The sequence below is a fragment of the Bos indicus genome, chromosome 28 (assembly GCF_029378745.1).
Source record: "Bos indicus isolate NIAB-ARS_2022 breed Sahiwal x Tharparkar chromosome 28, NIAB-ARS_B.indTharparkar_mat_pri_1.0, whole genome shotgun sequence".
Classification (NCBI taxonomy): domain Eukaryota; kingdom Metazoa; phylum Chordata; class Mammalia; order Artiodactyla; family Bovidae; genus Bos; species Bos indicus.
In genome coordinates this window covers 35,295,868-35,367,956 of record NC_091787.1, presented here as the reverse complement: position 1 = coordinate 35,367,956, position 72,089 = coordinate 35,295,868, and the positions used below count along the sequence as shown (strand labels likewise).

General features: G+C 40.5%; 1 protein-coding gene and 1 long non-coding RNA gene across 3 annotated transcripts; one reads left to right on the top strand and one right to left on the bottom strand.

The window, feature by feature from the left end:
* Window positions 1–51,783: 51,783 nt before the first annotated feature.
* LOC139180409 (uncharacterized) lies at window positions 51,784–53,494 on the bottom strand. The gene is made up of 2 exons (XR_011564664.1): window positions 53,366–53,494; window positions 51,784–52,245 (listed from the first exon to the last, which is right to left on the bottom strand). It is a non-coding gene; the product is annotated as an uncharacterized lncRNA (long non-coding RNA).
* A 42-nt stretch (window positions 53,495–53,536) lies between these two features.
* Window positions 53,537–62,338, top strand: TMEM254 (transmembrane protein 254). Of its 2 annotated transcripts, none has more exons than XM_019954163.2 (4): window positions 53,537–53,695; window positions 55,003–55,106; window positions 55,286–55,345; window positions 60,625–62,338. In XM_019954163.2, exons 1-4 carry the CDS (start codon window positions 53,588–53,590, stop codon window positions 60,743–60,745), a joined length of 393 nt encoding a protein of 130 aa, XP_019809722.2. In that variant the 5' UTR covers window positions 53,537–53,587; the 3' UTR covers window positions 60,746–62,338. The 2 variants fall into 2 exon arrangements, with proteins under 2 accessions (XP_019809722.2, XP_019809723.1); XM_019954164.2 differs by lacking the exon at window positions 53,537–53,695 and adding an exon at window positions 53,835–54,054.
* Window positions 62,339–72,089: the final 9,751 nt, after the last annotated feature.

The window sequence follows — 72,089 nt, the reverse complement described above, 5'->3', positions numbered from 1 at the left end:
TAAAGGAGATCAGTCCTGGGTGTTCATTGGTAGGACTGATTTTGAAGCTGCAACTCCAGTACTTTGGCCACCTGATGCAAAGAGCTGACTCATTTGAAAAGACCCTTGTGCTGGGAAAGATTGAGGGCAGGAGGAGAAGGGGATGACAGAGGATGAGACGGTTGGATGGCATCATCAACTCAATGGACATGGGTTTGGGTGGACTCCGAGAGTTGGTGATGGACAGGGAGGCCTGGCATGCTGCAGTTCATGGGGTCACAAAGACTCGGACATGACTGAGCAACTGAACTGAACTGATGCCTACAAAGTTGATAACCTAGAAGAAATGGACAAATTTCTTTAAAGACACAATCTTCCAAAACTCACACAAGAAACAACAGACAAAAAACAGAAGAGGATGTCAGAAGAGAGGTCCTGTGTTCCTCTCTCCCAACAACAACAACAACAAAAAATCAGTAACTATAGATCAAAGAAAATAGTGCAGAGAAAGTGCTAAACTACAACGTAGCAGCATCAAAATCGATGTACAGCTCAAAACTTGAGGAAGGTCACATAGAAAAGCATAAGAATCATATTACTTTGTCTCATTCATTTCCCAAGAGCATCATGGCACCACAAGGGATCCCCTCAGAGGAATTTCACATCAAGGAAAAGGAGATCAGAAAGTCCCCAAAGAGCACAGGGAGATACTGAATTACAAGATATTCAATATCTTATAATAACCTATAATGGAAAAGGATCTGGAACATATATATATAACTGAATCACTTTGCTGTACACCTGAAACTAGCACAATATTGTAAATCAACTATATGTCAAAACAACAACAACAACAACACAGAGCTCAGAAATAAACCCAGGCACCTACTGTCAATTAGTCTACCACAAAGGAGGCAAGAATATATTATACAATGGGGAAATGATAGTCTCTTCAGTAAGTGAAGCTGGGAAAACTGGACAGCTACATGTAAATATATGAAGATATTCTTACATTATATACAAAAATAAACTCAAAATCAAAGACCTCAATGTAAGACATGAAACCATAAAACTCCTAGAGGAAAGCATATTTAAAAGCTTGAAGCTCACAACACTGTTAATCAGCTGTACCTCAATACAAAATAAAAAGTTTAAAAAAAAAAAAGCTTGACACAACTGACAAAGGATTAAACTCCAAAATATACAGGCAGCTCAATATCAAAAAAAAAAAAAAAAAAAACCCAAGATATGTAAACCAACAAAATAACAAGGCAACCTACTGAATGAAAGAAGGTACTTGCAAACAATATGCCCCAGTAAGGGGTTAATATCCAAACTAGATAAAGAATTCACACAACTTAGTATCAGTAAAAACAGAACCAACTTGATTTTAAAATGGGCAGAAGGCCTGAATAGGCATTTTTTCTGAAGAAAACATACAGATGGCACATGAAAAGATGTTCAAACTGGGCTCTGTAACAACCCAGATGGGTGAGAGGGAGGTTTCAAGTGGAAGAGGACATATTCATACCTATGGGTGATTCATGTTGATTTTTGGCAGAAACCAAAAGAATACTGTAAAGCAATTATCCTTCAATTAAAAATAAATTTTAGTTTCTTTAGGTAGATATATTCCTAAGTATTTTATTCTTTTCGTTGCAATGGTGAATGGAATTGTTTCCTTAATTTCTCTTTCTATTGTCTCATTATTAGTGTATAGGAATGCAAGGGATTTCTTTGTGTTCATTTTATATCCTGCAACTTAACTATATTCATTGATTAGCTCTAGTAATTTTCTGGTGGAGTCTTTAGGGTTTTCTATGTAGAGGATCATGTCATCTGCAAACAGTGAGAGTTTTACTTCTTCTTTTCCAATCTGGATTCCTTTTATTTCTTTTTGTGCTCTGATTGCTGTGGCCAAAACTTCCAAAACTATGTTGAATAGTAATGGTGAAAGTGGGCACCCTTGTCTTGTTCCTGACTTTAGGGGAAATGTTTTCAATTTTTCACCATTGAGGATAATGTTTGCTGTGGGTTTGTCATATGTAGCTTTTATTATGTTGAGGTATGTTCCTTCTATTCCTGCTTTCTGGAGAGTTTTTATCATAAATGGATGTTGAATTTTCTGAAAGGCTTTCTCTTCATCTATTGAGATAATCATATGGCTTTTACTTTTCAATTTGTTGATGTGGTGTATTACATTGATTGATTTGTGGATATTGAAGAATCCTTGCATCCCTGGGATAAAACCCACTTGGTCATGGTGTATGATCTTTTGAAAGTATTGTTGGATGCTGATTGCTAGAATTTTGTTAAGGATTTTTGCATCTATGTTCATCAGTGATGTTGGCCTGTAGTTTTCTTTTTTTGTGGCATCTTTGTCAGGTTTTGGTATTAGGGTGATGGTGGCCTCATAGAGTGAGTTTGGAAGTTTACCTTCCTCTGCAATTTTCTGCAAGAGTTTGAGTAGGATAGGTGTTGGCTTTTCTCTAAATTTTTGGTAGAATTCAGCTGTGAAGCCATCTGGACCTGGGCTTTTGTTTGCTAGAAGATTTCTGATTATAGTTTCAATTTCCGTGCTTGTGATGGATATGTTAAGATTTTCTATTTCTTCCTGGTTCAGTTTTGGAAAGTTTTACTTTTCTAAGAATTTGTCCATTTCTTCCACGTTGTCCATTTTATTGGCATACAATTGCTGATAGTAGTCTCTTCTGATCCTTTGTATTTCTGTGTTGTCTGTTGTGATCTCTCCATTTTCATATCTAATTTTATTGATTTGACTTTTCTCCCTTTGTTTCTTGAAAAAGACCTATATATAGAAAACTGTAAAACACTGGTGAAAGAAATCAAAGAGGACACTAACAGATGGAGAAATATACCATGTTCCTGGATCGGAAGAATCAATATAGTGAAAATGAGTATACTACCCAAAGCAATCTATAGATTCAATGTAATCCCTATCAAGCTACCAATGGTATTTTTCACAGAGCTAAAACAAATAATTTCACAATTTGTATGGAAATACAAAAAACCTCGAATAGCCAAAGCAATATTGAGAAAGAAGAATGAACTGGAGGAATCAACCTGCCTGACTTCAGGCTCTACTACAAAGCCACAGTCATCAAGACAGTATGGTACTGGCACAAAGACAGAAATAGAGATCAATGGAACAAAATAGAAAGCCCAGAGATAAACCCACACACCTATGGACACCTTATCTTTGACAAAGGAGGCAAGAATATACAATGGATTAAAGACAATCTCTTATACAGAGTGAAGTAAGCCAGAAAGAAAAACACCAATACAGTATACTAACGCATATATATGGAATTTAGAAAGATGGTAACAATAACCCTGTGTACGAGACAGCAAGAGACACTAATGTATAGATCAGTCTTATGGACTCTGTGGGAGAGGGAGAGGGTGGGGAGATTTGGGAGAATATCATTGAAACATGTATAATATCATGTATGAAACGAGTCGCCAGTCCAGGTTCAATGCGCGGTACTGGATGCTTGGGGCTGGTGCACTGGGCGACCCAGAGGGAGGGGAGGGGAGGGAGGAGGGAGGAGGGTTAAGGATGGGGAACGCGGGTATACCTGTGGCAGATTCATTTCGATATTTGGCAAAACTAATACAATATTGTAAAGTTTAAAAATAAAATAAAATTAAAAAAAAATAAAGACAATCTCTTTAACAAGTGGTGCTGGGAAAACTAGTCAACCACTTGTAAAAGAATGAAACTAGAGCACTTTCTAACACCATACACAAAAATAAACTCAAAATAGATTCAAGATATAAACATAAGACCAGAAACTATAAAACTCTTAGTGGAGAACATAGGCAAAACACTCTCTGACATACATCACAGCAGGATCCTCTATGACCCACCTGCCAGAATATTGGAAATAAAAGCAAAAATAAACAAATGGAATCTAATTAAAATTAAAAGCTTCTGCACAACAAAAGAAACTATAAGCAAGGTGAAAAGACAGCCTTCAGAATGGGAGAAAATAATAGCAAATGGAGCAACTGACAAACAACTAATATCAAAAATATACAAGCAACTCCTGCAGCTCAATTCCAGAAAAATAAACGACCCAATCAAAAAATGGGCCAAATGTCTATTTAGTTAATAGACATTTCTCCAAAGAAGACATACAGATGGCTAACAAACACATGAAAAGATGCTCAACACCACTCATTATCAGAGAAATGCAAATCAAAACCACAATGAGGTACCATTTCACGCCAGTCAGAATGCCTGCTATCCAAAAGTCTACAAGCAATAAATGCTGGAGAGGTTGTAGAGAAAAGAGAACCCTCTTACACTGTTGGTGGGAATGCAAACTAGTACAGCCACTATGGAGAACAGTGTGGAGATTCCTGAAAAAACTGGAAATAGAACTGCCGTACGACCCAGCAATCCCACTGCTGGGCATACACACCAAGGAAACCAGAATTGAAAGAGACATGTGTATCCCAATATTCATCACAGTACTGTTTATAATAGCCAGGACATGGAAGCAACCTAGATGTCCATGAGCAGATGAATGGATAAGAAAGCAGTGGTACACATACACAATGGAGTATTACTCAGCCATTAAAAAGAATACATGTGAATCAGTTCTAATGAGGTGGTTGAAACTGGAGCCTATTATGTAGAGTGAAGTAAGCCAGAAAGAAAAACACCAGTACAGTATACTAATGCATATATATGGAATTTAGAAAGATGGTAACAAAAACCCTGTATGCAAGACAGCAAAAGAGACACAGATGTATAGAACAGTCTTTTGGACTCTGTGTGTGTGTGTGTGGGGGGGGGGGCGGTGCGGGGGGGGGATGATTTGGAAGAATGGCATTGAAACATGTATAATATCATATAAGAAATGGATCGCCAGTCCAGGTTTGATGCAGGATACAGGATGCTTGGGGTTGGTGCACTGGGATGACCCAGAGGGATGGTATGGGGAGGGAGGTGGGAGGGGGGTTCAGGATTGGGAACATGTGCACAACCATGGCGGATTCATGTTGATGTATGGCAAAACCAATACAATATTGTAAAATAATTAGCCTCTAATTAAAATACATAAATTTTAAAAATAGTAAAAAAAAATAAAATAAAATTATGATATTTCACCATTAAAAATAAATAAATACATTTTAAAAAATTATGTTCAATATCACTAATCATAAGGGAAATGCAAATCAAAACCACAGTATCTTATACCTGTCAGAATGCTTATTGACAAAAAAGACAAGATATAGCAAGAATTGATAAGGATGTGGAGAATGTAAGCTGGTGCAACCTCTGTGGAGAACACTATGGAGGTTCCTCAAAAAATTAAGAAAAAAACTATCATAAGATCCAGCAATTCCACTCCAGGGCATTTAACTGAAGAAAATAAAAACACTAATTTGAAAAGATACTTGAGCTGTAATGTTCACAGTAACATTATTTAAAATAGCCAAGATATGAAAGTCACCTAAGTGTCCATCAACAGATGAATAAAGATGTAGTATATATTTACAATGGAATATCAGTTAGCCATAAAAATGAATGAAATTTTCTCATTTGCAACCACATGAATGGACCCAGAGGATATAAGGCTTAATGAAATTATTTAATCTAAGACAAATACAGTATTTTTCACTTACATATGAATATAACAAATAAAACAAGTGAACAAATATAATAAAACAAAAAAACTCACAGATTCAGAGAACAAACTAATGGTTACCAGAGGGGAGGGGATGGGTACAGGGGCAAAACAGTAGTAGTTTATAACCTAAGAGTTACAAACTATTAGATATAAAATAAATTACAGGGATGTAATGTACAGCACAAGGAATAAGGTCAATTTTATAATAACCCTGTATGAAGTACATTCTATAAAAATACCTAGTTACTATGTTGTACACCTGAAACAAATATATCATGTCAACTATACTTCCATTGAAAAAAAAAGTCAAATCTATACTTGACTATATATAGTCAAATTAGAACAAATTAGAAATACATGGAATCCTTGGCAGAAATTGATAATATGTAATATAACATACTATAGTGAATGTGAAACAGGAAATGTAGACAGTGATGCCAGTTCCCACTATTCTGATGCTGTATTACTGCTATACTCAGTCAATGCAGAAAAGTCAGAAAAAAGAATAAGGATTGTATAGAAATAAAAATGCCATCACACCATCTCACACCAGTCATGACGGCCATCATTAAAAAATTTTCAAATAATAAATGTTGAAGAGGGTGTAAAGAAAAGGGAACCCTCTTACACTGTTGGTTAGAATGTTAACTGGTGCAACCTCTATGGAAAAGACTATGGGAGTATCTCAGAAAACAGAATTGTCATATGATCTAGCAATCCCACTCCTGGGCATATGTAGAGATAAAACCATAATTTTTAAAAGATACATGAATCCCTATGTTCATAGCAGCACCATTTACAGCAGCCAAGACATGGAGACAACCTAAATGCCCATTGACAGATGGATGGATTGTAGGAGACAGGAAGAATAAAAGAAAAGGAGGCCCCGGCAAGGGCCGCAGAAGAAATGTATAATTATTGATAAACTGGATGCTATAAGGCATGAGACTCTTGGAACAAGTCCAGCGGGAACAGTTCATAGTCTTGAAAACAAGATATGATCCTGGGTCCAAAAACCGACCCCAGACTGTTTCTCATCTGGCGTCTCAGAGTCACATGTTTCACGTATCTAGTGGAAAATCTATAGATAAGAATATTAGTCTTAGTTACTGATTTGTTATTGATTACCGTTTCTTAACTACTCAATGGTTAATGATCATTTTGTTCTTTGGCCCTGAAGGCCGCAGGAATTATAATTGCACTCCCCGCATATTCTTTCACTCACGGCGGAAAGTCTAATAAAGCCGGCTTGGATTCAGTTTCAGCACCTTCTCCTTGCAGCGGTGTTGGCCCCGGATCCTCGCTTTTCTCTGGATTCTCGTGTCTCGTTTCTCATTCTCTCACCCTATCGCACTTTTGGAAACCCTGCTTGTCCAGCCGGTCTCGACAATGCATAAAGATGATATGGTACATATATACAATAGAATACTACTCGACCATAAAAAAGAATGAAATAATGCCATTTGCAGAAACACAGATTGACCTAGAGATGATCACACTAAGTGAAGTAAATTGAAAAGAGAAAGACAAGAACCACATGATATCAGTTGTGCATGGAATCTAAAACACAGCACGAATGAGCATATCTATGAAATAGAAACAAACTCACATACATAGGGACAGACTTGTGGCTGCTAAAGGAGGGGGAAGGCCTGGGATCTGAGATAGGCAGATGCAAACTAGTATATACAGGATGGATAAACAAGGTCCTACTATACAGCACAGGGAACCATATTCAATATCCTGTGACAAACCATAAAGGAAAAGAACATGAAAAAGAATATGCATATTATAAAAGAACATATATACACACATATATGTAACAGTCACTTTGCTGTACAGCAGAAATTAACACAACATTCTAAAATAACTGTAACTCAATGAATTTTTTTTAAAAAGAAAATATACCAATTAGATCAAAAAAAGAAAAATGTCATCATGGACAGATGAGGTAATTTTGTACATATGCAATCCAATAAGATGCTAGTTTATTCACATTTATATAAGCTGTTTCATAATAAAGTATTTTTTATACCTTTGCTTTTCCTCTTGCCCAAATGCAACTGTCCAGTGAATATAAACCCAGTCTACATTTAAAAAATGGTTGTTGTGTATACATGTATTTGTACCCAAGAATAATTACTACTTTATCCCTTATTTTCATAATTATCATACTATGAAACTAGGCAACTTGATGTTTCACTGAACATGATTCTGTATCCTGAAGCTCAAAATTATGAAAACCGTTTTAAAGTTGGAGGTTCACAGACACCAGGCCTTTCCTCAAAATCTCAGGTTAACAAGGCGACATGTAGATGCTCAACTGGGTACTCTCAAATCTGGTGACATCTCCTTGCTCTACATCCACAGGTGACTTGGTCACAATGCTCTGGAGTCCCAGGCAGCAGGTCTCAGTGAAGAGGGGATGCTGTGGGTTGCAAAGCTGATCCAGCATCCTCCTGGAGCTCTTTTATAGAGAATAATAGCTGGGCCTACAGCTACACTGGAAGTTTCTGCATTAATTGGGGAAATCTCAGCGAGGGGTGCTACCTTCTAGATGTATGCAGACTAACTGATGTTGCTGGTTTTTCAGTCAGGGCTGCAGGGAAATATATGGCTGCTGCCCTGGCCCCACGGAGCCAGTTTTGCAACAGCAGCCTCACAGGCCTCGGATCCAAAGGCTACTGCAGTTGTGACCTTCACATTGCTTTTGTTTGTTTGGGTTTCAGCAGCTACTATATGAGGGTTGTCCTGCTGCTACTGTGTTTGTTGATTTTTTGTTCCATTCTCCAGCCCAGCTTTCTATGCTTTGCTATAGGCTGCCTGTTCTTGTTCAGTTGCTAAGTCAGGTCTGACTCTTGTAACCCCCATGGACTGTAGCCTGCCAGGCTCCTCTGTCCATGGGATTTTCCAGGCAAGAATACTGGAGCAGGTTGCCATTTCCTACTCCAGGGGATCTTCAGCTCTTGGAGCTTTCCTGAAGACAGTATTTGTAGGCTCTGGAGAGGTCTGTGCCTTTAGCTGCTGTGTACATAACTATCGGATGATCTACAGCTTTTATTTTGGAAGCTTAGGATCATTTCTTGGTGCCATATTCTGTGAAGCTTCATGTCTGTTGTTTTCTAGTTGCTCTATATACAGGGAGGCATGGCCATCTGCTGAAAGTGAGGGTATAGGAGGTGGGGTTGAGATGGGTTGAAGACAAGGTTGAAGTCTGTTAGATAAGGATGGAGATCATGGATTTTAGTAGCAGTTCAGAAGTGGGACTCATCTCCTGTCATCAGAGAGTTCAGTTGTTCCAAATTTTCACTGTCATAAACAGAAGAGAAGAAATGAATTCACTAAAAATGAACTTGAGGTTTTTTGTATGTGATTTCTTTTTCTTAAATTTTTATTTCATATTGGAGTTGTTCAGTCACTCAGTCATGTCTGACTCTTTGTGACCCCATGGACTGCAGCACGCCAGGTTTCCCTATCCCTCACCATCTCCTGGAGCTTGCTCAGACTCATACCTATTGAGTCTGTGATGCCATTCAACCATCTCATCCTCTGTCGTCCCCTTCTCCTGCCTTCAATCTTTCCCAGCATCAGTTCAGTTCAATTCAGTTCAGTCACTCAGTTGTGTCTGACTCTTTGCAACCCCATGGACCATAGCATGCCAGGCCTCCCTGTCCATCAACAATTCCCAGAGCTTACCCAAACTCATGTCCATTTAGTCGGTGATGCCATCAAACCATCTCACCCTCTGTCGTCCCTTTCTCCTCCTGCCCTCAATCTTTCCCAGCATCAGGGTCTTTTCAAATGGGTCAGCTCTTTGCATCAGGTGGCCAAAGTATTGGAGTTTCAGCTTCAACATCAGTCCTTCCAATGAATGTTCAGGACTGATTTCCTTTAGAATGGACTAGTTTGATCCCCTTGCAGTTCAAGGGACTCTCAAGAGTCTCCTCCAACACCACAGTTCAAAAGCATCAATTCTTAGGCGCTCAGCTTTCTTTATAGTCCAACTCTCACACCCGTACATGACCACTGGAAAAACCATAGCCTTGACTAGACAGACCTTTGTTGGCAAAGTAATGTCTCTGGATTTTGATATGCTGTCTAGGTTGGTCATAAATTTCCTTCCAAAGAGCAAGCATTTTTTAATTTCATGGCTGCAGTCACCATTTGCAGTGATTTTGAAGTCCAAGAAAATAAAATCTGTCACTGCTTCCATTGTTTCCCACCTATTTGCCATGCCAATTAATAATGTTGTGATAGTTTCAGGTGAACAGCAAAAGGACTTATCCATATATTTACATGTATCCATCCTCCCCCAAACTCCCCTCCCATCCAGGCTGCCACGTAACATTGAATAGAGTTCCCTGTGCTATACAAGTAGGTCCTTGTTGGTTATCCATTTTAAATATAACTGTGTACAGGTCAATTCCAAACTCCCTAACCATCCTTTTCCCTCATCCTTCCCCACTGACAAACATAAATGTGTTCTTAGTCTGTGAGTTTGTTTCTGTTTGGTAATAAGTTCATGTGTATCATTTCTTTTTAGATTCCACATACAAGGGATGTCATATGATATTGCTCCTCCTCTGACTTACTTCACTCAGTATGACACTCTCTAGGTCCACTGGAACCACATTCTTGGTCCCAGCAGCGGACCTTTGTAGACCCTGCATCACAAACCTACTGCATTTGGGAATTTGGTTGTTCTGCAGCTCCTTGCTGTATATCTTGCTCAAGAGGCACTGGCAGTGACCTGACCACTATTTGCTGAGGTACATGCTTAAGTTGAGAACAGACAGGCTCTCCATTAGTTTGAGAACACCCACCCAGCCAATGTGACTGAAGAGTGGGCATCTGCCAGCCTAAATCCCCATGATTCAGATGCATTAGAAGCTGATCCTGGAACTGCAGTTTCTCTTGGTAACTGAGGCTGCTATAGAGAACATAAGCAACCATTCTGCTGCTGTCCTTGAGATACTGAGTAATGACAACAGGCCTTCTGTTCCTGTTGCTGCTGCCTCTCCCTGAACGCCACAAACATGGTGCAGAATGAAGGGCCTTGTATGCTGGCTTTCCCCTCTCTCAGGCCGGCCCCTCTCAAAACATGCTCGGAAGACTTAGGGGGATGGAGATAACTAATGAGAAACTACTGCACAGCACAGGGAACTCTACTCAGTGCTCTGTGGTGACCTAAATTGGAAGGAAATCCAAAAACAAGAGGACGTATATGTGGCTGATTCACTTTGCTGTACAGCAGAAATTGACACAGTAGTGTAAAGCAACGATACTTTAATAAAAATCTTAAAAAAAGAAAGATACCAATTTGTAGCTGGCAACTGGCTAGGCAGAACCAAGTTTACTTCCCATGTCACCTTGATACTCCAAAGCACAGCATGGCTCCTTTTCAATGCCTGGGACCAGGGTCACCTAAGCCATTCTGTTGACTGGGAATTCCCTGTGTCTCCAGAGAAGGACAGCCAGTTCTCCCCAGCAGAGCCTCCTGGGTGGAACAGAAGGTCTGTTAAGTGATGTAGTTGGGAGATTCTACCTGGGGATCCTGGAGGCTTAAATGTGAATGACCTTGGACAAGGAACTCACACAGTTTAATTGCAGCAAACATTCTGTGACTCTCTAGGTGGTAGCTGGGCATTTGTGTTCTGGAACCAGTTCTGAAGAGAATAGTATTTTACCAAATTTACTTATCTGGCTAAATTCTACAATGTATTTCCTTAATGTAGGAGATGATTTTGCAGTTAAGGCTAAGCATTATCACTGACTTTCCTCCTGGCCTTGAGTAAGACAAAAAATAAAAGTCATCTTTCCCAAGGCTACACATGTGATCATGGAAGTCATGCCTTACGCAGTTCCAAAATCCCACCCCCTCCACAGTCATGTATAAAGCAGTCCTTTTATACATGCAAATATAGGCCTCTCAAAATCTCCCTTCAACCTATCTGCAATCCTCTGTATTTAGATAGAACTGACTCCCAGCTGATCTCCAAACTCAGTAAAATTTCCCCACAACTTCATTTTACTCAGGTTGCCGCACCAGAATGAATCCACGACTCATTGTATTCTAAATTGTGTTCTTAAATCCATTGCTTTCAAAGGCTACATACAAACAAGCAAGAAATTGAGTCATAATTTTACTGTTTATTTTAGCTGTGACCCTACTTCATTTAACACCCCAGGTCTCCATTTTTTATGCTCTCTGCTCTCTAAAATGAGGATAATCATACAGGCCAACCATAATCACTAGGACTTTATGGGAGGTGGAAAGATAAAATTCTCTTTTGGACGATCCATCCCAACCAGCCATGGTTGTCATAAGGCAGGAAGAGTCATGCAGTACAGACCATATTGTAGAGGGGCCTTTTGTCATTTGCTGACTCCTGGAACTGCACCCTGTTCCCACTGTCTCCAGGTTCAGAATTGCTTTAGGCTACTAGTAGCACTGAAACTGCAAGGATTTCTCATACACTCATGATGAGTGTTCAAAACTCTGTACACAATAAACCTGACACTTCCAAACACGCTCATTTTCTCCTTACAACTCCACAACATTGGTAATTTTGCAAAAAAAACAAATCGCAGGAGTCAATTTATCAAATGTTACAGAGCCAATCAGAAAGTCAATCTCATGAGGACCCAACTGAAAACCAAGTGCTCACCTTCTCTAGTCTTCTGTGATCCTCCCCCAATCATGCTTGTTTTCTGCTTACATCCTGCACATTTTCTCTAAACACATGCAGCTCAATTCAACAGCCACATCCGTGAACGTCCTGTAATAGCCTATCCCTCTAATAAGTATGGAGGATTAAAAAAAAAATGATTAACAAAGCAGTTTGACCTTGAGAAATCCAAATGGTCATACAGCTTCTCTGGTAGGTCAGATGGTAAAGAATCTGCCTGCAATGCAGGAGACCCAGGTTCAATCCCTGGGTCAGGAAGATCCCCTGGAGAAGGGAATGGCTACCCACTCCAGTATTCTTGCCTGGAGAATTCTATGGACAGATTATGGGCTCACAAAGGGTCAGACACAATTGAGTGACTAACACTTTCACTTCATTTTCAAGAATAATTAAGTATTGGACCATTCTCAGTTATTTCCTGATCATTATCTTACTCAGATTTCCTACTTATTTGTATAAGTTGTAGAAAATACACTGAGAAAAATAAAAATTAAAAATACAATACTAAATCTTGTTTTCCTTGAAATGTTTCCAGTTCATGAAACGTTTATAATATGATTATATCATTACATACATAATATGGTTATACTTTTATCCTCCAAAGCTACTCTCTCATTCTTTTTAATTTTTTTATTTTTTAAAGTATGAAAGTATAAAGTACACATTTACAGGAGAGTTGGAAAATACAGAACAAAGTTACATATAGTTCTACTATACATTACAATTATTTTTAAGTAGATTAATTAAAAATTTTACATGGAGTTTCAACATCAAACTCTCAAAAATAAGCAGAATGAATAGACAGAAAAGTGGAAGGAGAGTAGACCTGAAAAACATTGCATTTCTTATCTCCACTGACAACTTCTCCCTGTTGTCAAGAAACCAGTCCAATGACCTACAAACAAAGAAATATGGAAATTCTTCACTGTATACAAAAAGTTCAACTCTAGTGAAATTACATGTGGCTATTGCCAATCATTTCAAAAAACAATCATATCAGAGTTCTCCAAATAAATGGTTATGAAGCACCTGCTAAAGCTGTGAGGCATTGTGCCAAATGGTGAGACACTATCAAACCTAGTCCTTTCTCTTGCACTTCAGACTTCTGTACCCAGCTGTTCACTTTCAATCTCCTCTGGGAGGTCTAATTGGCATACTAAACTTAATACTGTCAAGTAAAACTCCTAATGTCTGGTATAAAATGACTCCATTCCCAGGTCTCCCTATCTTAACAGCAAGTCCAATCTTCCACTTGCTTAAGCCAAAACCTCAGAGCACTTTTTGTTGATATGCAGTGAGGGGATGCACAGGTCTTTCAGCAAACTATCAGCTCCACCTTTAAAATGACAGACTTTCAGTTCTCTATACTTCTACACCCAGCACCCTAGTCTAAACCATGAGTGTTCCTATTCCAGATAATTATAATAGATTCTTAACTGATTTCTGCTTCCAGACTTACCTCATAATAGTCTATTCTCCCATAAAATTCACACACATTTCTACCAACATTGAGATGAACAAGGAAAGTAATCAGATGTCAACACTTTGTTCTACTTGATAAAATATTCAGTTCAGTTAAGTTCAGTCACTCAGTCGTGTTCGACTCTTTGTGACCCCAAGAATCACAGCATGCCAGGCCTCCCTATCCATCACCAACTCCCGGAATTCACTCAAACTCACGTCCATCGAGTCGGTGATGCCATCCAGCCATCTCATCCTCTGCCGTCCCCCTTTCCTCCTGCCCCCAATCCCTCCCAGCATCAGAGTCTTTTCCAATGAGTCAACTCTTCACATGAGGTGGCCACAGTACTGGAGTTTCAGCTTTAGCATCATTTCTTCCAAAGAACGCCCGGGACTGATCTCCTTCAGAATGGACTGGTTGGATCTCCTTGCAGTCCAAGGGACTCTCAAGAGTCTTCTCCAACACCACAGCTCAAAAGCATCAATTCTTCGGTGCTCAGCTTTCTTCACAGTCCAACTCTCACATCCATACATGACTACTGGAAAAACTATAGCCTTGACTAGATTGACCTTTGTTGGCAAAGTAATGTCTCTGCTTTTGAATATGCTATCTAGGTTGGTCATAACTTTCCTTCCAAGGAGCAAGCGTCTTTTAATTTCATGGCTGCAGTCACCATCTTCAGTGATTTTGGAGCCCCAAAAAATAAAATCTGACACTGTTTCCACTGTTTCCCCATCTATTTCCCATGAAGTGATGGGACCAGATGCCATGATCTTCGTTTTCTGAATGTTGAGCTTTAAGCCAACTTTTTCACTCTCCGCTTTCACTTTCATCAAGAGGCTTTTTAGTTCTTCTTCACTTTCTGCCATAAGGGTGGTGTCATCTGCCTATCTGAGGTTATTGATATTTCTCCCTGAAATCTTGATTCCAGCTTGTGCTTCTTCCAGCCCAGCATTTCTCATGATGTACTCTGCATATAAGTACGTAAGCAGGGTGACAATACACAGCCTTGATGTACTCCTTTTCCTATTTGGAAGAAGTCTGTTGTTCCATGTCCAGTTCTAACTGTTGCTTCCTAACCTGCATATAGGTTTCTCAAGAGGCAGGTCAGGTGGTCTGGTATTCCCATCTCTTTCAGAATTTTCCACAGTTTATTGTGATCCACACAGTCAAAGGCTTTGGCATAGTTAATAAAAGAGAAATAGATGTTTTTTTGGAACTCTCTTGCTTTTTCAATGATCCAGCGGATGTTGGCGATTTGATCTCTGATTCCTCTGCCTTTTCTAAAATATTAAGCTTCCATAATTCTTTAAATTTTCCATACTGTCTATAAAAAAATACATCCAGATGCATCAAGAAAGAGGACCCAAATTAATAAAATTAGAAATAAAGGAGAACTTAACAATCAACACCAGAGAAGTACAAAAGATCATAAAACACTACTTGCTCTTGTTGTCTAGTCACTAAGTCATGTCTTACTCTTTTGTGACCCCCATGGACTGTGGCCATCAGGCTCCTTTGTCCATGGGATTTCCCAGACAAGAATACTGGAGTATGTTGTCATTTCCTTCTCTGGGTGATCTTCCCAACCTAGGGATGGAACCCATGTCTCCTACATTGCAGGCAGATTCTTTACTACTGATCCGCCAGGGAAGCCAAAGAGACTACTACAAATAAATATATCAACAAGATGGACAATCTAGAAGAAATAAACAAATTCTTAGAAAAGTACAAATTCACAAGACAAATTCTTAGAAAGGTACAACCTCTCAAGAATGAATCAGGAAGAAATAGAAAATATGAACAGATCAATTACTAGTATGAAATTGAATCAGTAGCTTTACAACTCCCAACAAACAAAAGTCCAGGACCAAGGGGTGGGATGGGGAGGGGGATGGGAAGGGAGATGGGAGGGAGGTTAAGAGGGAGGGGACATATGTACACCTATGGCTGATTCGTGTTGATGTTTGGCAGAAAGAAACAAAATTTGTAAGCAATTATCCTTCAATTAAAAAATACATTAAAAAAAATTTTTAAGTCCAAGACCAGATAACTTCACATGTGAATCCTACCTACCAAACATTTAGAGAAGAGTTAACATATATCCTTCTGAAACTATTCCAAAAAAATTACAGAGGAAAGAACACTTCTGAACTTATTCTATGAGGGCAACTTATCATTGCCCTGATATCAAAACCAGACAAAGATATCACAAAATAGAAAATTACAGGCCAGTATCACTGATGAAATAGATGCAAAAAGCCTCAACAAAATACTAGCAAGCCAAATCCAACAATACTTCAAAAGGATCAAACACCACGATCAAGTGGGATTTATCCTAAGGATGCAAGGATTTTTCAATATATGCAAATCAATTGCTAATATGCTGTTTCACATTGAAGAATAAAAACCATATGATCATCTCAGCAGATTCAGAGAAATCTTATGATAAAATTGAGCATCCATTTATGATAAACTCTTCAGAAACCAGGTATAGAGGGATAGAAGTAACATACCTCAGCATAATAAAGATTGTATATGATGAACAAACAACTGATTTCATATTCAATGGTGAAAAGCTGAAAGCATTTCCTCTAAGATCAGGAACAAGACAAGGAGCCCATTCTCACCACTTTGTTTGACAATTAGTAAGGTCCATTTATTTTTATAATCTGTAAAACTGAATAATGTTTTTATTATATTCAGGAAATATCTCAGAGTCCAGGGAAAATAACAGAGCTTGCAGAATTGAAACAAGTGAAATAGAAAGAGATACACTTACAAAGGCATTGCCAGAAGTGGGAAAGTTTTTTTTTTTTTTTAATAAAATAACAATAATAAAATGGTCTAATCAATGGAAAGTTTGAAGATTATTGTCAGTAGGAAACAATGGATGAAGTTAGGGGCATATCAGTTCAAAGTAGTCAGAGGCAATTAACACAGTCTTAAATACAGCAAGTTGTAACAGTCTAATTTTCACAAACAGAGAATTTTGAAGGAGTAAACTGCTTACAAAAAATGTCAACTAATGTGAGACTTGAATAATAAAAAATGAACAGTTTACTCATCATTGAGGAAAATAAGTCAATAGGATAATATATTCTTTTCTCCTTTGTGGTTAGAGGATCTTAATGAAAAATGCATGATGAAAATAGACAAAATCAATGTCTAATACCTTTGTAAGGGCTCTATCTTGGGTATGTTTCTCAATGAGGACTAGACTTGCATCAGAAATAACCTGAGAAATCTGACCTCTGACCATCAAATCAAGCTCTTTGGAATCACAAAGGAGTCTGCATTTTCAGTAATCACCCACGGTAATTTCAAGGTTCACTGAAGTCTGAGAACATTGAATGTAAACTGTGGGTTAAAATCCAAAGATTAACAAAGATTTCACACTCCTCTTTAAAAGCAAAGGGCTTCTTTCTTTAACTGAAAATTGTTTTAATAGTAAACTTTAAATTTACCAGAGATGGGCTAATGCCACTCTCACCACTTTATTCAACATAGTTCTGGAAATCCTTCCTAGCCACAGCAATCAGGGAAGTAAAGGAAAGAAAAGAAATCCAAACGGGAAAAGGAAAACTAGAACCATCACTGTTTGCAGATGACACGATACTATGCATAGAAAATCCTAAAGCTGCTACCAGCAAACTACTAGAGCTCAAGGGATTTGGTAAATTTGCAGGATGTAAAATTAATATACAGGAATCTGTTGTATTTCTATACACTGACAACGAAATATCAGAAAGAAATTAAGGAAACAATCCCATTTACCATTGCATCAAAAAGTAATACCTAGGAGTAAACCTACCTAAGGAGGCAAAACCTGTACTCCTAAAACTATAAGATGCTGATAAAAGGAAGACCACACAAACAGATGGAAAAATATATCATGCTCTAGGATTAGAAGAATCAATATTGCTAAAATGTACCATACTACCAATGCAATCTACAGATTCAATACAATCTTTATCAAAATTTACTAAGACTTTTTTCAAAGAACTATATTAGTTTTTTATTTGTGCATGCTAAGTCGCTTCAGTCATGTCCAACTCTGTGCAACCCCAGACTCCTCTGTCCCTGAGATTTCCCAAGCAAGAATACTGGAGTGGGTTGCCATGCCCTTCTCCAGGGGATCTTCCTGACCCAGGGATTGAACCCGCATTTCTTACATCTCCTGCATTGGCATGTGGTGGCAGGTGGGTTCTTTACCACTAGCTCCACCAGGGAAGCCCAGTTTTTAATCTGTATGGAAACAAAAGACCCTGAATAGTCAAAACAATCTTGAAAAAGAATAGACCTAGAGGAATCAGAATACCTGACTTCAGACTATACGACAAAGCTATAGTAATCAGAACAGTATGATACTGGTACAAAAACAAATGGATCAATGGAACAGTATAGTTAGCCCAGAAATAAACCCATGCACTTATGGTCAATTAATCTATAACAAAGGAGGCAAAAATATACAACGGAGAAAAGGCAGTCTTCAATAAGTGGTGCAGGGAAAACTGAATAGCTGTAAAAGATGCAATTAGCACATTCTCTAACACCATTTACAAAAATAAACTCAAAATAGATGAAAGACCTACATGTAGGACCAGATACTCTTAGAGGAAAATGTGGGTACAGCACTCTAACATAAATTGCAGCAATATCTTTTGGCTCTGTCTTTTAAAGGCGATGAAAGCAAAAATAAATGAGACCTAATTAAATTTTAAAACTTTTGCACAGCAAAGGAAACAATCAACAAAACAGATTGAAAGTACAACTTACTGAATGGAAGAATATATCTGCAAATGATCTGACTGATAAGGGATTAATATCTCACTCACATCTGCAAACAGCTCAAGGCAATGGCAACCCACTCCAGTACTCTTGCCTGGAAAAATTCCATGGACGGAGGACACTGGTAGGCTGCAGTCCATGGGATCGCTAAGAGTCGGGCACGACTGAGCGACTTCACTTTCACTTCCCACTTCCATGCACTGGAGAAGGAAATGGCAACCCACTCCAGTATTCTTGCCTGGAGAATCCCAGGGACAGAGGAGCCTAGTGGGCTGCCGTCTATGGGGTTGCACAGAGTTGGACACGACTGAAGTGACTTATCAGCAACAGCAGCAGCAAGCAAATTAACATTTAAAAAACTCAGTTTAAAAAGATGGCTGGACAAACTGCATAGACATTTTTCCAAAGAAGAAACGCAGATGGCCAACCGACATATGAAAAATGCTCAACATCACTATCACGTAAATGCTAATCAAAACAATAATAAAATATCACCTCATACCTGTCAGAATGGCTAGCATCAAAAAGAACACAACAAATACCGGGTAAAGATGTGGAGAAAAGAGAACCCTCAAATACCATTGGTGGGACTGTAAACTGATGCAGCCACTGTGGAAAACAACAGAAGTTTCTCAAAATGAAAACTAGAACTACCATGTGATTCAACAATTCTACTCCTGGGTATATATCTAAAAAACCCAAAGTACTCATTTGAAATTTTGAAAACTCAGCAGTGGCCACAGGACTGGAAAAGGTCAGTTTTCATTCCAATCCCAAAGAAAGGCAATGCCAAAGAATGCTCAAACTACCGCACAATTGCACTTATCTAACGACTGAGTGACTTCACTTTCACTTTTCACTTTCATGCATTGGAGAAGGAAATGGCAACCCACTCCAGTGTTCCTGCCTGGAGAATCCCAGGGACGGGAGAGCCTGGTGGGCTGCCGTCTATGGGGTTGCACAGGGTCAGACACGACTGAAGTGACTTAGCAGCAGCAGCAGCAGCAACACTAGTAAAGTGATGTTTAAAATTCTCCAAGCCAGGCTTCAGCAATATGTGAACCATGAACTTCCAGATGTCCAAGCTGGTTTTAGAAAAGGCAGAGGAACCAGAGATCAAATGGCCAACATCTGTTGGATCATCAAAAAAGCAAGAGAATTCCAAAAAAAATCTGTTTCTGCTTTATTGACTATGCCAAAGCCTTTGACTGTGTGGATCACAATAAACTGGAAAATTCTGTTTCCACAATAAACTGTGGAAAATTCTGAAAGAGATGGGAATACCAGACCACCTGACCTGCCTCTTGAGAAACCTGTATGCAGGTCAGGGAACAACAGTTAAAACTGGACATGGAACAACAGACTGGTTCCAAATAGGAAAAGGAGTACGTCAAGGCTGTATATTGTCACCCTGTTTATTTAACTTATATGTAGAGTACATCATGAGAAATGTTGGGCTGGAAGAAGCACAAGCTGGAATCAAGATTTCAGGGAGAAATATCAAAATAACCTCAGATTATTTTGAGTGAAGTGAAGAAGAACTAAAAAGCCTCTTGATGAAAGTGAAACAGGAGAGTGAAAAGGCTGGCTTAAAGCTCAACATTCAGAAAACGAAGATCTTGGCATCTGGTCCCATCACTTCATGGCAAATAGATGGGGAAACAGTGGAAACAGTGGCTGACTTTATTTTGGGGGGCTCCAAAATCACTGCAGATGGTGATTGCAGCCATGAAATTAAAAGACGCTTACTCCTTGAAAGGAAAGTTATGACCAACCTAGACAGCATATTAAAAAAGAGACATTACTTTGCCAACAAAGGTTGGCTTAGTCAAGACTATGGTTTTTCCAGTGGTCATGTATGGATGTGAGCTGAGCACCGAAGAATTGATGCTTTTGAACTGTGGTGTTGGATAAGACTCTTGAGCGTCCCTTGGACTGCAAGGAGATCCAACCAGTCCATCCTGAAGGAGATCAGTCCTGGGTGTTTATTGGAAGGACTCATGTTGAAGCTGAATCTCCAATACTTTGGCTACCTGATGTGAAGAGCTGACTCATTGGAAAAGACCCTGATGCTGGGAAAGATTGAGGGCAGGAGGAGAAGGGGATGACAGAGGATAAGACGGTTGGATAGCATCACCGACTCAATGGACATGGGTTTGGGTGGACTCTGAGAGTTGGTGATGGACAGAGAGGCCTGGCATGCTGAGGTTCATGGGGTCGCAAAATGTTGGACACGACTAAGTGACTGAACTGAACTGAACTCACTTGAAAAGATATACCCCAATGTTCCTAGCAGCATTATGTACAATTGCCAAGATATGGAAGCAATCTAAGTGTTCATTGACAGACGAATGGATAAAGAAGATGTGGTGTGTGTATACAGAGAGGGGGGTGGGTGGCGGAGGGGAAGGAAGGAGGGAGGGAGAGGAATACTACTTAGCCATAAAAAAGAACACAATTTTGAGATCTGTAGCAACATGAATGGAATTGGAGGACATTATGCTAAGTGAAGGAAGTCAGAAAAAGACAAACACTGTATGAAATCACTTATTTGTGGAATCTAAAAAATATAGCAAACTAGTTAGTAAAACAAAGAATGAGATGCACAGATACAGAGAACAAACTTGTTGTTATTGGTTGGGGGAGAAGGAGCAATAAAGGAGTAGAGGAGTGGAAGGTATACACTACTGGGTATAAAATAGGACCAAGGATGTATTGTACAACATAAGGAATATAGTCAATATTTTGCAATATCTGTAAATGAGAGTAACCTTTAAAAATTATATAATAGACGTTTAAAAATAATTGCACAACAACAACAAACACATGAATGCATAGCTTTCACTCTTTCACTTATATCAATTACATACACTTTGCAATAGTAATAGTAGTTGTTCTGCAAGTTATTTTTGAGATGTAAAGCCAGGGTAAGAATTGTCTTCAAATATCTGATGGGGATGTATAATTAATCCTTAATAAATTTAATTTTTTTCCTTTTCTTATTTTGTTTCATTTCATTATAACCACCTTTTTTAATTGGAGATCATGAAAAATGTATTAATGGAAAGAAAAAAGCAATAGGAAATATTGGTAATATCTAGAAAAAGATGGTTCAGTTCGGTTCAGTTGCTCAGTCGTGTCCGACTCTTCCCAACCCTATGGACTGCAGCACTTCCAGGCTTCCCTGCCCATTACGAACTCCCGGAGCTTACTCAAACTCATGTCCATTGAGTCAGTGATGCCATCCAACCATCTCATCCTCTGTCATCCCCTTCTCCTCCTGCCTTCAATCTTTGCATAAGGTGGCCAAAGTATTGAAGTTCCAGCTTCAACATCAGTCCTTCCAATGAATATTCAGGATTCATGTCCTTTAGGATGCACTGGTTAGATCTTCTTGCTGTCCACGGGACTCTCAAGAGTCTTCTCCAACACCAAAGTTCAAAAGCATCAATTCTTTGGCATTCAGCTTTCTTTGTAATCCAACTCTCACATCTGTACATGACTACTGGAAAACCATAGCTTTGACTAGCCGGAACTTTGTTGGCAAAGTAATGTCTCTGCTTTTTAATATGTTGTCTAGCTTTGTCATAGCATTTCTTCCAAGGAGTAAATGTCTTTTAATTTCATGGCTGCAGTCACCATCTGCAGTGATTTTTGGAGCCCCAAAAATAAAATCTGTCACTGTTTCCATTGTTTCCCCACCTATTTCCCATGTAGTGATGGGACCAGATGCTATGATCTTAGTTTTCTGAATGTTGAGTTTAAAGTGAACTTTTTCACTTTTTTTCATCAAGAAGCTCTTTAGTTCTTCACTTTCTGCCATAAGGGTGGTATCATCTGCATATCTGAGGTTACTGATATTTCTCCCAGCAATCTTGATTCCAGCTTGTGCTTTATCCAGCCCAGCATTTCACATGATGTACTCTGCATATAAGTTAAATAAGCAGGGTGACAAAATACAGTCTTGACATACTCCTTTTCCTATTTGGAACCAGTCTGTTGTTCCATGTTGCTTCTTGACCTGCATACAGATTTCTCAGGAGGCAGGTAAGGTGGTCTGGTATTCCCATCTCTTGAAGAATTTCCCACAGTTTGTTCTGATCCACACAGTCAAAGGCTTTGGCATAGTCAATAAAGCAGAAATAGATGTTCTTCTGGAACTCTCTTGCTTTTTCAATGATCCAACAGATGTTGGCAATTCGATCTCTGGTTCCTCTGCCTTTTCTAAACCCAGCTTGTACATCTGTAAGTTCACAGTTCACGTACTGTTGAAGCCTGGCTTGGAGAATTTTGAGCATTACTTTGCTAGCATATGACACCTAGTAGTAGTAGGCCAATATAACAGGGGAGGTGGAGGGAAATATCTTACTTTTGCTTTACTTTCCACCTCCCAAATTGCCATTAAGATTGAAAATCTTTTAATATTCCTTGGCCATTAAAGTTTTCTTTTGAAGAATTTCCATTTCTTATCTTTTATTCATTTGTCTCTTATATATATTGAAGGATTCCTTCTTTCAGGTCTTTCAACTTTATTTATTGTGCCTTTCATAAGAAGGAAGTTGTTTTTTTTTTTTTTCCTAAGAATGAAGTTTTAAATTGAAATGCAGTTATTAAATTTTTTATCTTTCTCTCTGTGGCATATAATTTTAATATCTTGCTAGGAAGTCTCTTTTCCCATCTTTATCATTATCTCTTTCTGAAAGGAAAAAGATGGTTAACCATTCATAAAAGATTTTTTAAACCAATGGGTCAAAGAAGTTACAAGGGAAATTAGAAAATACCTTGAGATAAAATGAAAAATGTTAACACGAAAATTATGAGATGCAGTGAAAACAGTGCTAAAGAAAGGTCTATAGGTATAAATGAGCACATATTTTAAAATCTTAAATCAACAATCTAACTTTGTACTTCAAAAGACTAGAAGAGTTAAACCCAAACTTAGAAGATGAAAGGATATAACAAAGATTAAGGCAGAGACATAAACAAAATAGAGAATTTTTAAAAATTGAAAAGATCAACAAATACAGTATAACTCAATATCCACAGGGTATTAGTTCCAGGACCCACACGTGTATCAAAATCCAAGGAAGCTCAAGGATTCTGTATAAAATGGCATAATACAGTTGACCCTACATATCCATGGGTTTCACATGATACAAAACTCACGAATATGCAGGGCCAACTGTATATTTACTGAAAAAAAAAAAGTGCATATAAGTGGACACACACAGTTCAAAAATATATTGTTCAAGGGTTAACTGCTGCTGTTGTTTTTTTTAAGGAATAAAAATCAACAAATCCTTGACAAGATTAAAAAAAAGATTCAAATAAAAATCAGAAATGAAAACCTTACAACTAAGGCCATAGAAATAAAAATGATTTCAAGTAAATTAAATTAACAACTATACATTGAATTGTTGGATCCAATTTGTATCCAACAAATAGGATAACCTAGAAGAATGGACACATTTCTGGAAATATATAACCAACTAAGACTGAATTATGAAGAAAATCTGAACAGACCAATAACAAGTAAGGAAATTGAACCAGTAATCAAAAATCTCCCAATAAAAGAAAAGTCCAGTATCAGATGGCTTCACTGGAGAATTCTACCAAACATTTTGAAAATTAATGCCAATTCTTTTCAAACTCTTCCTCAAAAAAAAAAAAAAACTAAAGAAGAAAGAACATTTGTAAACTTACTTTAGAGGCTAGATTATCCTGAAACCAAAACCCACCCTAAAAAAACCATTAAGAAAACTACACAACATCCCTTATGAATATTGATGTAACATCCTTAACAAAATACTAGCAAACCAAATTCAATGGTATATTAAACAGTTTTACATCATGACCAAGTGGGATTTATAGTTGGAAGACAAGACAGTTGTATACACCACCACCCCCCATCAATGTAATCACATTAACAGAAAGAACAAAAACCATACCATCATCTAAACTGATTAAGAAAAAGCATTTGACAGATTTCAACATCCATTCATCATAAAACCATTCAAACTATGAATAGAAGGAAACTACCTACACATAATAAAAAGCAATATATGAAAAACCCACAACAAACATAATACTCAATAAAGACTGAAAGCTTTTCTTCTAAGATTAGGAACAAGGCAAGGATGACTGACTGCTTTCACCATTTCTATTCAGCATACTTCCAGCCAGAGCAATTAAGTTAGAAAAATATATTTTAAAGGCATCCACATCAGAAAGGAAGAAGTAGAATGATCTCTGTTTATAGATGGCATGATTTTCATGTAGAAAACATTAAGTCCTCAACATACAAATACATACTCACACACAGTGTTAGAACTAATTAACTAATTCAAATTTATAAAAATGAACACACACAAAAATCAGTTGTATTTTTATACACTAACAATGAACAACCCAAAAAGGAAATCTTTTAAAATCTCATTTCCAATAGCATCAAAAGAATAACTTTTGTTGAATATTGAAATAAATTATGAATAACTAAGGAGGTATACATTGAAAATTACAAAACATTGCCAAAGGAAATCAAAGAAGGCACAAATAGAAAGATACATGTGTTTGTGGGTTGGAAGACTAAATACTGGTAGAATGTCCATACTACCCAAAGTGATCTACAGAGTCAATACAATCCCTACTAAAATCCCAATGGCATTTCTTTTTTACAGATAAAGAAAAATTCACTTGGAATCTCAAGAAACCCTAAGTAGCCAAAACAGCCTTGAAAAGGAAGAACTTGGATATATCTTACACTTTCTGATTTCAAAATTACAAAGCTACAGTATCAAACATTATGGTGTTGGCATAAAAACAGACAGACACTGGAACAGAACAGAGAAGTGCAGAAATAAACCCTCCATATATGTTCACATAATTTTTGGCAAGGGAACTAAGACCATTCAATGGGGAAAGATTAGTCTTCTCAGTAAATGGTGCTGGGAAAGCTGGATATCCCCATACAAATGACAGAAGTTAGACACTTACATCATATACAAAAACCAACTCAGAAAACAGATTCAAGAAGTAAATGTAAGAACTATAAAATTTCTAGGATAAAAATGAAAAAATCCTCATGACATCAGATTTGGCAATGATTTCTTAGACATGACACCAAAAGCACCAGCAGCAAGAGAAAAAATAAGCTGGACTACATCAAAATTAAAACTATGCATCAAAAAACATTCAGATTGAAAAGACAATCTGAGGAATGGGAGAAAATATCTGCATATCTGATAAGCAATTAATATTCAGAATATATAAAGCTCCTACAACTCAACATTAAAACAACCTGATTTTTTAAATGGGCAAAGGACTTGAATAAATATTTCACCAAAGAAGACAGACATGTTTGTTAAGCACATGAAACAATGTTTAATATTACTAAGCATTAGGGAAATGCAAATCAAAATCATCTTGAGCTATCACCTTGCACTTTTAGGATGGCTACTATCAAAAAAGAAAGAAAATAACTGTAGTGTTGGCAAGGAAATGGATAAACCAAAAACTGTGTGAACTATCATTGGAACACTAAAAAAGTTGCAGCCACTATGAAAAACAATACGGCAGTTTCTCAAAAATTAAAAACAGAATTACCGTACAACTTTGCAATCCCACTTTGGGATTTGCACACCTATGTGCATAGCTGCATTATTCACAACAGCCGACAGATGGAAGCAAACCAAGAATCCATTAACAGATGAATGGACAAACAATGTGGTAAACACATAAAATGAAATATTATCCAGCCTTAAAAAGAAAATATTCTAACATATGCTACGACATGGGCGAACCTTGAGGACATTATGCTAAGTGAAATAAGCCAGTCACAAAAAGAAAATATGTTTTGATTCAACTTAAACAGGATATCTAGAGTGGTCAGATTTTTAGAGACAAAGTAGAATGCCAATTGCCAGGAACTGAGGGGAGAGGAGAATGCAGAATTATTGTTTACTGAATAACATAAAGTTCAGTTTTTCAAGAGAAAGGTTCTGTAGGTGGATGGTGATAATGGTAACACATCAACGTGAACATACTTAATGCCACTGAACTGCACATTTAATGGTTATGATGGTAAATTCTGTTATGTATTTTACCACGAAAAAGGAATCCAAGAAAACATTCCAGAAATAGGAGGCCTGAATCAAGACACTGAAGGGTACTGGAAAAAATTAACTCAGGATGATTAACACCAAGACATATCCTACTAAAACTATTAGACTGTAAAGATAAAAATTCCTCAGTACCTCCAGGAAAAAAGAAATAATTTATAAGAACAAAGGAATTATATAGAATATTGGATTTGTCAAAAACATACAAATGAAGACAATGTTAGTGCAGGATTCTCAAGCAACTTAAGAATATATGAACTAAAGATATTATATTGAACCAAGGGGGAACTGGCCTCCTTCCTCAGCTCAGGCTCTGAGAGGTACAGCGCAGAGCACTGCCCATCTGGCCTGAAGCTTAGATGTGAACTCCAGGTTCTGTCTCTTTCTGCTCATGTCCTTGGGCAGGGCACTTACTGTCTTCCAACTTCTGTTACACGTCCCAGGATTAAAGAGGTAAATTATAACTACCACCCTACATACGACTTACAACATTTGGAGCAAATAATTTATGGCATTCTGTCTCCCGGGGGTGAAAGGACATGCTCATGGTCACAAGAAGACAGAAAAGTTTTGTCCCAGGGAAGCAGATTTTAGAAAACTAGGGCTTCTTTCCCTAATTATCTTCTCACCCTTTCTGTTGATTGTGGGATTGGGCTCAACCCAGATGAGATTAAAAACATTTCCTGCAACATCTCTTTACAAACCCGAGGGTTAATTAACCTCGGGTTTGTGCAGAGATCACTCCACACTATCCTCATTTCCTAAATCTTCACTGAGGAAACATTTAAGGGGAATGGGAAGGAAATTACCATTATCTGTGTTCAAGAAATTCTTTGACCACTGTCTGGATTTTTTTTTTTTTCACATAGTAACTAATCTTCATACTGCAGCAAGTTGAGGTGTCTGAGTATAATTAGAGACTATTAGCTATTCTCAGTCCTGAACATTCATTGGAAGGACTGATGCCGAAGCTAAAACTCCAATACTTTGGCCACCTGATGGGAAGAACTGACTCATTGGAAAAGACCCTGGGAAAGATTGAAGGCAGGAGGAGAAGAGGTCGACAGAGGATGAGCTGGTTGGATGGCATCACCAACTTGATAGACATGAGTTTGAGCAAGCTTCAGGAGTTGGTGATGGACAGGGAAGCCTGGCATGATACAGTCCATGGGGTCACAAAGTTGGCCATGACTAAGCAACTGTACTGAAGCTATTCTCACTGGGCAATCCCCTCATTGCAGACTGAGACTCCAAATCTGAAAGACAGAGACTCCAAATCTCTGTTTGCTCTTCATGAAGAAGTCTGAATTCCAGGGAATTCCAGGCTGATTTTTGCCATTAAGCAATCTTTAGTCTTTGTCAATTACTCTAGGAATGTTTCAGAGCAAGTCAGGGAAGCCTGGGTCTTTTTCTACTTGACTAAGTTGATATGGAGAGATCCAGCAGGATCAAGTCTCCGCCATCTCCCAGGTTTGAAAAGCTCCAAATTATTTCTAAACTTCACAGAATATCAAATCATTTGTGAACTGAGGGGGAAAAAAAATCCAAGTCACTTCAATTCTTCCATGATAGCTCTTTCAGTTCTGTGAAGTTTTAAACAAACAAACCAAAAAAAAAAAAAAAAAACACCTTTTTATTCTGTTAATTTTTAAACTACATGAAAGAGACAAGATGAAAATAATTAACCTGATGACCCTATCACTCAAACCTGATATACCACAACACTTGGCAATTTCTCATCATCCACCCATTCCATTCCATTCATCTCAACAACTGCCCAACCATTTATTCTGAAGTGAATCTCAGACATGTTTCACTCAAAAATACTTCCATACATCTCTAAAATATAGAAATATTTTTAACCAGTTCCATATTGTTAAATATTTAGGTTTATTCTACTTTTTCTTTTTTCCTGTTTTACTGAGCTATAGTTGACAAGAAACCCCTTTCAACTCTAACCAAAAGTTCATCTTTAAATCCCCGAGCCTCTCAGAAAGTCCACCTGCCAAACTCCACTGAACAAAACCACAGTGACACCAGTGACACGAGCCGTCTCCATCTTTTTAAAAATCTGCATTTTTAAAAGACGAAAGCTCAGACTGCTGCAAAACACTAGCACACGAGGTAGGCTGCCTCCCATCAAAGGAACTCACCACTGGAACTCATATTGAATCTCCAATCCAGGATCTTTGAGGGTGAAAAAGTGAGAGCAGCACCAACGGACTCCTGAGGTGCGCCGCATTGGTGAACCTGAGACGCAGCCCCAGATGTGGCTCCACCCCAGATACGCTTCTCAATCCCTTTAGGGAAAACTCCATTTCTAATCATTAAGAACCAACTGAATCTAATTTTCTTATTTAATCCCCATAATACCTTTTAAAAGTAGGCACTATTTTATCCTCATTTAGATTTGAGAACACTGGAGGCAGAGACGTTTAAGCCAAAGTGAGCCTCTGACCAAGTTAGTGTGACCTCTGACCTCACACTTGTCTCTAGCACCCTATTATGTTATAGACTACAGACCACGTGAGAACAGTTTTGTCAGGCTCACAGATGATCCATATTGCTTGATATATCATTGTCTAAGCGATACTCACGGAGAAAGCAATGGCAACCCACTCCAGTACTCTTGCCTGGAAAATCCCATGGACAGGGGAGCCTGGTGGGCTGCAGTCCATGGGGTCACTAACAGTTGGACACAACTGAGCGACTTCACTTTCACTTTTCACTTTCACGCATTAGAGAAGGAAATGGCAACCCACTCCAGTGTTCTTGCCTGGAGAATCCCTGGGACGGCAGAGCCCAGTGGGCTGCCGTCTATGGGGTCGCACCCAGTCAGACACGACTGAAGCGACTTAGCAGCAGCAGCAAGCAATACTCAGATTGGAAGCCCAAAAGGCCAGAAACAAATATTGAATAAGGTTTATAGACATTTCCCTTGGGGCTCAGCTGGTAAAGAATCTGCCTGCAACGCGGGAGACCTGGGTTCGATCCCTGGGTCGGGAAGATCCCCTGGAGAAGGGAAAGGCTACCCACTCCAGTATTCTGGCCTGGAGAATTCCATATAGTCCATGGGGTAGCAAAGAGTCAGACACCACTGAGCGACCTTTACTTTCATTTCACTATAGACACTACACTTACTAATTCATCTTATTCTTAAAACAATGCTTTGAGATAACCAAACCCTTCATTTTACAGATGAGCAAACTTCAGACCTTTGGGTTTTCTTTCCAAATGTGTGGGAGAAGGTTATTTTATACCCTACTCATGTAAAACAAACATGCTCATAGCTATTTCAGATTAATTCATCTGAATTGAGAAGGGTTCACATGTTCCCCTTTCTATTTAAATAAATAGTTACAAATTTATGTGGCAAACCAAAAGAATAGATCTTTCACACATTACCTTACTTAAATTTTGTTGTGGTCCTATGTAGATATATAGCATTTCTACCCATCAACTCTGAGAAGAGGAAAATTCCTAGAGGAATGCAAGGCCAATAAAAGTAAGGTTTGTTTTTTTTTTTTAAGTAAGCAAGTTAACACCTAAGATGCAGGTGGAAGGAGAGCCTATGTTTCTGATTTGACTCCAAAATAATTCATGTCTCACCAACCAAAATGAAAAAGCAGCACAAGGAACAGACTTGATGGGCAGATGAAATCCTGGGAGGTCAGATTAGTGACTTATGACTATAGTGGGGTCCTATGCTGTTTGCTTGGGGTCAGAGGCTTTGATAGCCCACCCAACCAGTCCGTTTGGGTGGTATCAGGGGCTTTGAGGTAGTTGACAAGAAGATTTGGGGAACTGAAAGTACTGGAGAAGTTTGGAGGCCCAAAGAGCAGAGCAAACCAAAATAAGGTTGGACCTAACTGGATTTCTCTTTTTCCCCCCAATAATTTAAAGTTCAGATCAAAAATTTTTTGTTGTTTTATTTTTCTCTCAGTATCTGGAATTCACACTCAGTGGCAATGTTTCCTGTGCCTCCTCCATAAACCTGCTTCCAAAAACCAGTTTTACCAGGTGCCTTCACTTCCTTGCTTTACATTTTTTTCCCCCTCAACTCCAGTCAGTCCTGCCTCTCTTCTCACTCCAGTTTTCAGAAGTTGCCGGCAAAAACCAACACATTAGCCCCTCGAACACCCAAGCTGATGGTTAATCTCCCTGCCTGAGTGGAGAGAGGATCCTGGCAGGCTACAGTCCATGGGGTCCCAAGAGTTGTTCACGACTCAGAGACTGAACCACCACTACCATCTAAGTCATCAAACACTGTTGGCCAATTTTTTTCATTATTCTTAAACTCTCTTACTTCAAATTCTCTAATTTAACTTTGGCTTCAAGGGATACCTACTGAGATCTTTATATTTCTAAAAAAACACCTTATAACAGTAAGAGCTCAACACATAGCAGGTTGTGTAAAAGCTGTGCCCAGCACGAGTAGTCTCTGCTCTCAGAAAACCAACATTTAGGTTGAACTTTTAAGAGTGCTTGCCTCCCAATGATCACGTTCAAGGAAAAGTCAGAACTTTCTAGAATGTCTAACAGGAGGTTTCATGACCTGGCCACGACTCCGTGGCGTCCTGCAAACTCAGCTCCAACCAGGCTGAGCCATTTCCAGGCACTGAGGTACCCACTGCCCCCCTTGCCTATACATGTGCGTCAGGTGCTATGAGGAAGAGTTCCGGGTGACTTGAGAAGAAAATCACCAAAGGCAAATTGATCAACATGCCAATTTGACTAAAATGGTCATCTGGTGAAGAAGAAAAGGAGAAAGGCAGCATTAACAACAGATGAGTTGAAGAATGGGGTGCTCTGTAGTTTTGTTTCCCTAAAGTGCTTTTCTCCAGGGTGCACACCTCACCCCCCACCACACTCCAAATTTGGGGATTTCCTCTACTTTGGGGAGCTAAAGAATTGTTTTACTCATTTTCTCCATTGTTTTTGAGATGTGAAAGGTTAAAATTAAATGCCCAAAATATGGTTAGTCCCCGGTTTGCCTACTTCAAAAACTTAACATTTTTCCTTCTACATGGAGTTTTCAAACAGAACACTGCATTCATTAATTTATTCAATAAATACTACTGAGATCCTACTATTGTGTTTGTTATATCCAAATCTGGGTCTCTTTTTTTCTTTGTTTTTATTTTTACAGAGATGTTGCATTTTCCTCTAGATGATACTTTTTTTTCTCTTTCTCAGTGTATGTATTCAAAGGGAAAATTTTAGGCAGTTTCAATTTCTCTCATCCCTTATCCTATTTGAAATATTGGTTATTCATGATGAAAGTTGACCTATATCAAACTGTATACCATGTGCAGCAATATTCCACAGAAAGGAGTAAAATTTTTCACACAGACATGAGGCTGCCTGGGAGGGTTAACCACAATGTCACAAGCCTATTGGAGTCAACTAAAAACAGGCTAAAGGCCCCAAGGGAGCCTCCAAACCAGCCCTGGAAGTCTACATCTGAATTTGTGAAGGCCATATCTAATCCTAACAGACACAATGTACTATCTGAGAAACTGACTTTAAAACCCTTAAAAATTCTAAAAGTCAACAAACAAGAAGTGCGATATTAAAAGACACAGAATAGTATAAACAGAAAAGTTACTCTTTGACCAAAAGTAAACAAACTCTGACAGAGCTATCTAATATCCCTATTGAACCATTAAAGCATCATATATTTGGTGTATTTGGCAAACTGATGATTCACAAGGTTGGCTTTGAGCACACTGGGTTTTGTTGAGATGATTTCAAGCAAACTGCCCATTGAATGCGGAGAAGGTGATGGCACCCCACTCCAGTACTCTTGCCTGGAAAATCCCATGGACGGAGGAGCCCGGTAGGCTGCAGTCCATGGGGTCGCTCAGAGTCGGATAGGACTGAGCGGCTTCACTTTCACTTTTCACCTTCATGCATTGGAGAAGGAAATGGCAACCCACTCCAGTGTTCTTGCCTGGAGAATCCTAGGGACGGGGGAGCCTGGTGGGCTGCCGTCTATGGGGTCGCAAAGAGTCGGACACGACTGAAGCGACTTAGCAGCAGCAGCAGCAGCCCATTGAATGAACTGTATTTTCTCAAACTGAATTCTAGCCATTTTCTTGCTTCTTCCTCTCATATAGGAGCACTTGGTTCACTGAATAAAAGAAAAACAGTAGCTAACATTTATTGAATTTTTGCCTTATGCTACCTCTAAATTGGGCTTCCCAGGTGGCACTAGTGGTAAAGAACCTGCAGGCCAACGCAGGCACGTATCAGAGACATGTGTTCGATCCGTGGGTCAGGAAGATCCCCTGGAGGAAGGCATGCCAGTACTCTTTCGTGGAGAATCCCATGGACAGAGGAGCCTGGTGGGCTACAGTCCACAGGAGCAAGGAGTTGGACACACCTAAAGCAACTTAATTGGAGAAGGAAATGGCAACCCATTCCAGTGTTCTTGCCTGGAGAATCCCATGGATGGAGAAGCCTGGTAGGCTGCAGTCCATGGGGTCACTCAGAGTCGGACACGACTGAAGCGACTTAGCAGCAGCAGCTAGCAAAGCAACTTAACATGTATGCAACTGTAAATTAACCACTTAAAAAATCAGTGTCCTATAGACCCCAAATCCCACAAAGATCTAATCATCATAATCCCCACCATCGTTACTCCAATCAAGCTTCACCATTATTTGAATTTGAAAATTTTTTTAGGAGAGGATAAACACATCCTGGTTCCCCCAGAGTTTCACCATTCCCTACTAGATACTTCTGCCTCCTTCATGCATTTAATTTGATGTCATGAGGACATTTCTTTCTTTTTTTTTTAATATAAATTTATTTATTAATTTATTAATTTTTAAAATTTATTTATTTTATTGGAGGCTAATTACTTTACAATATTGTATTGGTTTTGCCATACATCAACATGAACCTACCACGGGTATACATGTGTTCCCCATCCTGAACCCCCCTCCCACCTCCCTCCCCATACCATCCTCTGGGTCATCCCAGTGCACCAGCCCCAAGCATCCTGTATCCTGCATCGAACCTGGACTGGCGATTCATTACACATATGATATTATACATGTTTCAATGCCATTCTCCCAAATCATCCCACCCTCACCTTCTCCTACAGAGACCAAAAGACTGTTCTATACATCTGTGTCTCTTGTGCTGTCTCGCATACAGGGTTATTGTTACCATCTTTCTAAATTCCATATATATGCCTTAGTATGCTGTATTGGTGTTTTTCTTTCTGGCTTACTTCACTCTGTATAATAGGCTCCAGTTTCATCCACCTCATTAGAACTGATTCAAATGTATTCTTTTTAATGGCTGAGTAATACTCCATTGTGTATATGTACCACAGCTTTCTTATCCATTCGTCTGCTGATGGACATCTAGGTTGCTTCCATGTCCTGGCTTATGTAAATAGTGCTGTGATGAACACTGGGGTACACATGTCTCTTTCAGTTCTGGTTTCCTCGGTGTGTATGCCCAGCAGTGGGATTGCTGGGTCATATGGCATTTCTCCACACTGTTCTCCATAGTGGCTGTACTAGTTTGCATTCCCACCAACAGTGTAAGAGGGTTCCCTTTTCTCCACACCCTCTCCAGCATTTATTGCTTGTAGACTTTTGGATAGCAGCCATTTTCACTGGCATGAAATGGTACCTCATTGTGGTTTTGATTTGCATTTCTCTGATAATGAGTGACGTTGAGCATCTTTTCATGTGTTTGTTAGCCATCTGTATATCTTCCTTGGAGAAATGTCTGTTTAGTTCTTGGCCCATTTTTTTATTGGGTCATTTATTTTTCTGGAATTGAACTGCAGGAGTTGCTTGTATATTGTTGAGATTAATTCTTTGTCAGTTGCTTCATTTGCTATTCTTTTCTCCCATTCTGAAGGCTGTCTTTTCACCTTGCTTATAGTTTCCTTTGTTGTGCAGAAGCTTTTAAGTTTAATTAGGTCCCATTTGTTTATTTTTGCTTTTATTTCCAATATTCTGGGAGGTGGGTCATAGAAGATCCTGCTGTGATGTATGTTGGAGAGTGTTTTGCCTATGTTCTCCTCTAGGAGTTTTATAGTTTCCGGTCTTACATTTAGATCTTTAATCCATTTTGAGTTTATTTTTGTGTATGATGTTAGAAAGTGTTCTAGTTTCATTCTTTTACAAGTGGTTGACCAGTTTTCCCAGCACCACTTGTTAAAGAGATTGTCTTTTCTCCATTGCATATTCTTGCCTCCTTTGTCAAAGATAAGGTGTCCATAGGTGTGTGGATTTATCTCTGGGCTTCCTATTTTGTTCCATTGATCTATATTTCTGTCTTTGTGCCAGTACCATACTGTCTTGATGACTGTGGCTTTGTAGTAGAGCCTGAAGTCAGGCAGATTGATTCCTCCAGTTCATTCTTCTTTCTCAAGATTGCTTTGGCTACTCAAGATTTTTTTGTATTTCCATACAAATTGTGAAATTATTTGTTTTAGCTCTGTGAAAAATACTGTTGGTAGCTTGATAGGGATTGCATTGAATCTATAGATTGCTTTGGGTAGTATACACATTTTCACTATATTGATTCTTCCGATCCATGAACCATGGCATATTTCTCCATCTATTAATGTCTTCTTTGATTTCCTTCACCAGTGTCTTATAGTTTTCTATATATAGGTCTTTTGTTTCTTTAGGTAGATATATTCCTAAGTATTTTATTCTTTTCATTGCAATGGTGAGTGGAATGGTTTCCTTAATTTCTCTATTTTCTCATTATTAGTGTATAGGAATGCAAGGGATTTCTGTGTGTTGATTTTATATCCTGCAACTTTACTATATTCATTGATTAGCTCTCATAATTTTCTGGTAGAGTCTTTAGTATTTTCGATGTAGAGGATCATGTCATATGCAAACAGTGAGAGTTTTACTTCTTTTCCAATCTGGACTCCTTTTATTTCTTTTTCTCCTCTGATTGCTGTGGCCGAAACTTCCAAAACTATGTTGAATAGTAGCAGTGAGAATGGGCACCCTTGTCTTGTTCCTGACTTTAGGGGAAATGCTTTCAATTTTTCACCATCGAGGATAATGTTTGCTGTGGGTTTGTCATATATAGCTTATGTCGAGGTATTTTTCCTTCTATTCCTGCTTTCTGGAGAGTTTTTATCATAAATGGATGTTGAATTTTATCAAAGACTTTCTCTGCATCTATTGAGATAATCATATGGCTTTTATTTTTTAATTTGTTAATGTGGTGTATTACATTGATTGATTTGTAGATATTGAAGAATCCTTGCATCCCTGGGATAAAACCCACTTGGTCATGATATATGATCTTTTTAATGTGTTGTTGGATTCTGATTGCTAGAATTTTGTTAAGGATTTTTGCATCTATGTTCATCAATGATATTGGCCTGTAGTTTTCTTTTTTTGTGGCATCTTGGTCAGGTTTTGGTATTAGGGTGATGGTGGCCTCATAGAATGAGTTTGGAAGTTTACCTTCCTCTGCAATTTTCTGGAAGAGTTTGAGTAGGATAGGTGTTAGCTCTTCTCTAAATTTTTGGTAGAATTCAGCTGTGAAGCCGTCTGGACCTGGGCTTTTGTTTGCTGGAAGATTTTTTATTACAGTTTCAATTTCCGTGCTTGTGATGGATCTGTTAAGATTTTCTATTTCTTCCTGGTTCAGTTTTGGAAAGTTGTACTTTTCTAAGAATTTGTCCATTTCTTCCACGTTGTCCATTTCATTAGCATATAATTGCTGATAGTAGTCTCTTATGATCCTTTGCATTTGTGTTGTCTTTGTGATCTCTTCATTTTCATGTCTAATTTTATTGATTTGATTTTTCTCCCTTTGTTTTTTGATGAGTCTGGCTAATGGTTTGTCAATTTTATTTATCCTCACAAAGAACCAGCTTTTGGCTTTGTTGATTTTTGCTATGGTCTCTTTTGTTTCTTTTGCATTTATTTCTGCCCTAATTTTTAAGATTTCTTTCCTTCTATTAACCCTGGGGTTCTTCATTTCTTCCTTTTCTAGTTGCTTTATGTGTAGAGTTAGATTATTTATTTGACTTTTTTTCTTGTTTCTTGAGGTATGCCTGTATTGCTATGAACTTTCCCCTTAGCACTGCTTTTACACTGTCCCATAGGTTTTGGGTTGTTGTGTTTTCATTTTCATTCATTTCTATGCATATTTTGATTTCTTTTTTGATTTCTTCTGTGATTTGTTGGTTATTCAGCACAGTGTTGTTCAGCCTCCATATGTTGGAATTTTTTAATAGTTTTTCTCCTGTAATTGAGATCTAATCTACATTGTGGTCAGAAAAGATGCTTGGAATGATTTCAATTTTTTGAATTTACCAAGGCTAGATTTATGGTCCAGGATGTGATCTATCCTGGAGAAGGTTCCGTGTGCACTTGAGAAAAAGGTGAAATTCATTGTTTTGCAGTGAAATGTCCTATAGATATCAATTAGGTCTAACTGGTCTATTGTATATTTTAAAGTCTGTGTTTCCTTGTTAATTTTCTGTTTAGTTGATCCATCCATAGGTGTGAGTGGGGTATTAAAGTCTCCCACATTTATTGTGTTATTGTTAATTTCCCCTTTCATACTTGTTAGCATTTGTCTTACATATTGCGGTGCTCCTATGTTGGGTGCATATATATTTATAATTGTTATATCTTTTTCTTGGATTGATCCTTTGATCATTATGTAGTGTCCTTCTTTGTCTCTTTTCACAGCCTTTGTTTTAAGTCTATTTTATCTGATATGAGTATTGCTACTCCTGCTTTCTTTTGGCCTCTATTTGCATGGAATATCTTTTTCCAGCCCTTCCCTTTCAGTCTGTATGTGTCCCTTGTTTTGAGGTGGGTCTCTTGTAGACAACATATATACGGGTTTTGCTTTTTCATCCAGTCAGCCAGTCTTTGTCTTTTGGTTGGGGCATTCAACCCATTTACGTTTAAGGTAATTATTGATCAGTATGATCCCGTTGCCATTTACTTTATTCTTTTGGGTTCGAGTTTATACACCTTTTTTGTGTTTCCTGTCTAGAGAAGATCCTTTAGCATTTGTTGGAGAGCTGGTTTGGTGGTGCTGAATTCTCTCAGCTTTTGCTTGTCTGTAAAGCTTTTGATTTCTCCTTCATATTTGAATGAGATCCTTGCTGGGTACAGTAATGTGGGCTGTAGGTTATTTTCTTTCATCACTTTAAGTATGTCCTGCCATTCCTTCCTGGCCTGAAGAGTTTCTATTGAAAGATCAGCTGTTATCCTTATGGGAATCCCCTTGTGTGTTATTTGTTGTTTTTCCCTTGCTGCTTTTAATATTTGTTCTTTGTGTTTGATCTTTGTTAATTTGATTAATATGTGTCTTGGGGTGTTTTGCCTTGGGTTTATCCTGTTTGGGATTCTCTGGGTTTCTTGGACTTGGGTGATTATTTCCTTCCCCATTTTAGGGAAGTTTTCAACTATTATCTCCTCAAGTATTTTCTCATGGTCTTTCTTTTTGTCTTCTTCTTCTGGGACCCCTATGATTCGAATGTTGTAGTGTTTAATATTGTCCTGGAGGTCTCTGAGATTGTCCTCATTTCTTTTAATTCGTTTTTCTTTTTTCCTCTCTGATTCATTTATTTCCACCATTCTATCTTCTAATTCACCAATCCTATCTTCTGCCTCTGTTATTCTACGATTCCTTGCCTCCAGAGTATTTTTGATCTCAATTTATTGCATTATTCATTATATATTGACTCTTCTATTTCTTCTAGGTCCTTGTTAAACATTTCTTGCATCTTCTCAATCCTTGTCTCCAGGCTATTTATCTGTGATTCCATTTTGTTTTCAAGATTTTGGATCATTTTCACTATCATTATTTGGAATTCTTTATCAGGTAGATTCCCTATCTCTTCCTCTTTTGTTTGATTTGGTGGGCATTTATCCTGTTCCTTTACCTGTTGGGTATTCCTCTGTCTCTTCATCTTGTTTATATTGCTGTGTTTGGGGTGGCCTTTCTGTATTCTGGCAGTTTGTGGAGTTCTCTTTATTGTAGAGTTTCCTCACTGTGGGTGGGGTTGTATGGGTGGCTTGTCAAGGTTTCCTAGTTAGGAAAGCTTGTGTCAGCGTTCTGGTGGGTGTAGCTGGATTTTTTCTCTCTGGAGTGCAATGAAGTGTCCAGTAATGAGTTATGAGATGTCAATGGGTTTGGGGTGACTTTGGGCAGCCTGTACATTGAAGTTCAGGGCTATGTTCCTGTGTTGCTGGAGAATTTGCATGGTATGTCTTGCTCTGGACCTTGTTGGGCCTTGGGTGGTGCTTGGTTTCAATGTAGGTATGGAGGCATTTGATGAGTTCCTGTCACTTAATGTTCTCTGGAGTCAGTTATCTGGTGTTCTTAGGATTTGGACTTAAGCCTCCTGCTTCTGGTTTTCAGTCTTATTTTTACAGTAGCCTCAAGACTTCTCCATCTATACAGCACTGTTGATAAAACATCTAGGTTAAAGATGAAAAGTTTCTCCACAGTGATGAACACTCAGAGAGGTTCACAGAGTTACATGGAGAAGAGGGAGGAGGGAGATAGAGGTGACCAGGATGAGACGAGGGGGAAACAAAAGAGGAGAGAGCAAGCTAGCCAGTAATCCCTTCCCTATGTGTGCTCCACAGTCTGGACCACTCAGAGATGTTCACGGGGTTATACAGAGAAGAGAAGAGGGAGGAAGGAGACAGAGGTGGCCAGGAAGATAAAAGGGGGAATCAGAAGGAGAAAGACAGATCCAGCCAGCAATCAGTTCCCTAAGTGCTCTCCACAGCCCAGAACACACAAAGAGATTCACAGAGTTGGGTAGAGAAGAGAAGGGGGAGGGAGGAGATAGAGGCAACCTGGTGGAGAAAAAGGAGGTTCCAAAGAGGGAGACAGCAGTCAAGCCAGTAATCTTGCTCCCAAGTAAAAATGGGTACTGAAGGTTGGATTCTTAAAGGTACAAAATTGATAACAAATACCAAAAAGCAAAAATTAAAAATCTAGAGTAGAGGTTGGATTTTCAAAAATACAATATTAAAGGAAAAAAGTCACAAAAATTATAAAATATATATATATGAAGTTTGCTTTAAAAAATAGGGTCTCTCTTTTTTTTGCAAAGTAATAGGTTATAAAAATGAAAATTAAAGGAGTAATAGAGGACTTAAAAATAAGAAAAAAAGTTTTTTAAAAATTAAAGAATGATAGTAAAAATATATCTAGGTCTTTCTCTGGTGTTGTTGTGGGCAGTGTGGGGTCAGTTCATTTTCAGATAGTTCCTTGATCCAGCTTATATTTTTCAAGATCTATAGGCCCCTTCCTATGTAGTCGGTACCAACTACAGGGTTTTAATCTATTGCACCTGTCACTTCCAAGGAGGTTCCCTCTGTTTTAGCTTCTTCTGTTTGCTGGTCTCTTTAGTGTCTAATTTCCACCATGACACAAGGAGGCGGTGGTGGACACTTTTTTAGGCTCACTTGTTCAGTCGTGGAAAATTCTGAAAGAGAAGGGAATACCAGATCATCTGACCTGCCTCTTGAGAAACCTATATGCAGGTCAGGAAGCAACAGTTAGAACTGGACATGGAACAAAAGACTGGTTCCAAATAGGAAAAGGAGTACGTCAAGGCTGTATATTGTCACCCTGCTTATTTAACTTATATGCAGAGTACATCATGAGAAACGCTGGGCTGGAAGAAGCACAAGCTGGAATCTAGATTGCCGGGAGAAATATCAATAACCTCAGATATGCAGATGACACCACCCTTATGGCAGAAAGTGAAGAGGACCTAAAAAGCCTCTTGATGAAAGTGAAAGAGGAGAGTGAAAAAGTTGGCTTAAAACTCAACATTCAGAAAACTAAGATCATGGCATCTGGTCCCATCACTCCATGGCAAATAGATGGTGAAACAATGGAAACAGTGACAGACTTTATTTTCTTGGGCTCCCAAATCACTGCAGATGGTGACTGCAGCCAGGAAATTAAAAGATGCTTGCTCCTTGGAAGAAACGCTATGACCAACCTAGATAGCATATTAAAAATAGAGACATTATTTTGCCAACAAAGGTGCTCTAGTCAAAGCTATGGTTTTTCCAGTAGTCATGTATGGATGTGAGAGTAGAACTATAAAGAAAGCTGAGTGCCAAAGAATTGATGCTTTTGAACTGTAGTGTTGGAGAAGACTCTTGAGAGTCCCTTGGACAGCAAAGAAATCCAACCAGTCCATCCTAAAGGAAATGAGTCCTGAATATTCATTGGAAGGACTGATGCTGAAGCTGAAACTCCAATACTTTGGCGACCTGATGCAAAGAGCTGACTCATTTGAAAAGACTCTGATGCTGGGAATATAGAAGGCAGGAAGATGGAAGGAGGAGAAGGGGACAACAAAGGATGAGATGGTTGGATGACATCACCAATTCAATGGACATTAGTTTAGGGAAACTCCGGGAGTTGGTGATGGACAGGGAAGTCTGATGTGCTCCAGTCCACGGGGTCACAAAGAGTCGGACAAGACAGTGATTGAAGTGAACTGAACTTACTTTGCCGACAAAGGTCTGTCTAGTCAAAGCTATGGTTTTTCCAGTAGTCATGTATGGATGTGAGTGTTGGACTATAAAGAAAGCTGAGTGCCGAAGAATTGATGTTTTTGAACTGTAGTGTTGGAGAAGACTCTTGAGAGTCCCTTGGACAGCAAAGAGATCCAACCAGTCCATCCTATGGGAAATGAGTCCTGAATATTCATTGGAAGGACTGATGCTGAGGCTGAAACTCCAATACTTTGGCCACTTGATGCAAAGAACTGATTCATTGGAAAAGACCCTGATGCTGGGAAAGATTGAAGCTGGGAGGAGAAGGGTTCTACAGAGGGTGAGATGGTTGAATGGCATCACCAACTCAATGGACATGAGTTTGAGTAAGCTTCGGGTGTTTGTAATGGACAGGGAAGTCTGGCGTGCTGCAGTCCATGGGGTCGCAAAGAGTCGGACATGACTGAGCGACTGAATTGAATTGAGAACTACACTGTGGGGACTTCCCTAGTAGTCCAGTGATTAAGACTTCGCTTTCCAAACAAGGGCATGCAGGTTTGATCCCTGGTGGGGGAGCTAAGATCCCACATGCTCCAAGGCCGAAAAAAAACAAAACATAAAACAGAAGCAATATGGTAATAAATTCAATAAAGACTTCAAAAATAAATAAGAAATATATTAGAATTATTAAAAAACAAAAGAACTCCACTGTGCCCAACCTGAAGCCTGGACCGCATTTGTCTTATTCACACGTGTATCTCCAGGGCCTAGCAAATATCTATTGAATATTTGAGTGAGTGATGCAACCTTTTCTCCATTTACTTTATATTGCTCCATGAATCTTTCATTTTCCCTGCTTTCCCTACTTCCAACTTTACTTCGAATGCACACCAGACATTTTCACTCCAGTAACAAAAAAAAAAAAAAGTCCATCTCTGACTCACCATGGCTAAGGGATCAAGTAAAAACTCCTCAGTTTGACACTTAATGCCATTCATGATCAGACCCTACCTGCCCTTCCAGCCTCACCTTCCTTTATTCAGTTTTACATTGTTGTTTCTTGCAACAATAAATTGCTAATTCTCTGGACACACACTGCTGTATTCATATTTCCATACATTTGCTTTTATTGCTCTCCTCTGTTCTCCACAACCCTGGAAAGTGTGAGGGGTTTGCCGTATCAGCATATGCTCATCAGTATATCCTACCGAGTCATCAGAACTTGCCTAAGGGCTCTTGTGATACTGCATTATTTGTAAATTTGTATTTGGAGTGGGGGGAGAGTTTAAAATAGTTTTGCCCAAAGAGATAGCCAATCAATAGTTCCCTTGTTCCTCTTTAATCTGAAATGGTGCTGAAGGGGAGCAGAATTTCTCACCTCAAAAAATCCCCACCTTGACATGAGGATTATTTTCTGCTAAAGGCAATCAGATCCTTAAAAATTCAAGAAGAGTTCCTCTCCCTCAACTGCCTAAATTTACATTGGCAGGGCTATCTGTAGCAGGAAGAGAGCTATTACCACAAATGGCTTTCCACCAAGAGACTTATTTGTTTAACAGGGCAACCTTGGTTTTCCATGAATGGCCTTCCTCACCTTTGTATCCCCAAACCCCTGCTCCCTTTCTCTGCCCAGGATATTACATGAGCTTCAGTTACGTAACTGCCCTTTCAGTTTTTTATATCTTTATGGGAATTTGTGTAATTTTGTTTATTTATTTATCCTGTTGATCTTGTCACCAATCCCCAACAGGTCAGTGACCCCTCTTTCTTTGCCAGTCACAAATGCCTATCAAACAAAACCAGTTTCTATATAGCAGAGGAGAAACTTTATTTGTTAATCAAGGAATGGAGAAGGGAGAGCTCATGCTCTGAAAATACCTCTCTCTTAAGGGAGGGCAGTGAGGGAATTCGAAGGGGTAGGAGGTAGTCATGTCATCAGGGCTGCAGAAAAGGGACGGATTTCCAGGGGTAGCTGAGGGGCAGCTGGAGTATGCAGTCTTCCATGCTTCTCTGCACACTGCATGACTTGTGCCTAGCAGAGTACAAATCTCCCCCATGGGGCAGAGTCTTAGCATGGTAATGAACCAAAGGTCATTTTCTGGACACCTCTAGGTCTTGTCTGTGCAGGTGTATTCCTGTGGTCAAGTCAGAGCCAGTTTGGGGTGCTTGACCACTATCTGTCTCTTAAAGCACAGCTGTAAAATATCTCTGTCAAATACCAGCTGCTTTTAAAACACACAGATAAATTAAGGCAACGATCCTTTAGGTTTCAGGGCCTGATGTGGGTGACAATCTATTTTATATAAATTTAATTATTAGATCAGCCAAAGAACCTAAAAGAGAAGAAGAGAATATTTTTCTGCCTGCACATGATCTTTATCACAAATGTTTGGGTACATGTCAGATCTATCTCTCTAGTATTCTTTTCCATCAATGTATTTGATTCACATGTCAAATACCAAATGTTTGGGATTTATTTATTTATTTTGGCTGCATTGGGTATTGCTGAGTTCAGGCTTTCTCTAGTTGCAGCGATGGTGGGGGAGCTACTCTTCACTGTGGCACATGTGCTTCTCATTGCAGTAACTTCTCTTCTTGTGGAGCCGAGGCTCTCAAGTCTATGGCCTTCAGTAGTTGCATCACACAGGCTCAGTAGTTGTAGTGCATGGGCTTAGTTGCTCTGTTGTTGTTCAATCGTAAATTGTGTCTGACTGTTTGCAACTCCATGGACTGCAGCACACCAGGCTTTCCTGTCCTTCACTGTCTCCCAGAGTTTGTGCAAACTCATGTCCATTGAGTCAGTGATGCCATCCCATTCTCTGTCATCCCCTTCTCCTCCTGCCTTCAGTCTTTCCCAGCATCAGGGTCTTTTCCAATGAGTCAGTTCTTCACATCAGGTGGCCAAAGTATTGGCGCTTCAGCTTCAGCATCAGTCTTTCCAATGAATATTCAGGACTGATTTCCTTTAGGATTGACTGGTTTGATTTCTTTGCGGTCCAAAGGACTCTCAAAAGTCTTCTCCAGGACCACAGTCTGAAAGTTACCTGGATAGTGTTACTTTTCTACCACTCACCAGCAATTGGCTCTGTCAGATGGAAGCCAAGCTTGAAACTATCCTAAGATCTGTCTCCAAAGTGAGCAGCCTCTCCTCTTTGGTGTTGAATGAATCAGTGTGTCCGTCCTCCTGTGTGTTCCTCCCCATACCTCCTGTAGTGGTTTTCTAGGGCTGAGTTTTGGAGGCTGGAAGTCAAAGATTGAGATGCCAAAATTGCTGGGTTCTAGGGAAAGCCCTCTTCCTGGTTTGCAGACAGCAATTTTCTCATGAAATTCAGTTGCTGCCAAGAGAGAATCCCATTCCATGTAGTCAGGTAGGGACCCAGAGGGACAAAGGTACCAGCATCTTTTACACAAGGCTTGCATTGCTTCCATGGTTACCCTGGATGTTATCTTCTAGTTGCTCTGAGGCATGTGGAATCTTCCCAGACCAGGGGTCAAACCAGAGCCCCCTGCATTGGCAGGCAGATTCTTATCCACTGTACCACCAGGGAAGTCCCCAATTGTTTTTAATTATTGTTGTTGTTTTATTCACTCACTAAGTCATTTCCAACTCTTTGCAACCCCGCGGACTGCAGCACGCCAGGCTTCCCTGTCCTTTACTATCTCTCGGAGTTTGCTTAAACTCATGTCCATCGAGTCATTGATGCCATCCAACCATCTCATTCTCTGTTGTCCCCTTCTCCTCCTGCTCTCAATCTTTGCCAGCAGCAGAGTCTTTTCCAATGAGTTGGCTCTTTGAATCAGGTGGCCAAAGTATTGGAACTTCAGCTTCAGCATCAGTCCTTTCAATGAACATTGACTGACTGATTTCCTTTAGGACTGACTGGTTTGATTTCCTCACTGTCCAAGGGACTCTTGGACAAGAGTCTTCTTCAGCACTATTAGAAAGCATCAGTTTTTCAACACTCAACCTTCTTTATGATCCAACTCTCACATCCATACATGGCTACTAGAAAAACCATAACTTTGACTATATAGACCTTTGTTGACAGAGTGGAGTGACGTCTCTGCTTTTTAATATGCTGTCTAGGTTTGCCATGGCTGTTCCTCCAAGGAGCAAGTGTGTTTTAATTTCATGGCTGCAGTCACTGTCCGTGAAATGGAGCAGGACCCCTGTGATCTTTCCCCCTGCCCCACCATGTCCTCTGCCTGCCTTTTGTCTATGGAAAACTTTAATCAAAGAATAAGCTTAATCAGAGAAATAAGAATACGTGAAAACAAAGGAAAACCGTCAAAGGAGACCAAACAATAATAATGCAGTCATTAAGCATAGTCAAGGACCTTTAGTTCCTTCTCAAGGACTATAGATAATATTCGGAGCCATATCCTGTGAGCTGTCTTACAGATACTGAACCCCAGAGGGGAAAATTAACTACATGATGACCAGACTGTACCCAGGACATGAGCTACCACAATTCGGAAAACTGACCACAAAAAAATGGGAACAAATGGACCCTAGAACTGAAAATTAACTGTACCTAAAACAACCAAGATGATGCTGTTAAGACCACTGATGATCAATTTGAAGATGACTGTTAGAGATGACTGCACTGTTTCTGCTCGTAGCCCCCCAGTCCCTGAATCTGTCCATAAAAGCTCTCACTCCCTGCTTGTTGGGGTGGGGGTGGGGGGTCTGGCCTTTGGACAAATGTTCACCACCCTCCTCACCATATTGCCAGCATCTGAAGTAAAACAAACTTTCCTTTCCACCAACGTGGCTGTTTATTGGCTTCTGAGCAGTGAGCAGCTGGATCCCACCATTCACCTTTTGGTAACAGATTTTGGTTCCCAGCATGGGGCTGGCCACTGCTGGCTTCAGTGCTTTCATGGCACCTGGCTCTCCTGACTCGTCCAGGGGAGAGCTGTGGCCATGACATGTATTAGCTTGCTTCTCATGGCTAGCTAGCCCTGAGTAGGGGATTTGGGGGGACGTTCCAAGCAGCTGCCAAAACCATTTGTTTTGAGGATCTTCCCTGTTTCTCCCCTGCTCGGCACTGGCTGCCAACTTTTCCTTGGTAGAATAGAAACTTGCACTTGGGACAAGCTGATGAGCTCCAAGACCGGGTAAGTCCACTGGTGTGCACATAGGCAACCTTCCCATTTCTGAGTACTGACTGCTATTTGGGTGTTTTTGCCAATTGGTTCTCATGTCTGTCTGCCATTGAGGACCATCTATGAGCATGAAGTGCTCTTTGGGCATTCTTGCCAATTGGTTATGACATCTGCCTACCCTTGAGGACCATTTGTGAGAACTGAATGTCATTTGAACATTTTGTCAATTGGTTCTGATATCTGACTACCATTGAGGACCGTTTGTTTTGGGGGAAGTGTTTGCTTGGGACTCTGTACCAGTCACCCTAGGAGAGGGTTTGTGACAGATCTGTTTGGTGTGTGAATGGGTATTCCATTTGTATGATTGGTACTCTTGTTGCCTTATGTAAAATGGGAAATTTAGGTTCAAGTCATTAAAAAAAAATTTAGCTATGAAATCATAACTAATGAAAAAGACACTTTTTTTTTGGACAATGTATAGCAACAATATTCTTTAGACTCTGGAGAAAATTGGTTAAGATGAAACTTAATTGGTTAAGTTTGGAATTAAGTTTGAAAATTGGTTAACATGAAATTTTAAAAAACAGTTCCTTTTGCATATGCAGTTAGAGAAAGCTAGCTTGATGAAACACTTTTTCAGATCCTGAAAAAACAAAAATATGCCTAGGAAAAAGCTTAAAGTTAACTTTTATCAAGTACTTGAAATACAAACACATTCCACTTTGCCTGGAACGCCAGCCTTGGGTTAATTGTAAAACTTCAAGCTAAAATGAGTGTTTACAAATCAAATAAATCTAAATTTACCTTCTTTTGTCCTCTTGTAAGACCCCAGGAGGGAAACTAAAGATGTTTGGGTTTATTAAACATACATGTTGTACCACTAAAAAAAATATGCTATTAAAAAACGTATGTTTTTAGAGGTTGTAAAATATGTTCTTTAACTTGCCAATCAAAAAATACTACTGGCATACCATTTCAATCATTTGTGTCTTAATTTCGTTTCAAAGGTTAAAACTTGTAATATTTAAAAATGATAAGGAAAACATCTCCGTGTGTAAAATAAGTAAGATATGTGTTGTTGACAAAGAGAAGATAGGGGGGGAAAAATGGAGATATTTTTGTTAAAGAAAAAAAATAATAAATTTGCCCTGTAGTTGTTTGTTTCTGGATAGGGAAATACAGGATAAATTTGTTTGGATCCAGAAAATGATAAAAAGTTTATAAAAAAGAAACTTTAAGAAAAGAATTTTGTATGTTGTCAAGATTAAAATTAGACTAAATTTAATTAGGTATATATATATATTTGTTATTAAGAACAAGCTGATACAAGACTAAACTTTTCCCTCTGTTAAGAAAACAAAGTCCTCCTGGAATAATGGTCTGATTTTGGTAATAGAGACTTCTAGTAGTAGTAGTTGCTCAGTCATGTCCGACTCTTTGCGACCCCATGGACCCCGCCAGTCTCTTCTGTCCATGGGATTTTCCAGGCAAGAATACTGGAGTGGATTGCCATTCCCTTCTCCAGAGGATCTTCCTGATCCAGGAATCGAACCGTAGTCTCCTGCATTCCAGGAGAACTCTTAACCCTTTGAGCTACAGGGAAGACTTCTAATGGAAAGTAACTGCTTTGTTTCTAATCATATTTTTGACCCTAATGTTCTGAATGGAAAAACCGTCCAGTAAAGTTCTCGCACAGCATAACCATTCATGATGTGTAGCACTACTGGCTTTAAGTTTACTGCTTAAAGCACATGTACAATGTTTGTGTGACAATTAGATATAAATGATAAAATGTATGGCCTATAAAACATTTCTCTATTAACATACCTCTGAGCCTGTTTATGATATCTGATAAAGAAAAAGGAAACCTAGCACAAGAGACATCAATGGGCTCAAGGCAGACAAAAGAGCCACTCTGGTGACGTTGAAAAATATATTGATTATCAATACTTCCTATGAAAGGAGTTACAATTAAAAGGGGGAAATGATGTCCATCTCCCTCCCCACCCTAGCTGCCAGCATCTGAAATAAACTTTCCCTTCCACCAACCTGGCCTGCCTACTGGCTTTTGAGTGGCAAGCAGCTGGACCCACACAACTCTTTCAGTAACATCTGCAGTGATTTTGAAGCCCATGAAAATAAAATCTGTCACTGTTTCCACTTTCCCTCATCTATTTGCCATGAAGTAATGGGACCAGATCCCATGATGTCAGTTTTTTGAATGTTGAGTTTTAATCCAGCTTTTTCACTGTCTTCTTTCACCCTGATCAAGAGGCTCTTTAGTCCCTCCTCACTTTCTGCCATTAGAGTGGTATCATCTGCATATCTGAGGTTGTTGATACCCTCCGGGCAATTTTGATTCCAGCTTGCAATTCATCCAGCCCAGCACTTCACATGATGTACTCTGCATGTAAGTTAAACAAGCAGGGTAACAATACACCGCCCTGACGTACTCCTTTCCCAGTCTTGAACCAGTCCTTTGTTCCATGTCCAGTTCTAACTATTGCTTCTTGACCTGCATACAGGTGTCTTAAGAGGCAGATAAGGTAGTCTGGTATTTCCATCTCTTGAATTGTCCACAGTCTGTTGTAATCCATATAGTCAAAGGCTTTCAGTTCAGTTCAGTCACTCAGTCGTGTCCACCTCTTTGTGACCCCATGAATCGCAGCACACCAGGCTTCCTTGTCCATCACCAACTCCCGGAGTTTACTAAAACTAATGTCCATCGAGTCGGTGATGCCATCCAGCCATCTCATCCTCTGTCGTCCCCTTCTCCTCCTGCCCCCAATCCCTCCCAGCATCAGGGTCAATAAGTCAACTCTTCGCATGAGGTGGCCAAAGTATTGGAGTTTCAGCCTCAGCATCAGTCGTTCCAATGAACACCTAGGACTGATCTCCTTTAGGACGGACTGGTTGGATCTCCTTGCAGTCCAAGGGACGCTCAAGAGTCTTCTCCAACACCACAGTTCAAAAGCATCAATTCTTCGGTGCTCAGCTTTCTTCACAGTCCAACTCTCACATCCATACATGACCACTGGAAAAACCATAGCCTTGACTAGACGGACTTTTCTTGGCAAAGTAATGTCTCTGCTTTTTAATATGCTCTCTAGGTTGGTCATAACTTTCCTTCAAAGGAGCAAGCGTCTTTTAATTTCATGGCTGAAATCACCATCTTCAGTGATTTTGGAGCCCCAAAAAATAAAGTCAGCCACTGTTTCCCCATCTATTTCCCATGAAGTGATGGGACCAGATGCCATGATCTTAGTTTTCTGAATGTTGAGCTTTAAGCCAACTTTTTCACTCTCCTCTTTCACTTTCATCAAGAGGCTCTTTAGTTCCTCTTCACTTTCTGCCATGAGGGTGGTGTCATCTGCATATCTGAGGTTATTGACATTTCTCCCTGAAATCTTGATTCCAGCTTGTGCTTCTTCCAGCCCAGCGTTTCTCATGATGTACTCTGCATATAAGTTAAATAAGCAGGGTGACAATATACAGCCTTGACGTACTCCTTTTCCTATTTGGAACCAGTCTGTTGTTCCATGTCCAGTTCTGTTGCTTCCTGACCTGCATACAGATTTCTCAAGAGGCAGGTCAGGTGGTCTGGTATTCCCATCTCTTTCAGAATTTTCCACAGTTTATTGTGATCCACAAAGTCAAAGGCTTTTTCCCAGAAATATATCTAATTATCTAATGGCCTGTTTTGCCTGTTTCCTCAAAGCACTAAGTGGATCATCCTGTTCTTCATCCTCAATTCCTTTTAGGTCAGCAACTGCAGTGATCCTTGTACAGCTGGATGATGGGCAACATATTGTTTTACAGTGCTCTTATTACAAGTCTGACATTTAATTCATCCACATCTCTGAGGTAGGAATCAATATGTCCCTACTTTACAGATAAAAAAAACTAAGGCACAAATGGGTTAGATAATAGTCTCAGCTTGGAAAAGACCCTGATGCTGGGAATGACTGAGAGCAGGAGGAGAAGGGGGCAACAGAGAATGAAATTGTTGGATGGCATCGCCACCTCAGTGGACATGAGTCTGAGCAAATTCCAGGAGATAGTGAAGGACAGGGAAGCCTGGAGTGCTGCTGTTGTAGCCACGTATTTCAGGAAACAAACTCACTCAGAAGGACAATGCAGATAGTGGAGTGCAATTTATTACACCGGCAGGCCCAAGGCAGAGTCTCCTCTTAGCCAAGGACCTCGACCAGTTTTTGTGAAAACCTTATATAACCTAAGTGTACGTGCCCAAACCCACCTCCCCACATTCCCTGAAACTAGCCTGAACAAAGGAAAAGAAAGATACAATCAAAGTTAACCCATGATTCATATGCCTTAAGCCTAGGTAGTTAACAGTGGACAATTATCAATAGGCCTGTGGTCATACCCTAATAATAATAATAGAATTTATGATTCTATTCAGTTACACAGATAATTAGGGTATTCCTTTAGGCGACGGAGAGTCTAGGTACAAGCTCTGGGGCTGTTCCATCGGCCGGGGGGCGGGGGGCGGGGGTCTGGTTTTCCAGTTGGTATGCCATTTCCATAGATCTGGGCATATAGCTCAAAGTCCATAGTCCAGCCCAAGATGGAGTCCTGCTTTCAAGATGGAGCCTGTTCTGTCTGTTTCCTCCTTCACTGCAGTCTATGGGGTCACAAAGAGTTGTACACGACTTAGTGACTGAACAACAAGCTTACACAAAATGTTAATGGCAGAGCCAGGACTTAAACTCAGTTTCCCTGGTAGCTCAGCTAGTAAAGAATTCGCCTGCAATGCAGGAGACCCCAGTTCGATTCAGGGGTCAGGAAGATCTGCTGGAAAAGGGATAGGCTACCCACTCCAATATTCTTGGGCTTCCCTGGTGACTCAGCTGGTGAAGTATCCGCCTCCAATGCAGGAGACCTGGGTTCAGTCCCTGGCTTGGGAAGATTCCCCTGGAGAAGGAAATAGCTATCCACTCCAGGATTCTAGGGAACAGCTACTCATTCCAGGATTCTGGCCTAGAGAATTCCATGGGGTTGCGAAGAGTTGGACACAACTAAGCTACCTTTTCCGGAGAAGGCAATGGCACCCCACCCTAGTACTCTTGCCTGGAAAATCCCATGGATGGAGGAGCCTTGTGGGCTGCAGTCCATGGGGTCGCTAAGAGTCGGACACAACTGAGCGACTTCACTTTCACGTTTTCACTTTCATGCATTGGAGAAGGAAATGGCAACCCACTCCAGTGTTCTTGCCTGAAGAATCCCAGGGATGGTGGAGCCTGGTAGGCTGCCATCTATGGGGTCACACAGAGTCGGACACGACTGAAGTGACTTAGCAGCAGCAGCAGCAGCAAGCTACCTTCTCACTTTCACTTTCTATCTGTCCACCAACATTGCTCATAAGTGCTGTGCCATATGGATCCATACATCTTTAGTAATGAAGAGGAAGGGCATTATTTCTGTCGATCCAAAACAAATTAGACTGCCATGTATTTCTCCAGGAAAGAGATTTATTCCAGGATCAGCAGAGAATTACAATTTGGGGTCTGCAATCATGTGAACAACAACACAAGCTCCCGCCACCCGACCAAAGGGAAGAACACTTTGAAGAAGAAAAGGACGTTGGGAAGGCTGTAGAAAACAGAATCCATGGGTTTTCTTTGGCTGAGTCCTTGCCAGGAAAGAAGACTGGTCTTCCTATCAGCCTCTGCCAGCCTCACAAGGTGTGAGAGTGCCCCCTGTCAGCATCCCAAGTCTATTTAATTGTCGTTTCCATTTATTATTAACTTTTTACATTTCCCACAGAGTACAGTAGAGCTTAAGTTCAAAAATTAGCCCCATAATGAATAGGATACAGAGCCCACAAATAAACCCATGCACCTATGGTAACAAAAGAGGCAAGACCACGCAACGTTGGAAAGACAGTCTCTTCAACAAATGGTGCTGAGAAACCTGGACAGTTACATGTAAAAAAAAAAAAAAAAAAAATCAGATCATTCTTGAACACCATACACAAAAATAAGCTCAAAATGGATTAAAGACCTAAATGTGAGACCAGACACTATAAAACTTCTACAGGAAAACAAAGGCAGAACACTCTGACACAAATTGCAGCAATATCTTTCTCAATCCATCTCCTAGAGTAACGGAAATAAAAACAAACAAATGCGACCTACTGAAAAACTTCTGCATAACAAAGGAAACAATAAACAAAATGAAAAGACAACCTACAGATTGGGAGAAAATATTTGCAAATGATGTGACCAACAGGGGATTAGTATCCAAAATTTACAGACAGCAGACAGAAGACCTAAATAGACATTTCTCCAAATAAGAGACCCAGTTGGCCAAGAGGCACATGAAAAAATGTTCAACATGGCTAATTAATTATTAGAGAAATGAAAATCAAAACTACAATGAGATATCACCTCACACTAGCCAGAATGGCAATCATCAAAAATCCACAAACAATAAATGCTGGTGAGGGTGGAGAGAGAAGGGAATCCTCCCACAATGTTGGAGGGGATGTAAATTGGTACAGCCACTATGACGAACAGTATGGAGGTTCCTTGAAAAAACCTACAACTAGAGCTACCATATGATTCAGTCCCACTCCAGCATGTATCTGGAGAAAAACATGATCCAAAAGGATACACACACCCCAGTGTTCACTGCAGCACCATTTGCAACACCCAAGACGTGGAAGCAATCTAAATGTCTATCGACAGAGGAAGGATGAAGATGTACATACATACAGTGGAATGTCATTGAGTCATTAAAAAGAATGAAATAATGCCATGTGCAGCAACATGGATGGCCTTACAGATTGCCATACTGAGTGAAGTAAGTCAAAGAGGGAAAAATATCACTGGACATCACTTATATGTGGAATCTAAAAAGAAATGATACAAATGAACTTACAAAACAGAATGAAACTCACAGACTTAGAGAACACTTGAAAGTATCACAACATTGTTACTCAGCTATATACACCCCAATACAAAATAAAAAGTATAAAAAAAAAAAAAAAAACAGACCTAACAGACCTATAGTTATCAGAAACATAACGCACCATTCTATTTCAACACCATTATCTTAAGCTCCGGAAACCCAGAGAAGGTGGGGGGGTCTCCCCTGCAAGATGATGACCAGCCCACCAGCCCGAGTGGATGGGGACTCTTTCCAAGTTTCAAGGCCACAGACTCTTCTCTCTTAGGGGAGAGAAGGGAGGAGCTTTTGCCGTGGTCCCGCCCCAGCCTTGCCTTTGAACTGCCGGTGACCTGCCAGGCATCCCATGATGTGCGCTGCAGCGATGGGGAAGGCAAGAGGAGATGAGGCTTACTTCCAGAGGAGTAGTCTGTTCTGGGTTACTATCATCATTCTCTCTTTTGGCTATTACACGGTAAGGACAGCGGGCCCCGAGGAAGGCGAGGCGAGGGGCTGGAGTGCTGCCTGGAGGTGCAAGATTCCACCTGGAGCCGTGGAGTGGTCGCAGGCGCAATCGCGGCTCTCGGGCGCTCTGAGCCAGGGGACTAGACCCGGGAAGAAAACGCAGGCGCACTCGTCTGTCTACGCCTTTCGCCTGTGTTGAGATCTTGAGAAACCAGCTGCCCACGCTTTCCCTCCCTACCCCATGACTAAGTAACTAGATCTTTCAAAATGGTGGCGAAGTCGGAGGCTGGCGGGGCTGCTGCCTCCTACTTCCGTGTAGCCAGACCCCTGCCCTCGCTGGTCACGGTCCTGGTGCTGGGATATTTCGGGGTAAGGTGTGTAGTACGGCGCGGCGCTTCTGTTTTGGCCCGCCGGGCTCCCGTAGAGCCAGGGGCACTGGGGAGGGGGAAGGAGGGAGGTCTTGCGCTTGCGCGGCTGGCGGTTGCCTAGGTAATTGGCGTAAGCTGAAGTTCGGTGGGCTTGTCAGGTTTTCGGTTGGAAATGTTCCTGCCTTTGCGTCTCCAAGGTTAGTAGGACTTGTTCAGGTCTGAGTAGAACTAGAGGAGAAAGAGGCCAAGTTGACAGTTCTAAACCTGCCAAGACAAGATAGGGCTTCCAAAGCAGAATGTCTGAGGCAGTTGGAATTGCTTGGAAAATGGGGATAAACCTAAAGGTTGGGTAGAATTTAAGTGGTAAGAAAGGATAAAGAGGATGTGCATATTATGACATAGATGTAAAATCAAGAAGACAATCTCTACTGAGATAAGCAACAACTTTTTTTTGAGAGACAGAATTCATTTAAAGAATACAGTGAAAGTGAAAGTTGCTCAGTCGTGTCTGAGTCTTTGCGACCCCATGGACTATACAGTCCATGGAATTCTCCAGGCCAGAATACTGGAGTGGGTAGCCTTTCCCTTCTCCAGGGGATCTTCCCAACCCAGGGATTGAACCCAGGTCTCCCGCATTGCAGGCGGATTCTTTACCAGCTGAGCCACAAGAAGATACCCAAAACGGTGGGTTGCGGAGTACTACATTGTGGAATTCAGTAAGAACAGAAGTCAGCTAATCTGGGTACTAAATCTGATAACCACATAGTTTCCTTAGCAGAAATCTTCCACTGAAATGGCTTTTAGAAAATAGAATTCAAGAATTGAAGCCCGTATGGCTTGGTTCAGAGTTGCTTTGGTCTGTTGTTTGTTCTTGCAGAATCAGGATTATTTCATAGCGTTGGTTAAAAATACATTGAAGTGATCTAAAAGCACTCTGGTTCTCTTTCAGTGGGTGATCTTCTGGCCTGAGAGTATTCCTTATCAGAGCCTGGGACCCCTGGGCCCCTTCACTCAGTACTTGCTGAAGCATCATCACACCCTCGTGCATGCTTGGTAAGTAGAGCTCCAGAAATGGGATGTGGACCCCACAGTTTCAGTCTCCCTGGAAGGCCCATGGTTGCCTTCTAAAAGTGGTGCTCGTTCATATGAAAGCACTTTTCTTTTGGAGGTTTTTCTGTTAGAGCTCATCAGCAGAGGACCATCACCTTAAACGAGGCTGACTTCTGTTTCAGGTATTGGCTTGCCTGGATGATTCACGTGGGAGAGTCCTTGTATGCCATTGTATTGTGCAAGTAAGTGTTTTTAACAGATCTCTGTTGCTTTTCACTTGGTATCTCACATAAGTGAAGAGTAGCCACATTTGAATAATTCATGCGCTTGTAGGCTGAGAACACTCTCAGGATAGAGTTGAAGTCCCACACCTAATACTGAGCCTCACTCAGTACTCAGAGGGAGTACTCAGTAAATAGTTAATGAATGAATTCATTTCATTTATATTAATGAGTCAATTATTTAGTCACTTAATTTAGAAATTTTTTTTTCTTTTTTTTCCAAAAATCTCCCTGTAGCCCCAACTAGAAGGAAAGATTAGCAGGTTGCCTTCTAATTTGAAAAAGAGCTGTACTGACCTAGCCCAATGATTCTCAACCCCTAGTTTTGCAACTGAATTACCTGAAGAGCTTTCTTAAAATTCACTTGTTTGGTTTCCAGACCCAGAGATCCTAATCTGGTAGGCCTTGCTTCAGGCACAGGAATGTGTTATTTTTTTTCAAGTTCTGTAGATGATTCTGGGATGCAATGAAAGCTAAAAGTCCTATGACTAGGCCCTACTCAGCAAATGCCAGTGTAAATAATAAATGTGAGAAAACTACAAAAAGCTTCTCTTTACATTTGGACTTTATGTAAGCATACACTGAAAGTAAATGGTTATAGTAATGCCAGACTGCTTTACAATTGAGTTTTTTTTCTTTGGCTCAAGATTAATTACCACCTCTGTTTTTGTGGTACTACTTCTAAAAGTGGAAAATAAGATACTTTATTATGTTTTAATAATAAATATAATTAATATTTCTTGGGTGCACACTATGCCAGACAACTGCTAACTGACTTAAATATATTATGTTACTCCACCTTCTGTTTTATTAAATGAGCTGGACTTTCTAGGAGAGGAGCATAAAGCAGCTTTATTTTTTTACCTCTCTCCAGTCCCCTGTGGATTATTGTCTGCCTCCCACCATAGCCCTGGATCAAATCTAAAGCAGGTCCATAGGTTGTCCAGTCAAGTTACAAAGTTATTAAAACTATGAACTTTCATCAGATTCAGTACATCTGTTCTTCAGCCAAGGCTCGGCAGGCTGCCATGGGGAAGAGGGTGTAATCAACGTCTTCACTCTCCCTTGGGGTGCCGGAAGTATATGTAAAGGAAGCAGGGCATGATCTGCCTTGTGATCAGGCAACTGGGTGATGTGGCAGTTACACACCCATTGTTGATTCTTTCTCTCCAAAGGGTCCCTGGTGGGTTTTTGAGAAACCGCTCATCACCAGGGATCTCCCTTCCACAGTTCCCCTGATGGTTCCTTCAACCTTAGTCAGCATGTCATTTGCAGTTTCCCCTTTGGGTTGATGATGTTTTCCTCTTATTTAGGTTTCTTCTGCCCTTTAGTTAGGCCTCTGGGGCAGGGTTGCTTTTAAGCCCATGCACACCAGTGCCCTTCCACAAGACCTGTAAGGCTCAGGATGACAGCTTCCTTATCCCTCCATTGGGATAAATCTGTAGGTGTGTGCTGTTTCCTGCACAGCCATGTATCCTATCAGGCAGCTCTACTGGTATTTAAACTTGTGAGTCAGATGTTAACCCTCCCACAAGTCACAGGGGACTCTGGTCAGGCTCTCTGAATGGTTCTTTTGAAGCTGCTTGTCAGGCTGACTTGTGATAGGAGGTGCCACAGCACCAGTACCTCTTTCTGAAAGCCTCTTCACTTCTCAATGACAGCTCAGCTTGGAGGTGTGCAGTCCAGCCCTCCAAATTACAGTGTTGGAGTACATGACACCTATTTTGCAATTGGCATATGAAGCCTCTAATGAAAACAAAAAGACTCAAATTGAACATCCAGCTCTCCAGTTCTTTGAGAGGAAGTGGGAGAACAGGCATAGAGAGGTTAGAGCACTGTTCTCATGTTCCTGAAATCATTTATTTATGGAGTAACATGTTGCAATGTATCATTGGTCACTGTAAATCAGAATGAATATTCCTTTTATGAATGAATGAATACATTTAAATGAAAGAATCACTAAATGTGTTGTTGTAAGGCAGAATAAAGCAGTTTTCCTCCAATTAAAAAAAAATCATGAAGACATGCAGAACATTTGTAGCCCTCGACCCCAAATTCCACTGTCCAACAATAGAAAGGAATTAATGAATTCCATTTAACTAGACATTAGATTGGACTGGATGTTTGACTTTATAGCTGCCATATATATATACATATAGACACAAACTCTTCTATAATTTTTCTGTTGTCATATATGCCTATTTTCCCATGTCTATGCCTGTAAATTGAACTCATTCATTTCATTAGTACATAATATTATATAGATGTGTCCTAATGTATTTAACTAATCTTCCTTCTGATGGACTTTTAAACCTCGAGCTTTTCTAAACTATTACAAATAATTCTGTGTGAATGAATTTCTTGTATGTCCTGGCCCACTGTGATGTATATTTCACCTTTTTATTGTTTGGTGGTAGAATCTATGAATATAGTTGATGCTTATCTACTGACCTCATACACAGTGACCTTGGTAAATTCATTTTTTAGTTCTAATAGTTTATCTGTTCATCTAATTATTCATCATTAATGATTTAAAAGATCCCTTTACATTTTCTAGGTACCTGGTTGCCTATAGAAATAGACAGTTTTATTTCTTCCTTTCAACTCCATATACCTTTTATTTAAGTTTCCTTCACTGCACTAGCTAGTAATGAAAGGTTGTTTCTGAACAGTGAAGAGATGCCGGGATTCTTGGCTTCCGGAGGAGAGGAATTCAATCTGGGGCCAGTGATAAGCCTTGCTCGCTCAGAGGCTTTATTTTTGTGTAATAAAGTTTTGTTAAAGTATAAAAGAGAGAAAGCTTCTGATATAGACATCAGAAGGAGGCAGAAAGAGTGCCCCCCTGCTAGCCTTTAGCAGTAAGTTATATACCTATTAGCAAGCTGTTAATTAGAGAAAGGAGATGTCTCAAAATTCAGTGGCACCAGGCCCTCACCCATAACATGCATTTTGATATAACATTGGCACCAGGTGAGTCATCCCAGGCCATAAAACGATTGACATGAATCTTGAAGAAAGACAGGTTTCCAAGTAAATATATAGATAGTTTCATTAATATAGATTAGGAGAACAATATATGAGTAAAACATACAGGTTTGTTGAGCCCTTATCTGTTATGGAACAGATGCCATGATCTTAGGTTTCTGAATGTTGAGTTTTAAGCTCACTTTTTCATCTGGTCCCATCACTTCATGGCAAATAGATGGGGAACCAGTGGAAACAGTGAAAGACTTTATTTTGGGGGGCTCCAAAATCACTGCAGATGGTGATTGCAGCCATGAAATTAAAAGACCCTTGCTCCTTGGAAGAAAAGCTATGACCAACCTAGACAGCATATTAAAAAGCAGAGACATTACTTTGCCAACAAAGGTCCATCTAGTCAAAACTATGGTTTTTCCAGTAGTCATGTATAAATGTGAGACTATAAAGAAAGCTGAGTGCTGAAGAATTGATGCTTTTGAACTGTGATGTTGGAGAAGACTCTTGAGAGTCCCTTCTACAGCAAGGAGATCCAGCCAGTCCATCTAAAGGAAATCAGTCCTGAATACATTGGAAGGACTGATGTTGAACCTGAAACTCCAATACTTTGGCCACCTGATGCAAAGAACTGACTCATTTGAAAAGACCCTGATGCTGGGAAAGATTGAAGGCAGGGGGAGAAGGGACCACCAAGGATGAGATAGTTGGATGGCATCACCGACTCAATGGACGTGAGTTTGAATAAACTGTGGGAGTTGGTGATGGACAGGGAGGCCTGGCGTGCAGCAGTCCACGGAGTTGCAAAGAGTCGGTACATGACTGAGTGAACTATCAGTTCTGAGTCTTAAGCAGAACCGACTTAAAGAAAGACAGAGTCTAGGGTAAATACATAGTTCATTAACATACCTTAAGACAAACATTTCCATCAGAAAAACGCATTGGTTAGCTCAAAGTTTGAGAAAAGTTAAGTTTAGGTGGAACCAGGTGTGGTCACAGCAACACAGAATTTTAAGAGAAACCTCTTTTTAAATTTGTATGGAGAAGGGGGAAAAATATAACACTAGTAGTTTGTTTCCTGACCGTTTAATAGAGAGATAAAAAATGTCTGACACTTGTAGCCTATTTCCTCTGTTTGGAGACCCCTGGCCTTTCTGCCTGTTACCCTCTCAGTAACCCAGTTCATTGTCAACCTGAAGTGGTAATAGTAGGCATCCTGGCCTTGTAAACTTTCAACACTCTGCCTCATGTTTTTTCTAGAGTTGTATATTGTATAGATCTTCTCTATCAGATTAAAGTTCTGTTCTCTAAGTTTTCTAAGAACTTGTATTAAGAGTGGATGTTGAATTTATCAAATGCTTTTTCTGCATTTTTTATGATCATACAATTTTTTTTTCCTTTAATCTGTTAGTATAGAAAATTATATTGTTTTTACATTTAAAAAATATATATATATGAGACTTATTTATATAAAGATGAAACTGTCACAAGTCAGTCACTTGAACTGGGCCATTTTCTTTTGACCTTGGTGTTAAGCAGTTTAGTTTGAATGGGTGTATAAACAGTATTCATTATTTCCATGTGCCAGGCCCTTTACTAACCACTTTGTGTAACTTATCTCAAGGTGAGATAAACACTATTATTCCTGTTTTTTCAGATGAGGAAACTGAGAGTGAGTGAGTGTCTTGCCCAAGGTCATGCTGGTAGTTGGCCAAGCTAGGATTTGTTTTTTGTTGTCTAGTTGCTAAATCATGTCCTACTCTTTTTGTGACTCCACAGATGGTAGCCCGCTAGGCTCCTCTGTCCAGGGGATTTTCCAGGCAAGAATACTGGAGTGGGTTTCCATTTCCTTCTTCAGGGGATCCTCTCAACCCAGGGATAGAACCTGGGTCTCCTGCACTGGCAGCACTGAGCCACCAGGGAAGCCCAAGCTAGGATTTACATCTAATCTGTCTTCAAAACACTTGCTTTGAAGCCATCCCAGTGATTTTTAACCCTATATGTTCATCAAATCATGTGAGAAATAGTTTCATAATATCATCCCCTAGGCAGTAGCCAGACTTTCTCAGGGAGGAGTGTATCCTCCTAAATGCATAAGAAAAACTAAAGTAAATGAACTAACAATTCAAGTTAAGAAGTGGGAGGAAAGTGCAAAATAAATGCAATGAAAGTAGGTAGAAGTAATACATTTTTTTTAAAATGCCTCCTGTGAAACCATAACACTAAGATTCTGGTGGATAGATTTTTCTCTTTTCTCTTTTTAGGTCTAAAGGCATCACGAATACTTGGACCCAACTGCTCTGGTTCCTACAGACGTTCCTTTTTGGGTTGGCATCTCTCTATTACTTGATTGCTTTTAGACCAAAACACCAAAAACAAACTTAAAGAAGATATCCAAAAAAAACTTGTCACTTTATTGTACACTTGAAACTAATATAATATTTTTAACCAACTATACTTCAGTTTAAAAAAAAATGTTTAATTAATTAATGAATTAAAAAGAGAGAGAAAATAGAGCATATAAAGTTCCTAGGGGGAGAAAAGAAGACATTCAAAAGCCTTCTCTATACTTTGATATTCAGCCTCATCTTTTTTGAGGGGTGCTGTGTTTACTTCATCTTCCTACTTTCTAGAAAGTTAAGGCCCTCTAGTTATTCATGATTCCCTCATCAGCTCTAGTTAAAGTTAAGTAGATAGTAGAAAAAGATTTTAGCTTTCTAATTACACAGACTAACGTATTTGGCAAAGTGCTCCCAGCTACCTTCCTGTAGTCCTTGGTTGCACTGACATTCTCCCTGTCACCTGCTTTAAGCCACATACTAAGTTTGATATACCCTTGCTCACACCTTCTGATTAAAACACCTTATCCTTACCACCACCATCTTATCAGCTCTCCTTTCCTCCAATTTTTTTCTCCCCACTTAGTCCAAAATAGAGTGAGGCCTCCACAGCACATCAATTCCACCCACAGTTATTAGACACCTGTGAGGCAGGATCTTCTCCTCTCAGGCTTCCATTTCACATTACAGAGAAAGATAAGGAAGACAAACAAGTGCCTGGAATGGGGTGGGCTGAGCAGCGACACAGAGGACATGCTAGGAATCCAGAATAAAGGATTGGAGAATGCCTTTCCTGCCCTCCCAGCCAGAAGTGGTGTCTCCTTTCACTCGGGGCCTCCGACACGGTGTTCTGTAGTGTGCGGGTCTGACGGCCACTTTCAGGTCAGGACGGCAGCTGAGACAGCTTCGTTTTTAACCCTAACACCTGTCCCATCACCTCACACAGTGTTTACTCTGATTTCACATTGCACTAGTTCAGCAGCATTCCGGTTTTTATCTGAAAACTGCAGGGCCCGGACAGTGTACACCTGTCTCAGAGAAAAGCACAGAACTGCCCTTGACTCCCATCTTTCTATGGGTCTCCTTCAGTGTGGGAAACCTGTATCTTTTCCACACTTTCCTATTCTTAATTACTTTTCTCCAGACTGTAGATGTGTCCTTCCCGTTCTGACTCACTCAGCCGTTCCTGTTCTAGAGAGTCTAGCTCATGGTCCTCCAGCTACTGACTACCTCTCATTCACCTGGCTGTCTCATGACTACTAACTGGCTGGGGCAGAAGGGTTATTGGCTGTGGCCTCTAGGAGACTGTAGCTTCCTTTCCTGAAGGCCCCCCTTGCTTGTTGGCTCACTAGGAACTAGACCTTAGTTTTTTCCCATGACACAGTACAGCATGTTATTTGTTTCAAACTAATACTTGTGAGAAACAGATCCCTCTCCCTGCTTCCCACTAAAAAGAGGCTCCTGGTAAAACCACAGCCATGAAAGATGGTAGACTATGAATTGCTTTTGGTGGAGAGTGACTTCTGCACAAAAATCCGGGTCTTTCCCACTGCTTCTTTTGTGATTGAGGTGTTATTAATGGTTTCAAAGATAATATAGCAGATTACTGAATAAAATGTGAATTGTATCTCCAATTAAATGCTTTTCTGGTATGTCAGTTTTTTATACACTCCCACACATTTGATACTTCTCTTTCTCCAACTGACTCTATTCTGGAACTATTTGTAACAGGGTTTTGTTTGTTTTTCCACTGAAAACAAAATGCAGGGGATTTCCCTGGCCATCCAGTGTCTAAGACTCTACACTCTCAATGGGCCTCCTCTATGCAGGGGGCCCAGGTTCGATCCCTGGTCAGGGAACTAGATCCTACATGCCACAACTAAGATCCTTGCTTATGTTTCAAGAGCTGCCTATAGTCCACATAACTCCTCCACATCTACCAAGTCGTGGGTGGATATGAGCATCTCCTTTCACTGCAGGATTGGCCTCCTTTTGTTTCTATTACGTTTCATTCCGTTTGATACAGTCTATGCAGCAAGTAAACGGAATACTGTTTTTAAAGGCAGAAAGTATGAAACATGTAATTTTATTTGGGGTATTATCGTGGCTTAGAGCAAAACACATCATAGCAAACTGTGGGTCGTTGATTTTTTGGACCCATAAGCTGCATCCTATGGGGTGAAGTAACACACAGAGGCCAGACTAGCTGGATCTCATGTTCCTCCCCTCCCTCTCCCACAGCCCAGGAGTTTAGAAGTCTGTGAAGCAAACAATAAACATAGAGACATCTTGGACTTGTGTTGCAGTCACAGTGGTTATATGGGAGAAACACCTATGTGCAGTTTGGATGAGAAAAGGCCAAGCATGTTGGAAGCAACCATGGAGGGCAAATAGACTAAAACCCCAGAAATACCAACAGCAAGTAGAGTTTGGAAGAACAAGAAAGGACCAATAGAAGGAACAAAAACAAAACTAATGACCTTCAACAACCAGGACTTGTCTCCCTGAAGTTATCGGCCCGTGACCTTTTTTCTTAAATGCAGAATGCTACAAGAGAGTGTTGGAGAAGGAAATGGCAACCCACTCCAGTATCGTTGCCTGGAGAATCCCAGGGACATAGGAGCCTGGTGGGCTGCTGTCTATGGGGTTGCACAGAGTCAGACACGACTGAAGCAACTTAGGAGCAGCTGGTTTACATTTGGAGAAGGGAATGGCAATCCATTCCAGTATTCTTGCCTGGAGAATTCCATGGACAAAGAAGCCTGGGGTGGGGGTGGTGGGGGTGCGGGGGTGGGGGGGGTGGGCGGCGGCTACAGTCCGTGGGGTCGCAAAGAGTCGGACACAACTGAGCGACTAACATACATACACACACACACACACACACACACACACACAGAGACACAGGAGAGTGTAGGGGGGAAAGCAAGCTAGGTGCAGAGTGTAATCTGTATGGAGTCAGAGTAAATAAGCTCTGTGAAGGATAAGTCCAGTTACAATCATTTGTTGCTGCTGCTGCTGCTGCTGTTGCTAAGTCACTTCAGTCGTGTCCAACTCTTTGTGACCCCATAGACAGCAGCCCACCAGGCTCACCCGTCCCTGGGACTCTCTAAGCAAGAACACTGGAGGGGGTTGCCATTTCCTTCTCCAATGCATGAAAGTGAAAAGTGAAAGGGAAGTCGCTCATTCGTGTCCGACTCTTCGCAACCCCATGGACTGCAGCCCACCAGGCTCCTCCGTCCATGGGATTTTCCAGGCAAGAGTACTGGAGTGGAGTGTCATCGCCTTCTCCTAGTAACAGCTAAAGAATAATGAAGATTGTTTAACTCTTGTAGGCTTGTTTGGCTGGTATGTGCCAAAGGCTGTTCACTCATTTCTGTTTTTGCTGCACAACCTCACAACTTAAAAACAGGCCACATTTATAAACTAACACTGTTCCCTATATTCAACGTGTTTATGACTCCAGGCAATCCAAGTCCAAACATATTTTATAAGCCATGATTTTAAAACAAATCTTGAGGTTATATTCCAGATGTGTAAAGAAGTTCTTTAGCAAAACAACTTACCATCTGGGGGCCTGTATGTATTTACATGAAGGGCATGAAAGCACCAAAGAGACACTGGAGAACTTGCCTTTGAGGTTACAGTACAGAATGCAAGCACATCATGAGAATTGCCAGGGCCCTTGCTGGAACCTTGTTAATTATAGCTCTTAGTTGAACAATTTGGCTTATAAAAATATATAAATATTTTTCCTTCCATTCTTTACAAACAAAAAAATCTAGTGCAGTCAATTAATATATGAATCTATGAGACCCTTGTCTCTGCAAGGCTCCTTGTCCACACTGAATTGGAAATTATAGTTCCTTTTTCTGTCAGGGTTAGACAACGAGAGTGTGTGCTTATCATTTTACATTTCTCTTTATTTATGATGATTTACACAATGGACACTTAAAAATCTTATCCAAAATACTGCATTTGTAATTCTATCAACAAACATTTTAAGATGGCTCTTAAGCTTTCTGAATAGGTTTGAGTTATACTGGTTATCCCTCCTCCCTGGTGGCTCAGATGGTAAGACGTCTGCCTGCAATGCGGGAGACTGGAGTTCAATTCCAGGGTCAGGAAGATCCCCTGGAGAAGGAAATGGCGACCCACTCCAGTATTCCTGCCTGGAGAATCCCATGGACGGAGGAGCCTGGTGGGCTACAGTCCATGGGGTCCCAAAGAGTCGGACACGACTGAGTGATTTCATTCATTCATTCATACTGGTTACCTCATTTCTGTTTATAGTAAGGTGTAAGGTTGGATTAGGGAAAATACTTTTGCATGCTAAAACTATTCAGAGAAATATTCATGAAGAATTTTTAGTTTTTCCTTGTACCAACACAATGCACTAGATGTTTGTAGTAAATAAAAATTACTCAATATAAATTGTCACTAAAATCAAAGTTTTGACATTGCTGTAAATGAAAGAGAGGAATGACATCTATAATATAAAGTAGGAAAGTATTTCCTGAACCTGGAGCATGGAGGGACCATGCTCAAAACTTTAGTCATCTGAATTCACTTAAAAAAACTTCTCAAACAAGAATAACTGAAATGCCACGCCTGGTTAGTGTGTTCATTATATTTTTATATCTAAAATCACCATGCATACTAATGCTACATTCAGCACACTATTAATAATCAGAAAGTATTCTACCATCCACTGAGACTGAAGTTGGGGTTCACCTGGCTCTAGACATATGATTTTAGGCAAGTTTTTCACCTTCCTGGACTTCAGTTTCATCATTGAATATGAATAATTTTATATTGTGGCTGGGATGAAAATAAAATAATAAATTTAAATGAAATCAACTATGTAAAGCAACTTTGTAAACTGTAACATTAAATAAGAGTATAGTTTTTGCTTGAAGATTGGTCATGGCTGATGAAATATGCTACGTTTCTCAAATTTGACTGTGCATATGGATTCCATGAGGGTCTTGTGAAAATGCAGGCTCTGATCTAGTGAGTAGGGAGCGGGTCCAAGATTCCACATGTCTAGCAAGCTCCCTGGTGATCTGTAGACCACTTTGAGTAGTAAGAGTTTTAGAGAAATTTTAGAATAAGAACCCACGTGGCTTGACCCTGATTTCTTGATATCTGGGGATGGTTTCTATACATGACAACATGTTTGTGTCAATAATACACATAATACCTTCACTGGGAGCCCAACACTCAGTGTAAACAATACTTGGAGTCCTGACAATGGTCAAAGAACACCTGCAGAGCTAAAAATGCTATGAATGTAACAAAACACAAATAGACTGAAAGATAGAACAAACCACTAGTGGTCACCAGTGGGGAGAGGGAAAAGGGGAGGGGCGAGATGGGATAGGGGATTAAGAAGGTATAGATAAGCTACAAGGATATACTGTACAGCACAAGAAATATAGAGTATTTTATACTAACATTACATGGAATATAAAATTTTGTTGTACACTTGAAACTAATTTATATCATAAATCAACCACAATTTTTTAAAAGCTGGTGAAATTAGTGAATTGTCATACCTGCATACTCCCCACTCTTTGAAAATAAAAGTTTGGGATTGAGGTCTTTTGAAAGTGTTAGGTAGGAAGTTAGACATGAGCAATGAGGGGTGGCCTAGCCTAAAAGGATGCAAGCTTATCTTGAAACACCCCATCCCAGACATGCCCAGGAGAGCTCACAGATATGCTACAAAAATAACCACAGAGACTTTATCAACTCCTGCACATGTGCCCTGCTGCTGCTGCTGCTGCTAAGTCGCTTCAGTCGTGTCGGACTCTGTGCGACCCCATAGGACGGCAGCCCACCAGGCCCCGTCGTCCCTGGGATTCTCCAGGCAAGAACACTGGAGTGGGTTGCCATTTCCTTCTCCAATACATGAAGGTGAAAAGGGAAAGTGAAGTCACTCAGACGTGTCCAACTCTTAGCAACCCCATGGACTGCAGCCTACCAGGCTCCTCCGTCCATGGGATTTTCCAGGCGAGAGTACTGGAGTGGGTGCCATCGCCTTCTCCGTGCACATGTGCCCTAGGCACACAGTAAATACAGACTTACCACAGGGGCTTCTCCAAGTCCAGCACATGCCCCCTCGATGCACAGCTGTGTCCTCAAGTAACCATAGTCAGCGAGGAGCCCATTAAACGTTCATAAATATTCTATACATACACGTCTGACTATAACAGACTTAATTATGGGAACAACATGAGCAATAGAGCCTGTTGTTATGTAACTTGCAACTGTCAATTGGTCTTGAGCATATATTTGCATTCCCTTTCCTGATTGGTGGCGGGTACAAGCCCTATTTTTGGACAGGGCAGAACCAAGAAGAGGAGACAGAGTATAAAAGGGAAAGTCAAGAGGGATCGTGGCCACTGCTTTGCAGCCAGCCCACTCCTACATCTTGGGGTGAACTATCCACTGTCCATTTAACTGAGCTGTAACCAGTATGTTGTTTCAAGAAATCCTGCCTGCTTGAGCTGTAATTAATCCATCATTCTGTCAGGCGAGTGTATTCTCCTCAGTTCTGTCTCATCACAACAGAGATTTGGAGTGACGGACATTAAAGCCCTCTGTGCGTCACAGCTCTCGGGTCTTGAACAGACCATGTTATAGCTCTCCGGTCTCGAATAGACTGTTATAGCTCTTAGACAAATCAGTGTTAACAACTCTATTTTATTTAGAAGATAGCAGGAGAATCCATCCTCGAAGTATGAGGGCATGCCAACCCAAAGACACGAAGAGAGGAGAGTGGAGGAGAGAGAGAGAAAGAGCGCACGCATGCGGGTGGGGACGGGGGGGGGGGGGGGGGGGGGGGGGGGGGGGGGGCCGGTGGAGAGAGAGAGAGTGCGCCCTTTGGCTCCTCTTTTTATAGGTTTTTTTCTTCCCCCTGGGCCTGCCCTATGCAAATTGGGCTTAGTCAGGAGTGCTATTCTACCTGAAGTCCTCACGCTGGTCCTTGGACCTTCCTTTGACCTTCCTCTGTTCTATTTTCGTGGGCTTTTCTCTTCCTTGTCTTTTAGCCACCACCATTTTGGACTCTTTTTCCCTATTCTAACTACCTAACATTCCCCCAAGAGATGGGAGGCCTAATTCTTTGGGAATAGGGGCGTCGAGGTCTTTCTGGCTACTTCCTGCTGAACTGGGATGGCAAGGGGCATTGGGCCTCCTCCTCTTGCTAGTCTCAAGCCTCAGAGTCCTTATAGCGGTGTCCATCTAAGGGTGAGTGATATTTTCTGTGGTCGGCTGTAGTTTTATATCTTTGTTGAACTGGCACTGCATGTTGTAGCTTTGTTGACCTGGTCAGAGACAAAACAGGTTAGACAATTGATAATACATGGGGCAATCATAAGCAGCATCAATATGGCATAACGAGTAGGGGCATTAGCCAATTCTAAATTCACATCGCCAGGATGGCTCAAGTCCCTCCTTGTTCAGGGATCAGAAGATTTATCTCCTGTCTGTTTTGGAGTACAATCTCTGTCAAGCTGTGCTGGCTCTTTACAGCTCTCCTGAGAAATCTTATCCCCAGAAACCAGATTTTGGGGGTGTTCATTAGAATGGCACTCATTGGTAGTCCTGAATAGGTATCTGAGATCTCCCAGGGGCTCACAGGTGTATTGTGTCCTCTTCTGTTTTCTTCCATGGCTTGACTCGTGAGTAGTGAATCCAGGAGTCATGTCCTGGTACCTTGAGTGCTGTGGGGGTAGAAAGTATTACAGGGTAGGGGCCCTTCCATGTGGGCTGGAGTTGAGCCTTTGGGGACCCATCTTTCAGACTTTAATTAAGACTTGAGTCCCTGGAGCATATAGTGGTGACTCCTTAGAATCTTTTGGGTCCTGATTCATACCCCACAAGTGTATATCCTGTTTGAATTGCCCAATGGCCATGGTATAAGACTGGAGGGTCTGAACCTCTGGGTCTAAGAAGAGGTCATTGACATAAACAAAAGGTCTCCCATATAGCATCTCATAAGGACTAAGACCAACCTGTTCCTTAGAGGCCATACAGGTGCAGAGGAGAGCTATTGGTAAAGCCTCCTTCCATCCCATTTCCTGGGTTATCTTTTTTATCACTGATTTTAAGAATTGGTTGGCTCTTTCTACTTTTCCTGAAGACTGAGCCTCCAGGCACAATGGAGATAATAAGTAATGCCCAGTGCTTTAGAGACCCCTTGGGTGACCTTAGAAGTAAATGATGTCCCATTGTCACTTTGTAATGACCTGGGCAGACCAAATCATGGAATGATTTCATGGAGCAGTTTTTTACCACCTCTCTATGGGTTCGCACAGAGTCGGACACGACTGAAGCGACTTAGCAGCAGCAGCAGCAGCCTTCTCAGTCCGGGTGGGAAAGCCTTCAATCCATTCTGTGAATGTATCTATCATGACTAATAGGAATTTATACCCTTGAGAAACTGGCATCTGGGTGAAGTCCATCTGCCAGTCCTCTCCTGGATATGTCCCACGTCATTGGATGTGCTGGGCCAACTAGGATCTTCGAGCTCCTTGGGGGCTGTTTAATTGGCAAGTGGGACAAGAGGAGACCACTTGCCTTATAGTTGTTTGGAGGCCTGTTCCTCTGAAGGACCTTTCTAGTAAGTTTTGGAGGGCCTTTCCCCCTAAATGAGTGCTGGCATATAAGGAGTTAATCAACTTCCATTGGAGGTTCCCAGGAAGAAAAAGGAGTCCCTCCTTTTGGAACCACGCCATATGATCTTCTTGAAAGCCCTCACTCTTAGCTTTAAGATTCTCACCTTCAGTATATGAAGGAGTTTCTGGCAAATTAGTCTGTGGAACTAAGGTGGCAATCCCTATTAGGTCATGGTTCTGTAATGCTGCTCTCTTAGCTGCCTGATCGGCTGCTTGGTTCCCTCGTGCCATTTCTGTGCTCCCTTTTTGGTGTCCTTTACAGTAGGAGACTGAAACCTCAGTGGGCAGATGGACTGCCTCCAAGAGCCTAAGGATTTGATCACCATATTTGATTGGGGACCCTTGGGTGGTCAAGTGGTCCCTTTCTTTCCAAATAGCAGCATGTGCATGTATCACCAGAAAGGCATACTTGGAGTCAGTGTAGATGGCTATTCTTTTTCTTTTTCCCAGCTCTAAAGCTTGGGTCAGGGCTATGAGCTCAGCTAATTGGGCTGGTGGCAGAGGCTTAGTCTCTATGATCTCAAAATTGGAGACTACTGCATATCCAGCTCTTCTTTTTCCATAGGCTTAGCCTCTATGATCTCAAAATTGGAGACTACTGCATATCCAGCTCTTCTTTTTCCATCTATGACAAAGCTGCTTCCATCAGTGTATCAGATTTCCTCAGGATTGGTCAGAGGATCTTCCAACAATCCCTCTTGGGGTTTTGTCCAGTGGTCCAAGGTTTCTAGACAAGAATGAAAGGGGAGAGAGCCCTCGGGGGTAGGCAGGAGGGTGGCTGGGTTAAGAACCTCACAAGGGATATAGTGAGGCCTGGATTTTCCATCAGCATTACTTGATATCTGAGGATTTTTTAATCAGACATCCATAAATGGCCTCTCCCCTTTAGGAGTTGTTTTACTTGGTGGCTAGTAAAAATAGTTAGTTTGTCCCAAAAGGAGAGTTTTAAAGCATCTTCAATCATGACTGCAATAGCTGCAAGATTTTGAAGGCAGGGAGGCCAGCCTTGGGAGGTTGGATCGAGTCTTTTGGATAAGCAAGCTACAGGCTGGGGCTCAGATCCCAACCTTTGAGCTAACACTCCCAAGGCTATTCTCACTCTTTCATGGACATAAAGTTGGAATGCTTTTTCTGGGTCTGGCAACCTCAAGGCAGATGCCTGAATTAAGGCCTATTTTAGTATAGCCTCTGTCTTCTTTTGAGGAGTTCCCCACATCAGTGGGATTGAATTATCTCATCCCTTTAAGCTTTCATATAAGGGCTGGGCAATTAGACCATAGTTGGGTATCCAGATTCTACAATACCCAGTTAGCCCCAGGAAAGCTCGCAATTGTTTTTGAGCCGTGGGGGAGGGCAACTGGAGGATTCCTTGTACCCGATCAGAGGACAGCTTCTGGACCCGTGTGTAATCCGAACTCCCAGGTAAGTGACCTTTGTCTCCACCATCTATGCCTCAGCATGGGAGACTTTATATCCCCTTTATGCCAAAAAGTTTAGAACCTGAATTGCATGTTGTTGGGCATTTTCCTCATCTGGAGAGCAGATTAGTAGGTCATCTACGTATTGTAATATTTTCCCATTAGGTCCCAGGTCCAGATTTAGGAGATCCCAGCTAAGGGCCTGTCCAAACAGGTGGGGGCTATCTCTGAAACCCTTAAGTAATACTGTCAAAGTCATCTGTTGGTGTTTTTCTCCTGGGGCCTCCCACTCAAAGGCAAAAATATATTGGGATTCTTTAGCCAGTGGTATGCAAAAAAAAAAAAAAAATGCATCTTTTAGATCCAAGACTGTAAACCACTTGGCACTGGGTGGAATTTCTCCCAAGATTACATAGGGATTGGGTACTGTGGGATGGAGGGGGACTACAGCTTCACTTATAATCCGGAGATCTTGAACCATTCATCAGGTTCCATCTTTTTTCTTTACTGAGAGAATTGGGGTGTTACATGGTGAACTGGTGGGGACCAATAGCCCACAAGCAAGGAATTTATTTAGTAAAGGCTGTAGTCCCTCCTGAGCCTCTCTTTTGAGAGGATATTGTTTCCGGTTAGGAAACTGAGTGGGATCTCGGAGGACAATGATGACTGGTTCAGCTTGGTGGGCTCGTCTAGGAATCCCCTGGTCCCACACCTGGGGGTTAATTTTGTCTTCCCGTAGTTTTTGGTCCCTCTCTATTGAAGAAGGTGTAATGGGTTCTTCAGTAGTAACCAGGGGCTGTAGAGCTCTAGGGGCTGAAAAACTTCCCATCACAAGGGTGGTCCCCAGTTTAGTAAGTATATCTCTTCCCAATAAGGGAGTAGGACACTCAGGGACCACCAGAAACTGGTGGGAAAATATTTGTCCATCCCAGCAACAAAGAGCTCGGGTGAATCTTTTAGTAGTTGTTTTTCCTGTAGCACCCAAAATGGTACAGGTTTGGGAGGAGAAGGCTCCAGAGTAGGAGATCAAGACAGAGTGGGTAGATCCCTGTGTCAACCAAGAAATTCTCGGACCTACCTGCCACATCCAGTTGCACCCTTGGCTCCAGACCCGTGTTGGTTATATGTGACCGGTGGGCTGGCTGGAGCGGGCCGCTTCAGTCTTCTTGAACCATCATGAGAGAAGGCTTGGCACTTGACCTTGAGGCTCTTGGGTCCCCAGGGCAGAGTGCCGCCCAATGTCCCATTTGATGGCATTTGTGGCAAGCCAGTTCTAGGAGACTTGTCACAG

Coding starts and splice junctions, on each gene's coding strand:
- TMEM254 (XM_019954163.2), top strand. CDS start 53,588: ATGATGTGCGCTGCAGCGATGGGGAAGGCAAGAGGAGATGAGGCTTAC. Junction 53,696..55,002: donor TCTCTTTTGGCTATTACACG/GTAAGGACAGCG, acceptor GTTCTCTTTCAG/TGGGTGATCTTCTGGCCTGA. Junction 55,107..55,285: donor CACACCCTCGTGCATGCTTG/GTAAGTAGAGCT, acceptor CTTCTGTTTCAG/GTATTGGCTTGCCTGGATGA.